At 25.4% G+C, this 63,111-nt stretch overlaps 4 protein-coding genes across 6 annotated transcripts; 1 reads left to right on the top strand and 3 right to left on the bottom strand.

The window, feature by feature from the left end:
• Nucleotides 1–3,298: 3,298 nt before the first annotated feature.
• LOC135931100 (methionine aminopeptidase 1-like) lies at nt 3,299–16,496 on the top strand. Of its 2 annotated transcripts, none has more exons than XM_065467973.1 (13): nt 3,299–3,431; nt 3,471–3,518; nt 3,568–3,638; nt 3,684–3,744; nt 5,822–5,913; nt 11,819–11,902; nt 13,169–13,236; nt 13,294–13,364; nt 14,381–14,512; nt 15,079–15,184; nt 15,310–15,347; nt 16,075–16,140; nt 16,216–16,496. In XM_065467973.1, the coding sequence occupies exons 1-13, from the start codon at nt 3,377–3,379 to the stop codon at nt 16,386–16,388; spliced, it is 1,065 nt and encodes a 354-aa protein (XP_065324045.1). In that variant the 5' UTR covers nt 3,299–3,376; the 3' UTR covers nt 16,389–16,496. The 2 variants fall into 2 exon arrangements, with proteins under 2 accessions (XP_065324045.1, XP_065324044.1); XM_065467972.1 differs by having other exon boundaries at nt 3,471–3,522; nt 16,216–16,495.
• A 4,706-nt stretch (nt 16,497–21,202) lies between these two features.
• On the bottom strand, nt 21,203–22,260 carry LOC135931707 (large ribosomal subunit protein uL13-like). The gene is made up of 7 exons (XM_065468978.1): nt 22,188–22,260; nt 22,075–22,147; nt 21,970–22,035; nt 21,830–21,931; nt 21,639–21,784; nt 21,393–21,515; nt 21,203–21,351 (listed from the first exon to the last, which is right to left on the bottom strand). Exons 1-7 carry the CDS (start codon nt 22,203–22,205, stop codon nt 21,268–21,270), a joined length of 612 nt encoding a protein of 203 aa, XP_065325050.1. The 5' UTR covers nt 22,206–22,260; the 3' UTR covers nt 21,203–21,267.
• Nucleotides 22,261–23,996: 1,736 nt separating this feature from the next.
• On the bottom strand, nt 23,997–25,258 carry LOC135932056 (riboflavin kinase-like). Its single transcript, XM_065469399.1, has 4 exons — nt 25,130–25,258; nt 24,933–25,087; nt 24,726–24,828; nt 23,997–24,684 (listed from the first exon to the last, which is right to left on the bottom strand). Exons 1-4 carry the CDS (start codon nt 25,212–25,214, stop codon nt 24,578–24,580), a joined length of 450 nt encoding a protein of 149 aa, XP_065325471.1. The 5' UTR covers nt 25,215–25,258; the 3' UTR covers nt 23,997–24,577.
• A 2,656-nt stretch (nt 25,259–27,914) lies between these two features.
• Nucleotides 27,915–49,003, bottom strand: LOC135931501 (regulator of nonsense transcripts 3B-like). 2 transcript variants are annotated; one of them, XM_065468665.1, is made up of 13 exons: nt 48,821–49,003; nt 48,675–48,778; nt 48,544–48,638; nt 48,399–48,494; nt 48,109–48,228; nt 47,830–47,906; nt 47,682–47,790; nt 39,445–39,704; nt 29,310–29,434; nt 28,822–28,870; nt 28,616–28,778; nt 28,351–28,409; nt 27,915–28,222 (listed from the first exon to the last, which is right to left on the bottom strand). In XM_065468665.1, the coding sequence occupies exons 1-13, from the start codon at nt 48,941–48,943 to the stop codon at nt 28,157–28,159; spliced, it is 1,446 nt and encodes a 481-aa protein (XP_065324737.1). In that variant the 5' UTR covers nt 48,944–49,003; the 3' UTR covers nt 27,915–28,156. The 2 variants fall into 2 exon arrangements, with proteins under 2 accessions (XP_065324737.1, XP_065324738.1); XM_065468666.1 differs by having other exon boundaries at nt 48,544–48,632.
• Nucleotides 49,004–63,111: the final 14,108 nt, after the last annotated feature.

Below are 63,111 nucleotides of genomic sequence, written 5' to 3'. Positions count from 1 at the left end.
CCAAAAAATGTTATGGATGCTCTGCATTATTTCAAACACATTTTAGATTAAATTCCCAATGTATTAAAAGGGTTTATAAACTCTTCCCATTAGTAAACTAATGAGAGAACATTCTCTTTTTTAAGAAGAATAACAGAGACCTGGAGAAGTACCATTTGCAGAGCACGGCCCGGATTTTTTTAAAGATTTTTTACGGCCCGGCCTAGGTTTTTTTTAAAAAAATTTCAGGCCCGGCCTGGCTTTTTTAAAAAAAATATTTAGGCCCGACTCGGCTTTTTTTAAAAAATTTTTAGGCCCGACCCGGATTTTTTTAAAATAAATTATATTTATTTTTGATTTTTATTAGCTAATAATAACGATTTCAAATATAGACTGTTTTAAAAAATACAGTCCGGATTGGGTGTTTTTTTTAAATAATTTAAGCCCGGCTTGGGTGTTTTTTTTAAAAAATTTTGGGCTCGGCCCGGGTATATTTAAAAATAAAATACTGTCCGGCCCGGGGGCCGGGCCTGCAGGTCTCTGAAAAACATACCAAGAAGTACAACATCTGAAAGTAGATTGAAAGGTTTGAATCTTTTGAATATTCATAGGTATTTGACGACAAGCAAGGATGAGATAATTGAAAAATTAGCTCAATCACAACGAAGATTGGATTTTACATTGTAAATGTATTACATACAAAATGCAATTATTCCTAAGAAACTCTTTGTGTAAAGGCTCAAAAAATTCAAATTTCTATTTTGGGTCATTTAAGTGATTCTTTACATATAATTTTTTTATAATTCACATTAATTTAAATTGTGTATTAGAAATAGTTATTAGTCCTAATAAATTTATGCTTGATATTTTAAAAAAACAATAATATTTCTTAAAAAATTTTATTATCCCCCCACCCCAGACCAAATTCCTGCGTACGCGCCTGAAATTTCTAAATCTAAATATAAAATATAACTTAATAATCGAAATATAGAATGATTTCAAAATCAAATTTTATTAATCTAAATATAAACATATAACTTAATAATCCAAACATACGATGATTTTTGAAATGTTTCAACTATGACATGGGTCACTCCATTGAGATTGATCTTTGAATGAGAGGAAAATATCTAATCTGGAAATCTATAATTTTGATGTTTGCTCATAATTCAATAAAGATTATGGTTGGAGTGAATCAACAGTATACCGTTCATTATTGGCATTTATTGGCACTCCTTAGGCGAAAAGGCTATAGCCAAAATGTATTGAGCGAAAATTCAATAAGCGAAATGGTTACTTATTGGCATTGGCGTTCTTTTGGAGAAAAAAAGCTATAGGCGTAAAGCATTGGACAAAATGGCTACTTATTGGCGATCCCTAGGCTAAAAGACCATAGCCATTGTAATAGATCTCCTTAAGCAAAAATATTTAGGGCAAAAAGCTATTGGAGAAGTCTTCAAAAATTCTATAGGCAAAATGCTTACTAATTGACCATTGGCGCTCCTTAGGCGAAAATATTATAGGAGAAAAGTCTTAGAGGGAATGTCTATAGGAGAAACGCACCCCAAATAAAATAAATAATAGTATTTTACTTTTTACATAATATCCTGTTTTTTTTAATCATTTTTTATGCCTGATATTTTAAATGATAAGTTTTATGCATGATTTCATTTATCAGTTTTATTAATATATGATTAATTGGAAATGTAATGTAAAATATTATTGTTCTAAAAAATATCTATATATGGTAGAATATGTAAATGCTGATAGAAAGAATTGATCATTTAAAATTTATTCTTCTAAAAAAATCGAGAAATTGAGATTAATATTATGTGTTAACCTATTTTTAGAAAATTACCATATAAGAGCAATATCGATAATTTAAGTGTCAAATTGTAAAATATTAATTTAATGGTAATAAAATAACTAAAATGGAATAAAATTAAAATTTGTTGGAATAAAATCAGAAATAAAGATAATAATAGCATCATTTATTGGATTTAAAAAGGTTATAATAAAGTTAAAAACTACCCCGCAATAGAATAATATCATAGAAGACAAATTCTTAGATTCTACTTTTGAAGAAATTCGGACGTTGGAATTTTTGAAAATTATTATTTGAATCAAAATAAATTCTGAGAATAGAGCTTATAGCCATACCTATTTCTAATTCTTCAAAGATTTTATTGTTTTATTTATGAAATTATATTTATTTTATTTGTTTCACCACCTTTATATAGAAGATAATACACCCGTGTTATTTTATTCACTTAACAAATACTGTATTAAAATTCATATAAACATAAATAAAATATATTAAATCATAACGATTTAATAATCGATATTTTCGAAAATATTTTATTCAAGAAGATATTCATGAATATTATCTCTATCCTTATATCTTTTATAGTTTATCATTAGCTCCCGCAATAGGACTTTAAACTTTTTCAATATAGATGGGAAAAGATAGCTTGTGATTGACACTGTTCATAATTTAGCTTTTCTAATCGCTTTAATCTGAGATAAATATAGTTAAGCCCCTAAAAAACATGACAGTTATTTGCCAACATATGATGTCTAATAGCCCTATTTGAGTCGATTTTTAAAAACGGCCCGTTTAAGATTTTAGCATATAAGCCTCGAGATTCGGCCAATAGATGTTTAAATCTTTCTGACAATTATAAGCAGAATATCTAGTCTGACGTAATATTATTGTGGCTAAATATTTAATCTGGCTGTTTTTTAAAATTGACCCAAATCTGGCCGTTTAATATCTTTGTCAACTATTAGCCTTGTAAAAAGTCGAATTCTTATGACTTTGAACTAGAGATGGAATTTTAACATAGGACTTTAATTTGAGCGGCTAGCAGTATAAGTTGGCTAGATCAGTTGGCTTTAGAGTCTGCTTGGCTTCAAAGTCGACTAAAATTCATTTTGAATTGGTTTGCTATTATTGTTATTTCATGAGGAAAACATTAAAAAATATTGAGCCAACTTTATAAACAACTCATCGACTAACTTACATCGCTTATTGAGCTGTTCCACTTGAATTAAATTTTGCCACTTAAAACTTGAATAGAATTCAGGTTAAGTCTCGGTTTAACCTAACAACACAACTAACTACTACAGGAACTGATCAAAAAGAGTGAAAACAAATTGCTGATAAGTTGGTCATTAGTGTTTTTATAAACTTATTTTTATTTTGATTATATTTAAATTTTAACATATTTAAAGCTTTTAAACAATAAAATTTATTCAAATAATATTTTATGTTATTGGTTGTCTCCCCTACTCCCGAAGCATGTGCTCATTCTATATGAATGTATGCATAATATGTTGCCATAATGCAAAATTTAATATGCTCAAAAGTGGATTGCAAAAAAGTTGCAAATTTTAGATGTCCTACTTGCTTAAAACTCGGAATTTCAGATGGAGTCCACTTTTGTTCACAGGTTTTAATAAATATAATGTATATACTTATTATCTTATAGGATTGCTTTCGCCAATCATGGGACTCACACAAGTTACAGCACAAACAGGCAAGTGAGTTTGTTTATTGTTTATATCCCTTTTATTCATAAATTATAGGATCAGTAGAAAATATTAAAGAAAACAATTCCCATTATACTTACTCAGGATTATTAAGACCTTTCCCTTATGTATTTTTAAAAATTATGTTATTTACTTATATTTTGCCTATATAGACCCCTAAAAGAATTGTTCCAGATACAATTGTTAAACCTGACTATGCAACTCACCCAGAAGGTTTACTTGCAATATTTAACCATTTAACTAAATTATCTTTAAACCCATGGTTTACTACAATTTAATATCATTTGTTATTGACAATAATTATCTGAAATTATTTTATTACATTGTTTACGATACTAACAATCTAAGTAAAGTATTTTTGCTAAAATTTAATTCATAACATATTAATAATATATTAAATAATTGGTTTAAATTTATTATTAATTTTAAGTGCTATTTTTTTAGATTAATCTTAATAAATTCATATCAATTTTAATTTCATAAACTATTACTAAATAAATATATACATAAAGTATAAGTCATATTTTAAAATTTATTTTATTTGGTTATAAGCTTTGTTAATATTTCTATTAAATTAATTGATTTGGAAGGTTAAAATAATTCATATAACAACATGACATATTTATGTTCTCATTTAAAATAACCTCAATTTTTTTGACCCAAGCCTGGTCCAAAGTCTGAACCCACATTTATTTTTAAAAGTAAATGCATTTTTATGAAGTGAAACTAATTGATTTGTATATAATTTTTTACTTTGATAAAACGAGAAATCAATATCCTGTTATTTTTTTAAAATTTTTGTATATTTTTTAGGCAGGCCTGGCCCAATTTAAAAAAATTGAGTTCAAGCCTTCTACCCATTTTTTAAATTTTAGGCCACCTAGATGAATTGCAGGGCTCTAGTCACAATCACACATCATATAGACTCAATCAGGGTCGGCAAGCTGGTTAATTGGCCAGTCAAATATAGTTGATTGACTAAAAGTATTGTCTATAAAACAACTTGATTTTTAGATTTTATTTATAAAATTTTATGTTTGTCTGAGAAACATATTGTCTGTATATAGTGTTCTATAACCACTTTGTGGTAAAATACATTTTATTTGATGATTCAATTCTTCCATGATAAGATGACTCAATCCATAACAACAATAATAAGGTGAATAATTTTTTTTATGTTTGTAAAAAAAATTGTTCTAGTTCATTTTGATACTTAAATACGTTTTAGCCTACTTAGACTAAACAGCTTTTGAACTTGATCTTATTTAGGTTTGTTTTAAGAATTTATTGGCATTGTTTTTTCGTTTGCTTTTTAGGCTGTTTAGTAGATACTTAATAACCGTATATTTAATAATAAATCAACTAGGACAAGGCTTTAAAGCTAAGGATTTATACAGAATTTCACAGATATTTTTCTTAAAATAAAAATTTTTGTTGAATCTCCCAGAAGAAATACTAAATCGCTCAGAAATTTTAGCTATTTAAGTATTTTATTTTCAAATTAAGGCTTATTAATTTCTGAGCTTTATTAATCGGTTCTAGTCATGGAAAGGGGTGGGTACAATTGTTTAACATAATATCTTGACATGTGTATGAAATGAATTTGATTACATTGATACTCAACAATCTATTATAAAAATAGATGATACTCAACAACACTCAATGCCACCAGGGCAACTTGGTAGGGTAGGGGGGGGGTTTAATTTTTTTAATTCTATGTCAACATGGGAAGTTAATAAAAGATCAATTATTATACATTTATATAAATGTGAAACAGATCATCAATGATTAATAATAACATATTTAGTCACACGTTTGGAATATTTTTCGAAAACCGCCATTTATTATATGGAACTGGTTTAAACATTTTATTTATATGATACATGCTTACATTTATCATTACGACATAACGAAAAATTTATTAATGATTTACAAAAAAAAAATTATCATAATTAAATTTGGATTTTTTTTAAAAATAATTTAAATAAATTTAATCTTAATAAATAAAAACCCCTGCATCAGACCAATTTTTTCTTCTTTCTGGTTCCACTTATATTTTATGATTTCCTCGGAAATAGGACACAACAATTAGTGATATTTTTTTTAACTTGATGAATAGTCCTTTAATTTATATATGGTTTTTCAAAACTTCAATAATGTAGAGTCCGTTTATAATTTCAAAACTCAAACCATTTACCGATATATATATAATTAATCATAACATTATAAAATTAAAATTATATATTTATAATAAAATATTTTTTTTGTATTTTTATAAATGATATAAAAGGTGTCTCCTTTAGTGAAAATCGTTCAAAATCTTCAGGGGTGATTGAAGTCTTGAACAAAGAAGAAATTACTAAATTGAAGAAAGCATGCAAAGTTAATTGAAATTTTCTTTATTTATTATATATTAACCCCAAAAAACGAATTAAAATCTTAATGCACCCTCTCTTTGCTGCTCTTAACATTAATACAATAGTGAAAGTCGCCAGAGGCCGATCCATCCACAATCCGAAAAAATTTTTCAAAAAAAATATTAGCTGCATTCAGATCGAGTTTAGAAATATTGGAGTATCTTATTTTGGAAAAATAAGATATTTAGATTCTATTTGGTTTCTAAAATTGATCTTTGCAGTCAAATACTTTTTTTTCGGTTATAGAATTGATCTACTTGCATCTGTGATTTTTATGCCCTTTGTCGAAAAGACAATGTTGGCATTGGACTTGAGATCTGCAAAGGCCAGCCCGTTAAATTTTTGCCAAAAGTTTACCCCGGCTTGTAAAAATTTTCCGGCCATCGCATTTTAAATATCTATATCTAATTTTTATGACTATCTATTTCTACACCTTTTTATAAATTAATTGTTATATCTATATTAGACGTCTGCAAAGCCCAATACTTGGCCCATAACGTCTAAAAAAGTTTATTTGGGCTGGGCAAAAGAATTAATCAATATTTCTTCCCTACGTATTTCGAGCCGTTATAGGCCTAGGCCTAAAAAAAATTTGCTACTAAACCGTTTGTAGGATTAAAAATTCTTTTGCAAATCTTTAGCCTGATGTCCTGTGCGAGTCGGACCTTGTACACAACTTGGGTTCGAACGATCATCTGATTTAGTTGTGACACCATTGGAGAGTTGCCATATTATTTTTAAAGTCTGCTTAGATGTCAGTTAGGCACATTGCATGAATAGCCATCAAATGAATTCGGATCAGACGCCATGTGGGTGCATCTATATTCTGGGACATTGCAGGACCTTATTTCCAATTTTCTGTTACAAAAATACTTACTGAAAAAGAAAGAATGGATTAACGCTCGATTTTAAGTGTAACAAAATGGTCTCAATTCTCAGTATTGACATGTCACAATGTCATTATGTATTTTTTCATAGGAATACCTACAGACGCTTAATAATGTTGCTGGAAACACCGTGATAACCTATTATTATTACATGTTCTTGTGGTGACGATGAACACAAGGAATCTCTAAATATAACAATCGCTAAAAATAATAAAAAATTAACTACCACTAAAAAATAATTATTATTGACAACAAATATTTAATAATTAATACAAATATATATTTAAGGGTGATAATATATATTAAAATGAAATAATATTAAGTATGCGTTTTACAAATTGATATTTTTGTTAAAATAGTATTTTAAAAAATTTATTAATTAAAAATATTTAAATGTTAACTTATTATATTTATTTATAATATAATATACTTATTTACTATTTTAGGTTACCATATTATAATACGATATTTATTTTTTCAATTTATAACTACCATATCTTTAAAATAATTAACTCTCAACTCATTATATTCTCAAAATTTTCCGTTTTAATTCATGCTCGGTTGGTCTTATTGACTCATTAAAAGTGAATCAACAAGTTTAATGTCCACAAAATACTTGAACTCGGACAAATATTAAACTTATTGATTCACTTGTAATGAGTCAAGAAGATGAACCAAGCACGAATATCCGGCATAATCTGGTCTTTAAAAAAACAGCTTTATAACCGATTTAATAAAATGAACATGAATTTATCATGGATAAATATTTAAAACTAAAAATAATTTAAAATTTGATAGATCATCAAGATAATAATAAGACTAATCAAATTAATCTAAGGGCCTTGGTGAAACTTTGAATAAGATTAAAATAAGCACGAAGTAAAAAGTAAAGATATTAAATGATTTGCGAGGTCTCCAGAATATAGTGTTGTTAAACGGCTCGATTTTAAAAACGGCTAAACCAAGCCAATATTTTAGCAAAAAAATATTTTACAAGAAAGTTTGGACAATGAGATCATGGCCTAAATTTTTAATTAAAAATTGGCTAAATCGAGATTTTTAACAACACTTCAGATGGCAGATGTCAAATTTAATAGATTGGAAAGTAATTAAATTATTTGTAGAAAAATATGAAACAACATGGCAGATTTCGAGGTATTAAGAATTATATGTAGTGAGAAATGGTAATTAAAAAAATAAAGAATTACTAGGGAGTATAAACAATCAGAGATAACAGAATAAAATTGATGTGGTTTACCAAAAAGAAGCTTAAAATGGAACTCTAAAAAAATGTCTAAAGAGTCGAATATCAATTAAGGATTTCGAAGCTCATTTGAGATAGACCAAGGAAAAGAGGCGTGACAAAAAAAATATATTGATTGTTGCTATAACATCCATATATGCACGCCGATAAATACCATTTGCAGAGAAATGCAATTTAATTATCAAGAGGTAACACCCGGCAGTAGAGAATACATGATCAGGATATTATTTCTTGTAAGATGCTGTATAAATCAAAAAGGAAGGAAAGAGCAAGGAGGTACAGACATCGTGAGAAATTCGTTGTTCAAGGCGTTAATAAAGAATAACTTAGGGTCGTTAAAAAAGAAAAAAAATAAAGGATGCAAATTTATTGGAACTAATAACACTTATAGGGATTTCTTATTGTTAAAGAGGAAGGATATGTCAAGTATCAACATTATTTTTATTGATATTCAAAAAACATAATTATTATTTGATATATATATTATATATATATCAGAGACCTGCAGGCCCGGCCCTAAACCCGGTTTTAAATTTTTTAAATATACCCGGGCCGGGCCTAAAAATTTTTTTTTAATATATCCGGGCCGGGCCTAAGATTGTTAAACCCGGGCCGGGCCTTAATATTTTTTATACAAATTTTTACATTATGAGTTAATGGTTATAAGATTATATTATATTATAGTTATGATTAATATAATATTGGGTGATGGTTACTGCAAATTTATTCAAAGTATTAATATATTTTTTTATAATTCATATCTAAATTTTTACCAAAACAATCAAATAAAGAAATATCTTAAATAAGCCACAATATTCAAGTATTATTAATATATTTTTTTATAATTCATATCTAAATTTTTTGAATATATTTTACCAAAACAATCAAATAAAGGAATATCACTTCTTGAAGTTTGTAATACCTTTCAAAGCGAAAAAGGAGAAATAAAATTGATTTTACTTAATATAAAGCATTTTTTAATTGAAAAATTTGGCTTACACAAGTATCATTTTATTTCTCTTTTTCTCTGTCCCAAATTCAAGCAATTACGTATATAGTCAGGGACAGATCGCAAGATGACGGAAAACTATATAAAAGATTATACTAAATTAGAGGCTCAGGAAGTAAATGAAATACCATCGACCAGTCAAATTACGACTGTTGTTAAACAAACTGAATCGTTTTATGACAAATGGGTCGATGGTAATTCTGGTAATATGTCAATACCCGATGATGAATATTATAATTACATAAATAAAAAAATAGATGAAACATTTAAGGTGGATAATTTGTTAGAGTGGTGGGCGGCTCATCAAAGCGAATTTCCAATTTTAGCAAAATTGGCAATTCCTGCTTCAAGTGCTAGCTGTGAGCGGAATTTTTCTACTACAAGAATTCTTGAAGAAAGAAGAAGTAATCTTCAACCTGAAATGGTAGATATGCTTCTCTTTCTTCATGATAATTTGTGAATTTTTAATATCTTTCTTGAGTATAGAGTTTTGTCAATCATGCTGGTTTTTTACTTTGCAAACTGTCAAATATTTATTATATTTACCTTGAGTCATGAAAGTTTTTAATCCAACATTTTTCATTATTTTTTTTTACAATATTATATAATACAATTATCTTCTTTTGTTAAAAATTTATATTATAAAATAAATTATATTAATATTGTGCAATTAGATTATATTTTCAAAATACTATTTATTATACATGCATTTTTTTAAATAGCGATCTATTTTTATTTTATATCAAAATATTTTCCATTAAATATTAGTTTTATTATTTTTAAATGCAATATAAAATTGAGTATATGCTCAAAATATTATTAACATTTTTATGAATATTTGTTTTATTTATATAAATGCAATATAAAATATAGTATATGCTCAAAATATCTATTTTTATAAATAACAGTTTTATAATTTTTATAAATTCAATATAATATTCTCAAAATATTACCTTTTTACATGTATTTTTTAAATAATAAGCGATAATACTCGCTGAAAAATATGGTAAAATACCTCATAGGTGAATTTTTGTATATACCAGGTCGAATATAATTTTAAAAAATTCCGGGCCGGGCCTTAAATTTTTAAATCCGGGCCGTTCCGTAAAAATTTTTTTTTAAAAATTCCGGGCCGGGCCTTAAATTTTTAAATCCGGGCCGGGCCGTAAAAAATTTTTTTTAAAAATATCCGGGCCGGGTCGTGCAAATGGTACCTCTGCAGATCTCTGATATATATAGACCAATTTATGCTTGAAAATTTTTTAAATTTTTTGAATATATTAAGTTGGATATTTTAGAGAAATATTGTTATAAATTTAGAAATAAATAATATATTGTAATTTTGTGTTTTGAAATAATAAATTTTTTAATATTTTAATATTTTAATAATTCCTATTTAGATTATAAATTTTTTAAATACTATTTTAACAAATTATTAAAAATGTAAAACGATTTGAAATTATATAATTAAAATATATTATCACCCTTAAAGTATTTATTTGTATTAATTATTTAATATAACTATTTGATATCTATAATATATTTTTTTTAGTGGTTGTTATTCTTTTTATTATTTTTAGCGATTTAGAACGGGAACCAAACGACATAATCCCACATCATAAATTGGTAGCCATCTTTGGTAATTTCATTAGGAATCAAATTGGTAACCTACTTATTTTTTTTAGCAATTTTTGATTTAGCTATTTAGAACTGATACCGGGCATCAGGTCCCGTGACCAGAACATGATCTTGGAAAGACGACCTAGACAATCTTGGAAGAATTTGAATATTTATTATGATAGGATCATAAATTATTAGTGGAAACCTAAAATAAACTTATTTTATGCATAAATAAATATCGATCAAAGATGTGCTCATACCAAAAAAAATTGTTATTAATATATTATATATTAAGGGGGGGAGGGTAAAGATATAAGTTATTTATCAATATTATAATTATTTTTATTCATCATTTAGATTAATTTGAATAATAAGAAGGTAACAGAAAGGAAATTAAATTAACAATAATCTTTAGGCTGGGTTCATACTTGGGATCATATCGACACTATAAAAGCTGATCGATTATTAAAATATGTTAATAAGATTAATTTTTAAAAATTATTATTAATCCTATTTATGATAATAATCTAAGAATTATTGTTTTTAATAAAGAAAAATTGATCTAATTAAAAGATTTTTAAAATCTCTTAGCTCTTAAATCTTGTCGGATCGGATCCCACTATGAATGCAATCTTATCTTCTTTCTCGTCTAAAAATTTATACACGTAATAATTTATATATATAAATTCATAGTTGACCAAAAAATAAATATTTTTATTTACGAGAAATAATTATCATTTTGGGGTTATCGGTTGAAATTTAAAAATTTGACAGATACCTGACGATATCATGGGGATAGGTCGTTGCTAAAAACGGCTCAATTTCCCTTATTTTAAAATTTAAGATTTTTGTTATAATAATATCAACCCGAGATTTCGTTAATATATGTCCAAACTTTTCTGCCCATTATGGGCAAAATTTTCAGGCTCGCGTAATATTTTTTGGCTAAAATATTGGGTTAGTCTTTTTCAAAAAATCTAACCTCTAATAACACTAGCTTGGCATCAGTGCATCATATCTTAAGTGTTATTAATAAATATTTCTTACAATTTAATTTATAATCAATTTTCATTATGTAATTTATAATTAGCTAGGTAGGGAGGTTTTAGATGTGGCAGCCAAAGCCATCAAAGTTGGAATCACTACTGACGAAATCGATCGACTAGTACACCAGGTAATTAATTATTTTCCTACATTTTTCGTCTAAATTAAATTTTTTTTGTTCTTGATTTGAACTCTTGTTTCTAAACTGGTAATAGGCAATTTATAGAATAAAGACTTCTTTTTTTAAAAAAACCCTCATTTAAAACAAGGATCACATAAAATTTTGAACAATTTAAAGTAGGGATGTACCGATATTTTATATCGGATCGGAGCGGGCCGATATTTCGCCCATTTTAAAATATCGGTTATTGGCAAATATTATAAAATTTTCCGATCCGATATAAAATGGCGCTTTTAACAAAATTAAAAAAAAGTTATATCTAAAAATCCATTTATTTTTATAAATAAAATCGGAATATATTTTTATGCTTAATTATATTAATAGTAATAATTAGTTAATAAACATTCTGCAATATAGTTATTTTTTTTCGCATTCTGTTTAAAAAAGTGTTCATTAATCTCTTCAGAATCTGTTTTTAGTGATACTAGTGATATTAACAGTCCCCATCACCGCAGACCGATCTCTGATAAATTGGAAATTTTGGTATTTCTAAAAAGAAATCGTCGATAAATTAATTTTATATATTAATTTCAAATTTCAATATATTTGTTTATTACTAATTATGTAAATAGATTAATGTTATTACTTATTATATAAATAATTGCAATTGAATTGAATATAAACTATAACTGATCATTATAATATATTTAAATGACATATGTTATGGTATGGTAAAATTATAGATGTTTTACTAATAAAAAGAATATTAAAAATTAAAACCGGTATCTTTGCAGAATACAAAATTAGATATGATATCGGATCGGTTATCGGCCGATATCAATTAAATATCTGGAATATCGGATCGGATCGGCCTCCAAAAAGTGGTATCGGTACACCCCTAATTTAAAGTATTTTAGTCATGTAATTACTCCCCTTTAATCCGTTTTTGCCGGCTAAAAAAATGGCGAAACCTTACTTTTTAACCTGAAACGACTTACACCTTATCCTCGAGGAAATAAATTCACTCATGTCTCAATGCCTAACCAATTATTTTTATATCTACACGCCTCTGCAAATAGAGCATAAAGCTTATTTTTTTAGCCATTATCCAACTAAGTACGCATAAATTAGTCGTGATTGAGACCAGTTTCTAGCTCGATTCTTGTTCCTTTTTTCTGAATTCAGCTTTTTGAGCTCTATTGCATAATCAAATGTCATTTTTTCTTGGATAAAAATATACATAATTTTAATATAATATAAAATATATTTATCAAGGCATGTATAGAAAGAGATTGTTATCCTTCCCCTTTGAACTATTACAAATATCCCAAATCTTGTTGCACGTAAATTAATTATTTTTAAATAGAGGGATTTTTAAAAGAATATATTTATAAATTTAGATCAGTAAATGAAATCATATGCCATGGTATACCTGATGAAAGACCTTTAGAAGATGGTGACATAGTAAATGGTATACGTTTATTTTTTGAAATAATCAAATAATTAATATAAATTTTAAAATTTGGCCAATCGAATATTTGGTTTTTATTTAGAGTTTTAAGATTAAAATTTTGATTTCATCTTTAAAGATTTTTTTGTACATAAAAAAAAATTTACATATCAAAGATTTTGGCATTTTTAAGGTAAAATTTGATCAAAAAATTTCTCTTCAAGATTTTTTTTCATTTTGTTTTATTATTCGTAAAAGACGAATTGGAATTTTTCTTATTTTTTGTTAGGAATTTTATTTATGGAATTAAACAAAGAGAAAATACTAATTTTTTCGTTTAAAACTTTTCTTTTTATGTAGTTAATAGTTAGTAATACTTAAAAAAAAATATCAACATATAATCTATTAAAACATTATTTAAATAAATGGTTTATTTGGAACGGATCAAAAAAAAAAATTTTTCATAGTTGTTACCTATGAGCCTATTTTTTTAAATGTCTAACTCAATATTTTAAGCCAGAAAAATATTGCCTATGCCTTGAGATTTCTTTAATAGATGTATCAACCTTTTTGCCATCTATGAGCAAAATCTCCAGGTATATGTAATATGTTTCTTAATATTATATTATAAGTTAGCCATTTTTTAAAAAGTTGGCTCAAATCGAGCCATTTTACAATACTAGTTACTAGGCCTACTCAAATACGAGTCGAATAGTGAATGACAGATATATCTTCCGAAAACTTATCTAGATACAAATTCGGGTTTAAAGATGTATCTGTATCGATACAATTTTATTCTATTTTTTGTAGTATGTTTTATTATTCGCAGGGATACGAATATTAAATAGTATATTTTATTATTCGTATGGATACTAATAGTAAACTATTCAATTCATTCAAAAGAATCTTACGGATAATTTATTATTCGATTATAGACTTAGTAGTTACTATTGGAATTCCTTTTTTTAGAAAAAAATATTTCTAATGTATACAACAACTCTTAATATTTTTTTTTATATATATACATATATAACAAGTTGACATAACGGTATATCACGATGGTTTTCATGGCGACTTGAACGAGACATTTTTTGTGGGAAATGTTGACGAAGCTAGCAAAAAACTGGTTAAAGTTACGTACGAATGTTTGAGCAAAGCTATAGAACTAGGTAAAATTTTTTAAAATTTTTCTTAAAATTAAACTATTTTATTACGCCTATGCTTTTAGATCAAGATGTGGGAGATGAAAACGATTTTATTTTTGTTTCAGCTATACATAATAATTATAATTACTTGACATTTTACAAACAGATATCTTTTAAAATATTTGATTTTCTTTATATTTGTAAATGTTTAAATTTTACTTTTTTAAATGTATTTTAATTAAAAAAGATATGGAGGATTCATCTTTAATATGAATAAAAATATCACATAAATAAGATTATGTAAAAATTTCATTATTTGGTCATATAAAATTGAAGATTTTTCAAAAAATGAAATCAATAAAATATGAATTATTTTAATACAGCATTCGATTTATACAATTCTTTTTACAGGCAAATTTTAATTAAAATTAAAGATTTGAAAGGATGGGTACCTTAAATATAAATATTTAATAACTTACAAAAATTATCCTATTTTATATCGATTCTATGTGATTTTAACTAGCTCTTACACAACAGTTGGCCTATCACTGTTTTTTTACAAAAAATTGTATCATATATATAAAATAAAGTCAAGCCCGGTGTTAAATATAGAGACATTGGGAACGTTATACAAAAAATAGCTAATCAAAATGGTGTTTCGGTCGTTAAAAGTTTCTGCGGACATGGAATACACAAGTTAATATTTTGAACTCCCATTTAGGAAATAATTAATTAATGCTTTCTCCTATTTGTTATGCTGTCTTGAAATATCATATAAATCGACATTTTACTTTTTATGTTTATTGTTTAATTTACTATAGAGTTTTTCATACATTACCCAACGTGCCTCATTACGCAAGTATACGAATAGATTTTACTTTCTTATTTTAATTATTTATTACTTAGGAAGGACCGGACCATTAACATTCCGGTTCTCAGGTTTTAATTTTAAGGTTGGTTTGTTCCATGCTGGTTTTTTAAAACAATCGGTTCTTTTCAATTCGCTCCGGTTTTTTTATAAGAATTGGATTTTTTTTAATCGACTCCCCCCCCCCCCCATAATGCTATAAAATTAAAACAATTTTTACTCAATTTGTTCTGGGGTTTTTATAAGAATTTTAAAAAAATTTAATTGACTCCCTAAAATAAAAATAAAGAAAGCAAAGTTGATATCTCTATTATATTATAAAACATAAAATTAATTCAACTTATTTTGGGGTTTTTATAAGAATTGGATTTATTTTTAAATTGGCTCCCTAAAACATTTAACAAAAATTAAAGTAAGCAATGAAATAAATAATAAAATTATTAAGTAAATTAAACACAACCAAATTTGTACTATTCATTTTTTTTAATTAGTACGAATTAATGAAATATATTCGAAAAATTTTAAATCAGCTTTAAAGGTCGAACTATAACTGGGTTTTACGACTTGTTATAATGGTTGGGTTCTTTCTTTTTATTATTTTCCTAAGGCTAATCTACAGTTTCCGTCATTTTTTTCGACACAGCATCAGGATTTAATTTAATTATGATAGTCACGTGATTTATTTAGTTATAATGTCAAATTAATTTTTTTTAATTAGAAAATAAAACGACGGGTGTTATGCAACCTGGCCATTCCTTCACCATAGAACCCATGATTAATCAAGGTATGTTAAATTCATAATTTATTGAAATTTACTTTCTTATTCTCATTCTTCCATATTTAATCTTATTATTAAAAGGCACTTGGAGGGACATTATTTGGCCAGATGAATGGACGGCCGCCACTCAAGATGGTAAAAGGAGTGCACAGTTTGAACATACGTTATTAGTAACTGAAACGGGTTGTGAAATTTTAACCATTCGTAATGACCCTGTTTTTAAATCTCAACCACATTTTATGGATAATTTATGAAATAGAAAACGTATCTCATTTATTAAATATTGAACACAGATTATAAAAAAAATTAATTTTTATAGTTTGTAACATTAATTGGATTCTAAAAAAAACTTATTTTTGTGATTTGATTGCATTTTATATTAAATAAAGCTTGTATTGTTTTCATACTAAAAAATTGGTTGAATTAAAAACGCGCTATATTTCATTGAACTATTCCAAATCCCATCGATATACATGTCAAAAATATTACCTAACTTGTTTATTTTGTGTGTAGCATATATTTCAAGCGTTTTACTAAAATTATATTAGTGATTTATATCTAGGCCTATGTGCTTGTGCTGATGAAACAATTGGCAGCCGGTGTTTAAACAGTGGCTCGCGAAGCGCCACCATCATCAAGGGTGGCACGAATCACAATAATATTTATTAAATTATTACTTTATAAGTGCTAATTAAATTTTTTAAATTAACACTAAAAATTTTAAATAAAAAAATTATATAACGTGCTCTAGTAATACTACATTTTATACTTGATTTAAACGAATTATAAATTTAATTTTAGTAAAGAATTTTAATTTAACTACCAATAGAGAAACCTTTATCACTATGTGTACAAGTTATTAGAACGTTAAGATTTTTTTGAAGTGTGGAAGGAATTGGATATTGGTTTCTTTCCTTTCCAAAAATTTAGAACATCGACCTGTAATGACATTTTCCGATAAGATGAGTCTTTTTTGAAGTTATAGTAGAATCAATTGTATTTTATATATCCCCCTGGCTTCCATTTTCTAGATACTAATCTAATACTATCCTTAAACCAACACTTAGTAAATTTATGAAATAAAAAGCGTAATTATATTACCGATTAATAACAAAATCTTTGAGCTTTTATTGAAATGAAATAACCTGAGATATCATTATTTTATTTACTAATGGATTTTTTCCCACTTCTGGAGGTAGGCACTTTTTATAATGAAAGAAAGTCATTGTTTTCTTAGACATTGAAAGCGATATTGATAGCTCATACACTAGATCTAATGTATTGTTTGAAAATTTATGTAAACCGTCATTAGAGGCAAAGCTATAATTATATCTACAAATTTATTAATAAGCATTTGTATAAATTCATGTAAATTATCTAGCATTAAATTAACAATATTTTGTCACAATCATACCACCTCCGATTATTAGCTTGTAGTAATTTTTACATTCAAGAATAATAGTTTATATTTTAAAAAATAATATAAATCAGAAACAGGCCCAGCCTGACCACGGTACTCGGGCCGTACTTTATTTTTTCTAATATGGGCTGCCCTATTAGAAAAAATAAAATAATCGCTATTAACTAGAATTATAAATACATTTTAAAAAAAGCTTGACCAGGCCTGGCCGAAAATTTTTTTTTAAAAAAAACGGAATGGGGGTACCTCTCCAAGTTTCTGATATAAATGCATAAGATATTTACGGAAATAATTTATATACAATTGAAAATCAAAGTATTTTTTAAATCAAAACTTCTATTTGTTATCAAGTTTACATTCTTTAAATAAAAAGTTTTTTCATTTGTGCAAGTGCTATGGATATGGAATCAAAATATAAAATGTTAGGTTACTGATGAAATAAACTTATTTGACTTAAAGGTTAGTATTGCTGATCAGATTATTTTAAGTTACAAATTTATATTTTATTTAGCCAATAAAATATTACCTCTAGTTGTTAAGATACATTTAAAATGGATATTAATACATCTCCTGAAAACGTATATAGATATAATTTTCATCTACTCATACAAGGTTCACTGTTCTCGAATAGAAACAGCATAATATAAGTAAACAATGATATATTTTGTAATTCGATCACCATATAAATAATAAAAAAAGTAATTATAAATAATTTTATTATTCTTCCAAACAAATTTCATTTAAAACGAGATTAAAGGATTAAACTTATAATTTATTCATTTAAAGAATATCTATAAAATTATTTTAAAAATTCTAAGTAAATTTATGTTTATATAATTTTTTGTATCATTGGTATTGTTATTAATAATTAATAAGGGTCATCACTAAGCAAAGATTCACCTTTAAATGATAAAAATATCCTTCACAAATGGGGAAAAAAAAATTATTTTTATTTAATCTGAATATTTTTTAAATATACTTTTATAAGAGTATCTAGATACAGAAACAACTCTGCTTACAAGATTTTAGCAAAGGTCAGCAGCAGGGTTATGAAATCTCATAAGCTCTAAAACAATAACCTCTCATAAGCTCTAAAACAATAACCTATCTGATTTTCATATATATCAATATCTATTTTGAAGATTATCTTTAAATAAGTTTTATGCCTAGAACAAACTTTATGGATATATATTAATTTTATTCATTTAGGATAAATCTGAATTCTATGGATATATTAAAATAAAAATTCTATTAGTTAAATAATTAATCTGACCCCTTAAAATTTTACATATGCCAAGCATGAGAAGATAAAATAGCTCTTGTTACTTTTAGCAATTATCACAAAAAGGTGCTTAAAGAATGAAAATTTTTTTGAGAGATTGCATTTAATACTAGTATAATATTTTGTGATACAAATATTAAAAATATTGGGTTCTATAATATATTTCTGCAAGATGGCTTTCGATGAGAAACATTTTTTAGGCCATTTGACAAGCACTTAGAATAGGCTTCTCTAATCATGTACATATAGTGAGATTGAATTCTTTTTGGTTTGTGAGTGGAGGGATATCTCCTATTCACTAAAACACTGGATATGTGACTGGTTTGATGTCATAAAATGACCCTTATGTTATCTCACTATGGTGTCTAACATTGGGAGATATAATATAAATGAATCCCAGAAAAAAAAACCCAAAATTTTTTTCAAATTTACTTAAGATCTAATAATACCGGTATATTTTTATTTGTATTTAATAAGGTAGACAAATTAGTATTTTAGAAAAAAGTATAATTTAATAAATTATATACATAATAATAATTTATCAATAAAATAAACAGATCTTATTGCAAATTTAGTCTACTTAATATAGTAATTAAGGATATTGTATTTATTACTATAGCAAAATTTTTTACAAAAATAAGTAATACATGGGTTATTTTTTTTCTCCAGTACCAATTTGAACATCAGCATTTTTTCTTGTTTAAGCACTGCGATTTTGTTTTCGATGTCAAACTACCTACACGCCATTGTTCAAGTTTGGTTTCATCGGCAGCCACCTAGCATTTCATTTTTTTAATCAATACCCTGATTGATGGGAGTTTATTCACAACAAGATTAGAAAATGGATGATTTGAATCTTCGCATTATATAATTTATGAGTTCATTGAATAGTGCTCTGATTCAAGTTTGTGGAGGAAATCTAGGCCCAATTCGACCTATCTGGGATTGAGAATTGCTTCTTGTGATCTCCCTTGAAACTCAATTGACTTTATTGAAATATTCAAGAATATCCTTACCATTGCTCAGAGTAACAGATCTAAGGAATGCCATTGCATTGCCCATATCACATAAAGGAACAAATGCTAAGCCATCCAACATGCCACAAAAGAAGCTTAGGGCTTCATCAGTTCTGTATTGGCTTTCCAGACATAGCTTTTTAATTTTTCTATGGGTACTTTGACACAAATGGTAAAAGCATCCTCTGATTATGATGTGATTCCCTAATTGAAAAAATAAATATAAATAATTTAACATATTAATAATCATACCAATGACAGTTTTAACCGCACTCATAGCACTTTTCGAAATCCATGTATATATATATAATGGATCAGGAAATAAATCCTGTTCTTGACATTTAGGCATTACTTTGAATATTTTTTCGTAAATATTTTGTGTTTATTTTTGGAGTCTACTAGCTGTTAATGATTGTGGCATTCACTTATAAAATTATTTATCAATATTAATTATTGCTAGGTTATACTAAAAAAATTAAGTGAAAATTGAGAAGAAGAAAATTGAGAAAAGGTCAGAAAAATAAAGATTAACAATGACTTAAAGCAAAAATGGGAAGAAAATAATAAATTGAGAAAAAAATTTAAGAAAAATTGACAAAAATTTTTTTTTTATAAATAACGATTTTCCTTTTTTTTAAATTTTTTTTTCCATGGGGTATTTTCTCCTATTACCAATATAAATACACCAATTATTAACAAGAGATTAGTCAATAAAATATTTAGATATTAACCAGATATTGTTAATAAATAAAATTGTATGTTTATTAGAATGTAATATATCAAGATAAGTTTCCCTTTTCATTGATGATATAACATAAAAACATTTTGCTGTAGACCAGAGATATGATTTTAATTCTATAAATATTAGTATTTTAATTATTGTAAGATTATAATTCTTAGTTATTAAATTTTCCAAGGGGTACATTATATAAGTAATAAAAAAAATAACATTTGATAACTTAATTTTATATTAGTTTTATTAATACTTAAGTTTACATATGATGTTTGATAAACTTAACTTCGAGGTTTGTTTTTTAAGAAAATTATTTAATAAAATAATTGCAGGTATAAAATTTAATCTAACTTTTTAAAAATGTAACTTTTCAAATAATACACTTTCAAGATATTTTTATACTACGTAATAAAAGATTAAAATTTCAATCATAAATTATGTTGCTAATTATAATACTAATGCAATTATAAAATTGAAGATTTAACATATGAAAAGTAAAGATGTAGGGTAATCTTATTTCACTAATTTTATGAAATAAACCATGAAAATATTTAGAGTTTTATAAATGTTCCTGATATCAAGTAGAGTTAATTTAAAAACTAGATATATAACAGGATAAATTTTACAAATAAAATTATTTATTATCTATAAATAATAATTTAAATATATATAATATATCAAGTTAATGACCACCATAAGATTCAATAATATCTTGATATGGTTTTATTTTTTCTGCAACATTTTTTTTAGCTTTGACCAATATTTGCTAAAAATTTTAATAAAATTACATTGTACAAATGAATTTACTCTCTCTTTTTTCTTTTTTTCATAATATCTTTTTCCTTGAGATATACGTTTAGTTTCTAATGTTTCAATAACTTTTTGATACTTCCAACCTACCTCATGAGATAATCTGCTTAATTCACAAAACTAAACATAAAGATGATTATATATTTATGTAATATATAAATGTGTCAGATACAACAAAAATCATGATTTTCATATAATGTAGGTAAGGAAATTTTTTCATCACTTTTAAAAGTATTATATTACCCTTCTTCCAGGAATTAATTTGATAACTCTCAATGCTGAGGGAATTACTCTTCTTTTACATTTATTATAGAGTGGGGGAATTCCTTCAAAAGCTTTTATTCTTTTTAAAGCATCACTACCACGATGGGTTTTATGGGGTAGCATACCTAAGACAAAAAAAGTAATACTAATGTAATATAAAAATTATCTACCTCTAATGGTTCTTAGAAGAATTTTGCTAGGTGCTCTAAGATGAAAAGGGCCCCTGGCAGGATTAACATTACATCTTTTACGCAAAAATGCAAGATATTTTACTAAAAAAAAATTAAATAAACCCTAATATAAAGTTTACATTTATTTCTAATAAATTTCCCAGATATATTAATCTTTTCACATCTAACGACAACTACCTTTTGCCCTAAATTAATTTTAAGAATAATGAATTATATATAGTAACCTTGAAGCGCATGTTTAGCTACAATAGTTGATAATCGGCCTAAAAGATGGCCTTTCCCATCTATAACTAGGGGCTAAAATATGTTTAGATTTATCATAAAATGATTAAAATACTTGTCCATAAAAACTCATTTCAGGATGTAAATGGATGTTCTCAATTTATAGACGGAGGAAAATAGAATTTTTTTATGCAACAATTTATAAAAATAAACTTATATATAATAAGTGTTATTTTAAAAAATTCAATGAGTTTTTATGGCTAGAAAATTTGGGGTGCATATCTGGAAAGTAAATAAAGTGATTACTGATTTTGAGTTTAAAGATGTGGCTGTTGCATATTGGAAATATATATGGGAAATATAGAACAGGTAAGAAGTCTATTATAAGACATAATTAAAGCAGTCGAATTCTAAAATTATAAAAAGTTAACTCTACATTCAAAGATGTTAATTAATTTTGAGATCCTATCCAACTTTTATATAAAATGTTGAAATATAGTTTTGTTGCTTGGGACTTTATGAAAAGTTATAATCATTCGTTAAAGATATTTCTAATTCATTTTTTGTTTATTTTATATTTTTGTTAAAATATTTGGTGCAATTTAATTGAGAGGGTGTGAGGGGGAGTGGAGAAATTAAAATTTACTGGAATAATTGACTTAAGAGAAGTAGGACTCTCATCAACATTGCATTATATAAATATCACAAATAAATATATTATTTTTGATCACACTCATATGAATTTAAATATATATCTTAACAAATTATGTTATTCGGTAGAATTTAAACGTGTCACGGTCACAGTGTCACAATTAAAATATATACTTAAAAGAGGGCCATCGATTACAGAGTTAAATATATGAACGATAATTATTGAATTTGAAAAAGAATGTATTCCTCATTTTATAATAAAAGTATCGCGTTGCTCGTCACTCATAGCTAAATGTAATATTTAAAAATATAAGAATGTTCAAAAAACCTTATTGAAAAATTATCAGAAGAATCTTCAAGGTCTTCATCGAATATTTTTTATCGGTTTGATTTGTTTGTATTTGTCAAAATCTTTTCCTAACTTAACTTCAATTTTTTTTATATGTGTAAAAAAATGTTTCATACTTGAACTAAGGAGCTAAATTATCTTTAACTGAAGAAATAAGTAATATTGAGTACTGACTTATATTGTTTATAAAATATAATATTAGATAGTATAAATAGCCTAAATTTTTTAATAAAATTATGTGTTGCTTGGCAAAAAAATTAATGGGTTTAGGCAGACAAATTGGTCTGAAACACGTCTAAGCAGGCCAGGCTTTGCTGACCTCTACATCACTTACTGCATATATCTACTTTAAAAAACTTATTCGATTCGTGATGGTTGCCCAAATTTATAAAATTTTCCAAAATATATATAAAAATCTCACATTCTAAAATATAAAAATACCATGCATGGCCAAAAAAGAAATTCAAAATTCCCTCTTTCTGTTTTTATAAGAATATGTAAATATCATATCTTTATTTGTTGAATAAATTATTGTCCTGCCACTTAATAAGAGCTTTTTCAAAAAATTTTGCTATATTTTATTAATATTTGAAAAATAAATCTATGAATTATTGGCGATATTGTTTTCCTTCTCGATTGGTTCAAAAACTTAAAAAGCATGGGTTTTAAATGAAATATAGTTGTGCTTATTTCAATGATGAAAATTGAATAAACAAATTTTATAAATGATTAAAGACTCTAATAAAGAATTAATAAGTAAAAATTGTCATATTCTAAAGTCATCAAATATAGCTTGAATATGTTTAAAAATAAGGATTTGGTTTAAAAAATGATATAACCTAAAATGAATTAAAATGTTGGAATTTATTTGACAATAATTTCAAATAATGAAGAAATCAATTATTTAAAAATATCGGTAAATTTATTATTTTATTCATAGCATTATTATTTATAATACAATTTTAAGTAGTTTAAAAAACACCTGATATTTATAAAATATTTATTAATCTTTTGGCATTAATGATAGAATAGTTGTAAGTAAATTAATAATGAGTATATAAAACCTTTTTCCAAAAGGCTCTGGAAATGGGGAAAACTTATTAATAAAAATTGAGATTGATATAATATTTTAGATCTTTGTAGTTCAAAATTGGGTGCAAATTCATTATTTTTAAAAAGTCCCCATTCCAATTATGGGCCCATGAGATGATAAGAAAAGGAATTCTTATTTAATAATCACAAAAAATGGGAGAGATTTCTTAAATATTTAATATAGTGAATAGACCTCTTAAAATAATTAAAACTGTGATACAGGTTTTATCTAACTTATATACTTTTTCCCAGCCATGGTAATTTTAGATACATAGAAAAGTGCATTGATATTATTGCATTCAATATAAGAAATTTTTTGGAGATAGGTTATATAATTTCATTATTAAAGTAGAACAATTAATTATTTTATTTTTACAATTTTATTATTGATATGGACAAAAATAAATCATGATTTAGGACTCTATATTAAATTTCTGATAAATTTGAGCAGATAATTGATATTTATCAAGCTTAACATTGGCAAGTTTTATATCATTTTCAATCTGTAATATTAAGCAATCTATTATATAATTATTATTTATAAAGTAAAAATAATTTAACCAATTGATGTAAAATTTCTCTCTTCACGTATGTAATCTATAATAGCAACTTTCAGTAAGCTCCCATAAAAATCTGTAGGAAAATCATGTAGAATGTGAGTTTCCTTAAAATATTTTGTGTTTGATTATATAAACACTTATAAGATATGATTATTTTATGTTTAGAGCTGATCATAATTAAATTTCTTATAAACAAAATTAAATTTACAAATGATCTTTGAGTATTTTGGAAAAAGGGACAATATCCTAAGTTGGCAACCATTCTATATATCTTATTCTCAGCATCTAGATTTGCAAAGCCAAAGTATACACCATTTCTTAAGGTTTTTGGAAGAGATTCGATTGCATTTTCAGAAAAATTAGCTAAATATATATTAAAATTTTCTATATATGAGTGATATAAACCGGTAGGATATCCTAATTGTTTACTTCCTCTGCCAAAACCTTTAACAACTAAACCTTCTAAAAAAATTGGTTCGATCAAATACATAAATGTATCGATTACAATTTATAGAAAACATCATCTGTTTTTGAATGACACAAATTTAAATAATCTTTTGATAATATAGTAACCTCCACTAGTTTCATTGAATTTTTTATATTATTCTGGCCTTGCCGAAAATGATGAAATTTGTGCTAAAAACATGTTAGAATTGCACTAAAAAATTGCTACCCTCGTTATTTGCGGGCGAAATCGCGGCGACATATCAGCTGATCGCTTGCAGCGATTTTCATTCTTAGTGCAAATTTAATATCTTGGCGATTTTAAAAATATTTAATTATTTTTTCCATCAAATTATTATTTTTGTGCAATATGATGATGAAGAAGAGAATATTAAACCTTTTAAATATTAATAAAAGGAAAGAGGGTGAATTTTACATCCTCTTTCTGAGATTCTTAAAAAATATGTATCAATTTCATAATTAGAGGAGAATGAAATACGTATTTATTTATTCTATTTTATCTTTAATTCTATTTTAAATAGGAAACTTCTTATTACATACTAAAACATATAAAATATGTTTACACACCAGCCTAATTTTATTAAATATCCTATGACTAGAAGAAAAATGCATGGTTTGTCTTTGGTAATAGTAAAGTACTTTATCAATTATATAAATTTTTATCTAGGTATTTAGCCACTGGCTATAAATAACCTAGCTTAACTTAATCCTTCAAGTGGGGATTTTAACAATCCAAAAAAATATTAGGACCATATGCCTAGCTAAGTGACAAACTTTAGTAAGTAATCATATTATGCCACCACCTACTTTCACTGACTTTGAGAGGATAACAAAAAATTTCAAAAGAAAGTGAACTTACCTAACTATGCCAGTAACCCTTTATTTATACATCATTTTTTATTATAAAAATAAATAAAATTTTATTTTATATATTTTTTTTTAATTGATTTTACATTTTATAGTGATATTTTATATTAAATATTTCATAATAATAGTTTGCTGACACCACAAACCTATATTATAAAAAAAAATTATGTTTTAAAAATATATTTTTATTATAATAAATTTTTCCTTATTTGAATTTTATATTTTTTAATTTGTTAAATAGTGATATTTTAACAAAAATATATTTACCTTTAATATAGTTCAGTAGGAATATGTCACTAAATACAATTGTATATAATATAGCTAATAAGTTATCTAAATTTAAGAACTTTATTAGAAATCATAAAAAAATAATTCTATTAATATAATATATACAAAATTATTTAATTTATATATTATTAATGAGTAAAATAGTAAATAACATTAAAAATTTGATTATTTTTTACCATAATAATTTTGTCTGTTTTATTTTTCTTTTTTATCTTCTAATTTTAGTAGATTTTTAAACATATCTCTTTTAAATTTTTTTGATAAAGAAAATAGTAAATTTAAATTACCAACTGTATTCCCCTTTCTATTAGGAGATTTATAAGAACTACAAAATTCAAAAGAGATATTCCATGTAAATAATATACAAGTTTAATTAATGCTGGACTATGAAGAATAATTACATCTCCAAATGTATTGTATCTAATCTAGTTTTACAGTATCATCGAGGTTAGTTAAATATTTTGTGTTTATTATATAAGCATATATAGTGTTACAGAATATATCATTGCTGTTTTATCTATTTTCTCTAAAAATATTATAATTTAATTCATCATCTTATCTTGATTCATAGGTTTGATATCTTCAGAAAAAGTATTCATTTCAAATAATGAGCAATTTAATATTTTATTTTAAAATTAGGCTAAATCAAAAATAATTTGGCTATTCTACCAAAGGCAGTATTTAACGAATCAATATTTCAAAATCATTCGATAAACACAAAATGATTTGTATTTTTAAAAAAATCGCTGTAAATAGCTTATTTTTTAAAGATGATAGCGAGGATATCTGTAAATTTACCATTTTGTTTCTAGAAAAGTTTTCGACGAAATGTCTACATTCAAAATATTTATATGGTTAATAGTTGAATGTAAATGTTACAGATGACCTGAACTTAAAGAATCAAAAGACTTGTCTAATTCTGAGATTTGTATGACTTATTATAATTCAAACTGGAAAAACTCATTTAAGAAAAAATTATCTTGTTTACTATCAAATTTTTCTGCTTCCCCAATTTTATATATTTGTAACCTGTTCCTACTACCTCATTTACTGCCAGGGTCATTCATGAGCAAAATAGGTTAATAAAAACAAGACTTATTAGTAGTGTTGTTAAATGGCTCGTTTTGAGCCGATTTTTAAAAACGGTTAACTTAATATTTTAGCCTAAAAAATATTGCCTAAGCCTAGAGATTTTGAAAATATATGTATAGACCTTTGTTACTTCTATGAGCAAAATCTTGAGGCTTGTGTAATATTTTTCTGGATAAAGTATTGTGTTAGCCGTTTTTAAAAATTGGCTCAAAACGAGCCGTTTAACAATACTACTTATTAGTACCATGAAGGATCCATATTTTAATAATCTAACGATTTTATAAATAGAGCAAAATTTATTTACACAATTAAATATCGAGAAATTAGAACTTCTTTCGCTTTATCTTCTCTTAATTTGTCTAAATTATTAATTTAAAAACAATTAGCTTTGGAATATTAAATAATGACATCACTATCTTATTTGTTTTAAAAAATTATCAAATACTATAATTTTCATTTTAAAATCAGTTTACATAAGAATAGAAATCATATGGTTTTCCGTTACAATGGAAGAACACAGCAAGCGTATTTTTCATAAAGAGCTTTAAAATGATATAAGTTATATTTATAGTTCTTATTCAGGTGCTACTATATATGAATTTAGGTTCAATCAAAATCCGTATTATTTTAATTGTATTTTCTTGTGATCACTATGTTTCTTCTCCTTTTTTTAATAAAAAGTAATTTCATTTTTAATTTTTTTCAAGATGTCCCCAAAGATTATTGCGGTTTTTCTCTTTTGATAAGCCCTTTTCCGGGACGGTATAATTGAATGGGAGGTCTTTCCTTTTTATAAAAGATATAATAACTATATAAAACTTTTGCGCGAATTTATTTAAATTTTATTTAAATCCACTAAATAAATTATTTCTAAAAATAATATATGTATTAATTTTAAGTATAACGTAATAAACCTTTTTTAATGGTCTGGAATTTGTTAACTCATCTTTCGTTTGTATAACCTGGTTGTAATCTTTTTAATCAAATATATTATTTAGTTTAAAGAAATTTATAATTATGGTGGATTTAAGAAGCTAACATTTATTATCTGTGTTAAATTGCTTAGGAAATAAATCAGATATAATAATCATTGTTAAATTTTAAGTCTGGCGCGTAACATTTAAAACAAATTATGTTATATTATTGATTTAAAATAACTAAGAAAAATCAATAATGCACTTTTGTTTTTGGTCCCTTCTTCTCCTATATTATCCTTGAGAGATGAGTTGCCAATTGGCTTATCGTTATCTTTTTTACTATTGCCATCCCATTTTGAGACCTTGGTAATAGTATTACCAGAGAAATTAAATTTCACGGGTTGATGAGATTTCTTGGCTAATAACTATATTTTATACATTACTTTTTTTTAAAAAAATTATTTATACCTCTTTATTGTAAACTGAATCCGTCGCATCCAATGAGCTTGATTTTTCCCTTTTTTAAAATAAAATAATGATTTTTACAATGTGAAAATAAAATTAAAGCTTAGTTAATTCGGGATCAAATTAATTTATATTTATATACTTTTAGTGACATAGTGTCCTTCTAATCACACAAAAATATGTGACAGAAAAAAGGGATAAAATAATTCTGTTAACCCCCCCTCATCATTTTATGATAATAGACTATTTTATAAAAAAAACATCAAATAAATCAACTAGAATAGGAAAGTTTAAAAAAAAAAAATTTTTAAATTGTTAAATATCCCCTAAATATTGACCCAAACCGGGATATACGAATATTATAAAACTTGAATTTAAGATATGGTTCATGAGACAATTCATAAAATACAAAGACAAAATCTTTAAATAGGAAAGATAAATCTTTCTAAATTTTTTGAAATTACTAAATAAAGATAGTAGACTTAAATAACCTTTCTTCCTTTTTTGAAATATTAAGAGGATATGGCTTTTCTTTACCAGGCGAACTCATATCATAATCGTTAGCATTACTTTTGTTTTCTTGGCTCGGAGCTGTTTTCTTGGGTTTCAGAAGCAACTATTATGGTGATTTTAAGTATAAATGATATTGTATAGTATTTAATTAGGATTTCTTTCTTTGCCATCATCTCTTAAGATTTAGCACCAATTAAATCAATTTACACCCCCCCCCCCAGAATGAGGAAAAAAAATCCCTCATTTCATTCGTTTAAAACATAAATATCAGATATAATTTTTAAAAATACTTTCATAGAAAAGGAAAGGGGGTTCTAAAATTTCTTGATTTTGGGAATACTTTTCCAGATCGCATTATAACTCTTAAAAAAATTCAATGTTTTCAAACCGAGTCCAGCCTTTATTTATTTTTAATAATGTTGTAATTGAACGCGATCGGGAACAAGTTCGTTTTTTTGAAAAAAATCGTTCCTTTTATTTTTGAAATGCTTTTTTTGAAGAACGCGTTCGTATTTTACGTTCGTTCAATTAAGAAATTCTTATTTTTATTCATTTGAAAATAAAAAATGTTAATCCAAATATTTTAACACATTTGAATTTTTTAACAAGCCACTATTTTTATCCTATAGTATACAGGGTTGCAGATGTTTTATTTGGTGATATATTAAAAATAACGACTATTAAGTGGTATAATAAATAAGTTTGAAGTGTTTAAAAAACAGAAATACCTCATTTATGTAATAGAAAAAAGATAGTTTAAGTGAATATTTTTTCAAAATTTTTATAAACTTTATTTTAATTTAAAAAAAATAATAATCAGAAGAAATTTTTGAAAAATAAAATTTTTTAAATAAATGTAAATGCCATTCTTTTTTTTATAGAAAAACGAAATATAAAAATTATTTTTTTGAATAGCAACAACCCAATAAGAAAATTTAGTTTACATCCCAAACCAATTAATAAAATATTTATTTTTTAAAATTTAGAAAATATAAATTTCAAATATTTTTTTAATCAAATATAGTTGAATATTTGATTTTGTATATATTATAATAATCTATAATTACAAACAATCGCAATATAATAATTTACATAATGATTTAATTTTGTGAGAAAATATTATATTTTAAAATTGTTTTTTCGTTTAGTTTTGAGTTTAAGTGTTCCGAAATTGACATCTTTATTTTTATAAATAGAAAAAAAAAATATATATTTAAAATATTGTAAAAATTTATATTACCTTTAATTGATTAGTTGTCCCCGATAACCAAGTTCCAAAATCATGCACATGATTATAAAAGTTTGTAATGTACGGTATGTACCGATTTAATATCGAAGCAACATTATTTACGATTTGATCTCTATTGTTTGGCCTTGGTATAGACCTATATTTGCTTTTCATGACCCCGAAAAAGTTTTAATAGGATTTAATTGAGGTGAATATGGCGGAAGATATTCACTTCGATTTTTATAGCTATCGATAAGATGACATTTGTGTATTGCGGCATTATCCAAAATGATAATTGCATCGTTTGGAAAAATTTTTACTAATTTTCTCAGATAATCAAGAAAATGCAACCCATTATAGGGTCCTTCAATAATTCGATAGGTTATAAGGGCCCCAATTCCTGATGTACATAAAATGCTAACGTTCTTGCCTTTGGTAGGTGGAACCATCACAATTGCCAATTCTACTATAATAAACCCTATAAACTCACCGGCAATTCAAAACCCAAAAAGAAAATATAATTGTTGGAATAAAGAGAAAATTGACATAGTAACCAATTTGTTATCCCAGCCGGAAATGGAAAGAATGAAAATAAAGGACATTGCCAAACATATTAATATGTCAATAGCCTCGGTTAACAAATTAAGGCAAGAAACCTTTCCAGATTTTATAGGGGGGCCATTGAAGCAATATCAAATTCAAAAAAAGGGATGCAAAAAAAAGACACATCCGAAATCGAAAGAAAGGTTATAAATATTTTAATGAATAACAACACGCCTACTATCAAAGATATCATAGAAAATTTGCCTCCAGGTTTCCCAAAAAATGAGGGGACCATCAGAAAATATATTAAAAAAATAGGATGGTCTAAAAATATGGCTGGAATAGAGCCCGATCGACGAAATACACCAGGAGCAATTCGCATTGGCCAGTTGCCTTAAAATGGTAAATATTCCTATGGAAAAAATGTTCTTCCTGGATGAAACAGGCATAAACCTACATGTCGTACCTGTGTATGCTTGGGCCCCCTACAACGTCACACCAACTGTGATAGTTCCACCTTCCAAAGGCAAGAACGTTAGCATTTTATGTACAATAGGAATTGGTGGCCTTATAACCTATCGAATTATTGAAGGGCCCTTTAATGGGTTGCTTTTCCTTGATTATCTGAGAGAATTAGTAACAATTCTTCCAAACGATGCAATTATCATTATGGATAATGCCGCAATATATAAGTGTCATCTTATTGATAGCTATAAAAATCGAATTGAATATCTTACGCCATATTCACCTCAATTAAATCCTATTGAAAACTTTTTCGGGGTCATGAAAAACAAAAAAGAAAGAAAGAAAGATAAGCCAAACAATAGAGATCAAATCATGAATAATGTTACTTCGAAATTAAATCGGTAGTACGATTTTACAAACATAATCATATGCATAATTTTTTGGAACTTTTCGGGGACAATCAATCAATTAAAGGTAATATAAATTTATATAATATTTTAAATATATTTTTATCTTTTCTCTATTTATATAAAAATAAAGATGCCAATTTCGGAACACTCAAACTCAAAACTAAACGAGAATGCAATTTTAAAATATAATATTTTCTTACAAAATTAAATTATTATTATTGTGTTTGTATTTGTAATTATAGATTATTATAATATATACAAAATAAAATATTCTTTGGTTGTTAATTTTTATATTTCGTTCTTCCGAGCGCCTTTCTATAGAAAAAAAAGAATATCATTTACATTTATCTGCAATATAAGTTAATTACTTTAAAGGTGGGTGGTGGCTGATTTTAAGTTTAAATTCTTTAGTGTAAGTCTTTATGATCAATATTGAGATTTAAGGTTCATAGAATCTGAAATAAAGAACACTAAATACATAGTATTATTTTTTGTTGATGATTTATACAATACAGTATTACCACTTACTTCCAAATCTTCCAAAAAATTAATTTTCCAATTACATAAGATATTCTAGAAACATTTCATAGGTAAATTCTTATGTTACTTTTTTTTTTAAATTATTGTAATAATGTGAAAAAAAATTCACTTAAACTATTTTTTTCCTAATACATAAATGAGGTATTTATGTTTTTTAAAAACTTCAAACTTATTTATTATACCACTTAATAGTTTTTGTTTTTAATATATCACTGTAAGTCTGTTAATAATTTATTTTCATTATTAAATTATTATGATTTGATTATTATCATAAGTAAAAATCATTAAATATTAAATACATAAATAGTTAATATCTATTAGAATTTATTTATTTTTAGTGTGATTATTTGAAAATTCGCCTTCTTAGTTTTTTTATCAGGTTTCATATTTTAATAGTTGAGCACTAAAGTATTATTGAATATATAAATTTAATAAATAATTAATTTCATATGATATATAAAAGTTTTTATATATTAAAAATTAATAAGAATTTTTTTAAATAAATAAAAATAATTATTGTAAATTTTTATTAACATAGTTTAAAATATTAAAATTAACATATCAAATATAAAATAAAATAAAACATTATTTTATTAAAACGGAGGTGGGACTAGAAGTGCCCAAAAAACATGAATAGTTATATTTTAAAATAGTTATTTGTAGGTTTTGTTTTAAAAAATAGTATTCTTTTGGTTCGGATGTAAGGGCTCTTTTCTTATCGCCTATATTTTTTAAGAATTTTAAAGTTCCGCTTGGCATATGCCCAAAAGAAGAGATAACGATCGGTGTAAAAATTAAATTTGTGAATTTGGAATATTTCATTGTTTTTTTTCTCGGATATATCAACCGGATTAGAATTTAAATTTTTTGGGAAAGAAGATACACATGTGAAGTCCCAAATTATGGATTTCCCTAAAGACCAAGGCACGGAAGTTAAGCCATCTGGTCTTAAGCCATCATCTAATGATAAATTTGTAGGCTCCAGGTTTGGTATTCGGGCCCTGGTAAGAGAACGGCTATACAATTTAGACTATGTCTCCCTTTGGAGTCAACTAATATTTTACATTTGATGCATGTATGTGGTTGAACAATGTTACATCCAAGTCGATGGCCTATGGCAACTCTTAATTGTTCATCTGATAAGAGGTTACCTAGGTTATGACTTGGTAATGCTTCCAACCATTCATAACCACTAGTACAGTCAGCATTCTGTAATAGTTGAATATACTCCAAAGGGGGGTTTGATGAGATTATTTTAAAAAAATTTTTAATTAAAGGTTCGAAAATAGATTGGTGTGTTAAGGTTGTGGGTAGAACAGCTTCAGGTGGAGCTAAAGATACCCATGTTGTCAAGGCTGAGTTTAAAAGGTTATCTTTAGGAGAGATAAAAGAAGATATCATGGCGTTATTCATCAAACGCGATGCCAAAAATGAGGAAAAAAATATAAGATTTAAAGGATATAAATCTAAACCACCCATTTTCGAGGGTAATTGTGAGAAACCCCAATTAAAATCTTCCAATTTAATATTTAAAATATTTTCTAATAAACTTCTAAAAAATTTATGAACACGATTAATAATTTCATTATTTAAAAAAAAGGAAGAAAATCTAAAAATATGTAAAATCTTAGGTAAAAATAAATATTTTTTTAAAAGAAAAAAGCTCTGGTGTGAAGGAATTTCTTTTAAAATATTTTTAAGTCCTAATAAGCCTTCGAAAAAATTTTCCACGAACACCTCACAGTTGGAAAAACTGCTTAAAGGTGAACCTAGAAGATTAATTTATTTATTCACTTAAAACTATTAATTTTAAACATGGCTAATATTGTGTTAAAAATTAGATAGTATTTATGTTATTAGATTAATTTTTAAAATTTTTTTTATAAAGTTTTGAACGAACGTGAACGCGTTCATTAACGTAGACTTTATAAGTGAACTATGGAGGTTGAACGCGTTCGATTTTTTAGAAAGTCTATTACTATTTTATGCCCCAAATTAAAAAAATCCCAAGCCCGATCCGGCCCGAAATTAAAACTATAAATTATATGTATTTTTTTATAAAAAAAATCACTAATTGCTTTAAGTCTGATTAAAATGTCAGACCAATTAAGATTAGATTGGATTAAGTCATTCAAAGTAATCTGCGGACTATTCGTTTTTCCTCCTTCAAATATCATTAACTATTCAGTTCCTAATTTTTAATAAGAATTTTTTGTGACAATGGTCAGTGATGTAAACAAGGTTCAACCACCCCCCCCCCCTCCCATAAAATCAGAAAAAAAAATTTTTTTGCGAATAATTTTATTTAAAAAACGGTTTAAATTTAGAAATAAAATAAACACGATGTCAAAATGAAATATATTTTAAAAAACAAATAAGAATATTCAATTTTATATAACATGGTTTAATATATTAAAAATTATATGAATTAAAATATTAAATAATAGGAGTGGGGTTACAAAGATATATTGTATATATTTTCTGGTAGTAGAGCCGAGGATGGAGATAAAATTAGATCTGCATATCTTGAAAGATATTTTTTGAAAAACAATTATAAATTTAATAATAATATTTATATTGTTATACTAATTGGATAGTTTAAACTACATGGATATATGAAAAAATTTTTCACATCGATATCATGGTATTATACAATTTATGTAATTTGAATTATAAATATATATTGATATTGCTAGTGAAAATCAGCCCAGTTGATTTGATTATAAAATCCTCAAATGATGATGATGGTATATTCTAATTTATTTATACTTTCTCTTACATTATGTGTTACAAAAGCAGTTGATTTGGCTGGAAAATCATCAAATGATGTGATATGGGTTTTATATAATTGATCTACATTTTTTTTTAATGTCTAAACCTATTTTAATTTTGAGTTATATATTTTTGAGAATATGCTTTATTTAGTTATAACCCTTTTTAATATAAATTAGTATTATTTCCCAAATGATATTTAGGTAATACATTAAAGGCACAAGTAGAGATAGGCAGTATCGTGCACACTTTGTACTCTACCTTTTAAATTTTTAATAAGAAACTTAGATCTGTATCTAAAATACATTTTTTATAAACAAGATTTTGTGTTGTGCTGCTCAGCTCTGAACACTACAATTCATATTATATATAATTTAAAATCTAAAAAAATATAGAAACACACTGTCCTCAAAAAAATGTTTCATTTTACTTAAATTTTAATTTTAAAAACGATAATGAAAAATTGTTGGTCTTGAAAATATTTGGCTACCTGATAAATACTAAAAATTTATATTGTCCTTGGATCAAAGAAATTTAACATTTCAAGCATCTTGGCTCAACAAATATAAGTGGCTTGCCTACTCAGCTAATGAAAAAAGAGCTTTTTGTAAAGTTTGCATATTTTCACCAAGATATGCAGGAAATGGGTTACAAAAACTCAGAACATTGGTAAGTCAATTATATACAAGTTGGAAAGATGTTCTTAAGAATTTTAATTATCATCACAATTCTTGTGAGATATCGGATGCTTTAAAAGCCATCTCTAAAAATCAAAAGATATTAATATCTAATATATTGAATAAAAATAAATTGATATTGTTACAACCAACAGAGCAAGAATAATTATAATAATTGATGCAGTCATTTAATTAGGGAGGCTGTGCTAAGCATTAATATCTCATAGAATAGCTGCTGTCCCCTTAGCACTTACATGCTGTTCTCAGGAATTGTTGAAATATTTATGCATTAATAATGATATCTATATAAAGCTTTTTGAAGCTCTACTAAAAATGTCACCTACCTTAGCCCAAGTATTCAAAATGAAATAATAATCATATGCAATAGGTTCATATTGAAAGAAATTTCTACAAAAGTGAATCACCATTGTTTAGTGTTATGGCGGATGTTCAGAGTTTTTCAAACCCTTTTCCAGCATATCTTGGTAAAGAAATAATGCAAACTTTACAAAAAGCACAAGTTTCATTAGCTGAGTAGGCAAGCCACTTATGTTTGTTGAGCCACGATGAATGTGATGTTAAATTTCTTTTATCCAAGGACAATGGATATTTATAGTATTTATCAACAATTTTTCATAATCATTCTTAAAATGAAACATCTTTTTGAGGATAGTGTGTTTCTATTCCATCAAACGGCATTCGAAGAGCTATAAAAAAAAATCAAACTTTAAAAAAGAAGAGCACGAAAAGTCAGCCATTCTGATCCTAAATCCATAATTATTTCTAAATTTATAGGGGAAATGATAGCCTTGACCACCAGCCGGGTGGAGGATTACAGCTTTAAAAGGCTTTTACATCATTTATTTCCAAATTATAAAATTCCCAATAGGAAGTATTTTTCGTAGGGAGTTATTCCTGATATATATATATATTGAAAAACTTTTCGAAAAAATTCGTAAAATTTGGTTGAAGACTCTTATTTTTCCTTTAACCTAGATATATGGGCTAGAAATTTAGGTGGCAATTCTCATATCTCAATAACATTCCATTATATAAAAAAACTTTAAACAAGATAATAGTTTAAAATGTTAAAACATTTAAAGAATCGCATATAGCAATGAACATTACTCAAATTTTAGATGGAATGATTAATTATTGGGAGATAAATAATAATAAAATAAACCTTATCATTAGAGATAATGCACCCAATATAGCTTTGGCCATGAAAAACGAGAAATTTTAATTGCTCACAGTTTGTAATTAGTGGTACAGGCAGCAATTTTATTGCAGAGATCTATCATTGACATGCTTGCTCGGGTAAGAAAAATAGTAGGCCACTTTAAACATTCTTCCATTTCACAAAATAGTCTAAAAGAAATCCATGCACATATTAATCCAGGACGTGCTTACCCGTTGGGATTCTACCTATTACATGCTCGAACGATTGATAGAACAAAAAAAGGGTGGGACAGCTGTTCATTATTAATTCCTAATTTGGGAAATCTCTCATTATATGATTGGGAACAGAGGTAATTGATGTTCTGGAACCAACCCAGAGGGTAACCAAAGAAATAAATGCGGAATCATGTTAAATTAGCAATGTTATACCCTTTGTTGAAATTCTGAAAAGTGAATTAACGAATATTGGACACAGACATAGGTGTGCAGACCATGAAGGATACCATTAATAAACAATTAAGAACACGGTTTTTTGATATTTATGATTATGACAATTATCTTATCGTAATATTACTTGATACTCGTTATAAGGATTTCTTTTACCAAAAGACATTTCATATATTGAAAAGCTAAAGACTGCATGTGACCCTTGTATTAAGGTGATAATAATGTACAACTTCCAACTCACAATAAAGAATCGCAAGGTTTTATATTTTTTAAAATAATTTTAGATTTTATTGATAACTTAGGTAATAACAATAAGAAAAATGTTTCATATAACATTAAAAAAATGCAAATTTAATTTAAATTATAAATTGCAAAACAAAGAGAAACTATTAATAAATAAAATAATTGAAATCAATAGTAAGATGACCTGCCATACTTGAAAGAAAACAAGAAATATTTAAAAGAATCTATAGATCTAGAAAGTATAATAACATATTTTTCATATTTAATCAAGTATTGCTTGGTTGGATCTGATTGACTTATTTGCTTGAATAATATCTGAATATTTAAAAATCAGCAAAAAGGTTGGGTTTGAATGAAACCCACTCTTTTAAAAATGCTAATTTTATATTTTTTTTCTTTATTTAGATAACTCTAATAACATTGATACTTATATATATTGTGGATCCACTTGACTATTGGAGAATTAATGCTGAAAAGTATCCAACTTTGTCAAAACTTGCATGATTTTTGGCGACTCTTGCAAATGGTGTCCCATCTAAGTCTGTCATCAGTATGGCAGGGAATATAGTCCATATCATAGAAGCTTATTGACAGAAAATTTAGTGAGAATCTAAGAATATGATGGTGATGAGGTTGAAACCTCCAATAAAATCTCTACCCCCCCCCCAATCCTGGCTACGTCACTGATTCTGGTTGACCATTTTTTTAAGAGGATAAATTTAAGAGATAAACATTAATTTCAATAAATTAATTTAACTTATCTCATTTTTAAAAATTTTTTAACCCTTTTATAATTTTATTTTTAAAAACGGTTATAAACATTTTATCCAGAAAAATTTTATGCAAGCCTGAAGATTTTGCTCATAGATGGCACAAAGATTTATATATTTATTCGCGAAATCTTGAGACTTAGGCAATTTTTTTCTGGCTAAAATATTGATTTCGTTTTAAAAATCAATCAGGTCGTTTAACAACACCATTGCTAAGCTATAAATCTAAGTATATAAAAGATTATATTTACAACATAATAAATGTGTTGTTAAACGGTACGATTTAGGTAGATTTTTTCTGATTAAGATTTTAGCCAAAATAATATTATGTAAGTCTCGAGATTTGACAGAGGTTCATCTATGAGCGAAATCTCAAGCTTACATAATATTGTTTGGGCTTAAATCATCAGGCCGTTTTTAAAACTCGACCTAAATTGTGCTGTTTAACAAAACTAATGAGGAGCAACATATTTGTATTAAAAAATAAAGATTTTGATTGACAAACTTCGTATATTTTTTAATAAAAAATTCTTTATGATTCAATAATAGCTTTTTATTACAAATATATGAGTTTTTTTAATGAACATTTGGGATTGATCATTTTAAATGTTGTAAGCCGCCGCTAGATTTGAGTCGCTTTTTAAAAACGGCTAACTCAATATAATATTTTATCCAGAAAAAATATATTACGCAAGTCTGAAGATTTTGCTCATATGGCACACCTAGCGAAATCTCGTGGCTTAGACAACCCGATTATATATTTTTTTAAAGAAAATAAAACATTTACACGCCTACCTGATAATTATATATTTTTTAAAAAAAAATTAATTTTTTGTTACCTTGATAGGGGACGAATATTTATCATCTTTTGATAAATCCTTTTTGGAGTCCGGTCTTTGGTGATCAGATTCGCTGCCGGAATAATTCCTGGTTTTAACATTGCTATTAGTAGTTGTCTCTTTTTTCGAGCCGGCATCTCTATCCTTATTACTATCGATGTTGGAAACATTTTTGTAATTGCCGGAAGGAGTGTAAGACGATGATTTTGTTGATTGGCTTCGTTTGGAGGTCTCGATTTTTTCGTATGCAATGGGCTTGCCTTGCAGAAATAAATGAGTGGCGGGGAGGGGAAGGAAGGGTAAACAATGAGGATTGAATAATTTATAAATTATATAAATAAAGTTTTCTTTTTTAATGATCCCAGATTATCTGGATTTGCCTGTGGTAACCATTAGGTTTTGAGGAAAAAAACATCTTTTCATATTGATAATGGCTGAAATGGAATGTCCAACTGAAGATTTTTTTCAATACGATTACATATATTTAAAATTAAACTATCTGCAATAATGGATAGGATTAACTGTTATAGAGATAGGGTAAAGAATCTAAAGGTTTGAGAGATATAGGTTAAAGTTTACGATATATTTTTTTAAAAAAATTAGTCTTTTTTATTAACCTGTCAAATCAAAAACAATTTTGTTCAATAAAATAAAAATATGGAAATTACAAAAGATTTATTTATAATAGATTTTGACATTTTTGGTAAAATTAAATTAAAAACTCTATTCTTCAAAAAAAAATTTTTGCCTTTATTTTTTGGTAATTTTTTAAAACTATTTTTTTTTTGACGAATCAAAATTGTACATGAAAGATGATACTTATAGTCATAATCCCTTATTACTATTTCGATTTTTAAAATTTGTTAAAAATATATTTTACAAATATTACTAATAATACTTTTTATAAATTTTTTTTTATTTGAAAGCCAACAATTGGAAAACTTTTTTAAATTTTAAAATTGTAAATAATCCTTTTTTGTTAATATAAAATAATTGGCGTATCTTTAATAAATACAGTAAAGTAAATCTAATAAGATTTTATATATTTGAAAAAAAAAATATAATATATGTGACTCTAAAAGTAATCAAAGGAATTTCCTTGTATAAAGCTAATGTGTACATTTAGTTTATTACCAATAGCAAAGAAAAAATTTATCCAAGGTAAGGTAGGAGGGATTTGGGGGGAGGGGGGTGTTTCATCCGCATTTATTTCGCATGGTTAATTTTATTTATTTTTCCCTGTTTAAGGTTGGCCAAACAATCAGGGCAAATTTAAAATCTATGCCAATGTTTTAATTTAGTGACTACAAGTGTTTTAACTAATATGCCCTTATCTTCGCCACTGTTTATTTCTAATATTAAAATAAATGTATTTAAAAGTATCTCCAAATTCAAGGTAACGTAACCAAGTTTTATGGTAAAAAAATGTGTCTCGAACATCAAAGTTAGGCCAAAATATATGATAATAGCTAGAGGTCTAGGTCCAGTTTATGGCTTAACTCTCTAGGATAAAGGAAAAAAAACGTTGGCTTAAAATTTAGTTAAGCCATCTAAGAATCAGCTTGAGTTAGGTTATTTACCATCAGTAGTTTATAAATTAGGAATATTGGTAACCAAATTCAGAGTGCCACACATCTCTAGTTATTTTAAAAAAAAGTACCATTGAAAAAAAAAATGTTGAGGGTGCTTAAGATTTTTTAATAATTTCATGTAAAAATAACTCTAAGAATCCATTAAATATATTATTGAATGTAAGGTATCGTGCCGCATGATATACTTTTTTTTGTGTTTTGATGTTTTGTCTCGTGACTTTTTTGCTAAATTTTGCTTAAGCTTAAAATTTGTATGCTCAATTTAAAAAGCTGATTGCTCAATATATACTTTATAAATATTCCCTTATGATTCCGTCACATTTTAGAAAATATGATAGTTATAGCCATTATAATTCGAAAAAACCTCTTAACATCAGGATCACTCCTATGTAGTCGGGTAAAGCGGTATTCCCTAATTCGTCTTACAATACACTGGGAGAAGTGAAGGTAACACCCTTTGACGACAATAGTTGGGAAAACCGTTTTAAGTGCTAAATATACACCAATTTCAAAATCAATAGTTGCAATTTTGGGGAAAAATATTAAACCTATAGAAAGGCAATAATTTTTTAACGATGAAAACATTTTAAAATATAAGCACACACAATTAAAGTATTACTTATAATTATATTTATTGTATAAAAATGCTTGAAAAGTTTTGGGGCAACATTGAAAGTACCATCCATATAATTATTATTGGCACTACAAAGTCAAGATAGCAATGAATGGGTAGAAAAAATAAATAATTTATTATCATCATCACTATATATAAAAAAAATTGGCCTGTTTCTGTGCATTAATGTTCAGCGAGTAATGCTGTGTCAGAATTTACATGAGGCAAGGATGGCCTTGTTGTTTGAATAACATGGGCCATAATTGACTTTACAGATGAATATGTGGTTAGGACTTTTGGATTTTGCTTGGCAAAAGAATCCAATTTCCTCTTACGCTTAACTTTTTTATATATTTTGTGCATACTTAAATATTTATTTAAAAGCATTTGGCTTTTTAATTCATTTATTGTAATTAAAAGTTCATAATACTCTTTATCAATATTATGATCATGAACCTTGATCATTACAAAAAAGGTTTTTAAAATACCTCTTCCATTACAATGTTTTTTTCTACATATATAATAGTTTTCTCTATTTTGAGAATATAAATAATTATTAGAAAATAGTAGATTTTTATTAAATTTAGATTTTATAAATTTATATTGAGCATTTTGCTTTAAAAAAATTAATTGATTTATTTAATAATCTTCAATGGCTATAAAAGATAATTAAAAACAATATCTTTCATATATCCAAACAATGCACTGGTATATTTTTTGTTAATCTTATATAAAATAATCATATTATAGCTCCTGCCTGCTTAGAAATAACAAGATTTGTAAGCTTACAAGTTGTATCAGTAGTCACTCAAAGTAAAATATAATTTTATAATTTATAAAAATCAATTTTATTGCTAATCCCATAAGTGTACATGGTGTAGCAGTAGCCACTCAAAGTAAAATATAATTCTAACATTATTTTACTTTAAAATTTAATCAGAAATATTTTCTCCAGCATCATTTATGACCATAACCAACCAAGGTAAATTATAGAATATATTACTAATATGCTATCTTGTTAACCTGAAAATTTTCTTCTTAGCATCAATTGATTTAATTTATTCAGCTCCAACCAACCAAAGTAAATTTAAAATATGCTACATGTTAATCTGGAAATTTTAATCTATCACTTGATATAATCCATTCAGGAACTGCAACCAATCAAGGTAAATTTATGCTACTAATTTTATCTATAAATTATCTTTTATAACTATTGAAGATTAACAAATAAATCAATTAAATTTTTTAAAGCAAAATGCTCAGTTTATATTTATAAAATCTAAATTTAATAAAAATCTATTATTTTCTAATAATTTTTTATATTCTCAAAATAGAGAAAACTATTATATATGTAGAAAAAAAGATTGTAATGGAAGAGGTATTTTAAATACTTTTTTTGTAATGACTAGGGTTCATGATCATAATATTGATAAAGAGTATTATGAACTTTTAATTACAATAAATGAATTAAAAAGCCAAATGCTTTTAAATAAATATTTAAGTATGCACAAAATTTATAAAAAAGTTATGCGTAAGAGGAAATTGGATTCTTTTGCCATGCAAAATCCAAAAGTCCTACCCACATATTTATCAGTAAAGTCAATTATGGCCCATGTTATTCAAACAACAAGGCCATCCTTGCCTCATATAAATTCTGATATAGCATTACTCGCTGAACATAAATGCACAGAAACAGGCCAAATTTTTTTAATATATAGTGATGATAAAAAATTATTTATTTTTTCTACCCATTCTTTGCTAACTCGACTTTGTAGTGCCAATAATATTTATATGGATGGCACTTTCAATGTTGTCCCGAAACTTTTTAAGCAATTTTATACAATTAATATAATTATAAATAATACTTTAATTGTGTGTGCTTATATTTTATTACCCAATAAATATAAGGACACATATATTAAAATGTTTTTTTCATTAAAAAATTATTGCCTTTCTATAGGTTTAATATTTTCCACCAAAATTGCAACTATAGATTTTGAAATTGGTGTATATTTAGCACTTAAAACGGTTTTCCCAACTATTGTCGTCAAAGGGTGTTACTTTCACTTCTGTCAGTGTATTGTAAGACGAATTGGGGAGTACCGTTTAACCCGACTACATAGGCGTGATCCTGATGTTAAGAGATTTTTTCGAATTATAATGGCTATTCCATTTTTATTAGAAAGGGATTTGCCATCTGTAAACGAACTTAATCATCAGGCACATACCTTTAACTTGGTTTCTATTTTTGATTTTTTAAATTATTTTGAAAATACTTGGATAAATAGTAATGCAAAATTCAAATATCAAATGTGGATTTGATGTTAATAGTGTGAGGACCAATAACCACGTTGAAGGGTTTAAGGAATACATTCCTTATCCTCACCCTAACGTTTATCTATTTGTTGATATCATAAAAAATATTGAACAAGACATGGATCTTTTATTAATTCAGTTAGATTATGGAAAAAAAGTTTCTGAAAGGAAAAAAAATACATAGAATAATTGATAGCAAGATAAGGGAGATAATATTTCTCTACTGTGGGTACTATTTTAATCCCATTCAATATTTAGAAAATATATCTAAATATATATTCTAAGAGTTGTTCTTGTTAATGATTAATCAATTGAATTAATATAGGATCCATATATTCCATATTTTGATGATGTCAAAGGATAATATTACTATTTATCCAAGTATATAAATTGTAGTTGGGTTTGTTAGAAGTGTTATGCATCAATTTTCTAATGTATGGTTCTATTATCATCATCACTTTGATTTTAAAAATTGGGTAAAGCTTATTTACAGCGAGTAGTGCACAAATATGTGGGGAGGTTTGATGCATGATAAACGATTCTATTTCAATTTACCATATATTTTATATTATGTTATGCATACATAGATATTTATTAATTATTTGGTTTTTAGCTAAAAATACACATTATTCTTTATCAATATTATGATCGTGCTGAAAATTTTCATTATTTAATGCTTTTTATACCAAATTTACACCATTTTATATAATATTGATATGCAGAAAGTAATTACTATAATTTTATAAATTACTATTGAAATACAAATTTCAATCATTATTTTTTATACCACCTATTGATATACAAATTGTAATCATCATTTTATATACAATTAATATAAAATTGCAATATATACAAATTTTTATACACCACCATCAATATACCATCTTAATAAATATAATTTTATATACTATTGATATGCAAATTGCATTCATTATTTTATATACCGCCATCAATATATAGTCGCAATAAATATAATTTGATATATAAATTGCAATCATTATTTTATATTTATAAATCACAATAATAATATTTATATATTGATATAATTGCAAAAGTAATAATAAAATTGTTAGGCTTATATTTCATTATTCTTACAATATGCATTACAATTTTTAAAAACAGCTAACTCAATATTTTATCCGAAAAAATATTAGGCAAGCCTGCAGACTTTGCTCAGGGGGGGGGGGCACAAAGGTTTGGCATCTATTAGCTAAATCTCGAGGCTTAGTCAATATTTTGCTAGCAAAAATATTGAGTTCTCTTTTTAAAAACTTGGCTCAAATCAAGCCGTTTAACAATATTTTTAAGTAATATCTAAGTAATCAGATAATTATATGAATAAATACGTATGATAAATAGATTTCCTAGTAAGATAAGTGACTAGAAACCTCTAACATCTGATATTTATAGGAATAATAAGTCTAAATCCCTACGATAAAAATTTATTGATGGAGTTCTTAGTAGGAAAAGAGATTAACATATTCCCATTAATCATTAGAAATCTAAAAAAAATTAAAATATGAGTAAATCTGATATTTATAGGAATAATAAGTATAAATCCCTAATATAAAAATTTTATTAAAGGAGTTCATAGTAGGAAAAGAGATTAACATACCATTAATCATTAGAAATCTAAAATATGAGTAAATCTGATATTTACAGGAATAATAAGTATATTGGATTATAGAAGTTGTTAGTAAGATAAATGACTAAAACCCTCTACCAATAAAAATTATCTTATGATAAGCATAAATACCTACGAATAATTTGATTTATCCTTTTACCCCAAATTATTTTTTATTTCCTACCCAGCTACAAGTCTCATGAAATAATATTCAGAAAACGATGTAAGTAAATGGCCCCTAATCCTATCATCCTCGGATATTTTTTTAGAGTAAATATTACAAAAAAAATTAACTTATATTTATATTATTAAATAAAGTTATATCATATATATAAAAAAAAATGTTTTAATATTGTATAATATTTTAAAATATATATATAATATTGAATTATAAATAAATTATATAAAATAGATAAATAATATTATAAATATATAAAATATGTAAATAATATTAAAATATATAAAATATGTAAATAATATTATATATATATAATATAAATTATACTATATAAATTATATATTAATTATGTAAATATTAATAATTATTATTTATAATTAAATCATATTAAATATTACAATTATATATTACTAAAATTTATATTAATACAATTTATACATTTTTCTTTATATCAAATTAATTTAAATTAAAAATATTAATTACTTTAAATATTATATTAAAATTATATTATGTTAAATATTACAATTATATATTTATTAAAATTTATATTAATACCATTTATATTAAATTTGATTTTAATAATAATTGTAATTATATTAAATATTTGATTAAGGTATTTACTAAAATTTATATTAATAAAATTAATAAATTTTTCTTTATATGATATTAATTTAATATTAAATACTTAAATATTAAATCTATGTAATCTGTAAAGTTAAATTTTTAATATTTTTTATCTCTCGCTTCAAACTTACGGGGGCCATTTTGACAGCCATTTTAGCTTATTTGCCTTTTCGATATTTTTAAGAGTATATAGAGCACACCTGAACCTTAATGTAATTATTTTTAAGTCCTGGAGGAAGGAGAGGGGATGAAGGATATAAAAATATAAAGTTATGCTACATTTCAAAATTCATCGTATTTTGTTTACATAAATACATTTTAGTGATCTTTATTGGGCCTAATTCCGCCTGGCCCAGAATTTTTTAGTTTTGCCGGCCCAGCCCAAACTTGAATTTATATAAATATTGAAATTAATTTTTATAATTACTCAAAATAAATGGTATATGTTATATGGTGTCTAAGTTTAAATAAATAAAATCAAAACATTAAAAATTCAACATAAAATTGATAAATTTGGATATATTTAAAAATAATTCCAAACTGACCCAATCTGGCCCAAATTTTTAAAAAAATAATAGGCTTGGCCCAGCTCAAACCAAATTTCTTTTTAAGAAATAGGCCCAAACCTAGCCCAAGGTCCATTCAAGCCAGGTTCAGTCCTGGCCCACTTTTGCAGATTGCTAATACATTTATTGTGTGGTATATATAATAAATCAATATTTAAAATAAAAAAATGTTTAAAAATAATATAATCAAAAATTATCCTGATATGTCAATTTTGGGCTTTTAATTTTTATAAAATCAGTATAATATTTTTTTTTCAAATAAGTGCAAATATAGAATCCCAGATTGAATTATAATCCATTTTAATAAATAATGACTGTTCTGAAGTGATGGCAACAATAAGGATGAACTGGTGAAATTTCAGTGATTGTTTTCATTATTAGAAAATTATTATTTAAATAATTAATTTCAAAATATTATGGCAATCATCACTATAAATTTTATGCAAAATTTCTAACCAAATAATGCATTTAAATATTATTAATTTGTGAAATAGATTTATATACCTTTATAATATTTCAAAAATTTAATTGAGGTTTTGGCCGAAAACAATTTCAGTCAATAGACAAAGTTCATAGATAATTAATTTATATAAAGTTAAAATAATTAGTTTGATTGATTAATTATAATATTTGATACCTTTTTCAATATTTATGACTAAGTAAAATTGATAAATAAAAAAATCAAATTTTAAGGTAATTTGATATTTAAAATATTATTTTTTACCTTTGTTGTCTTTACTAACATTATCTTTGTTATTGTTCATACTCCTACTAGAGTGAATTATAACTGTTTTTTTCTTTTCATTGGCCAGGGATCTTTCTTCGCGTATTTTCTACAAAATCAATAGATTTTATATTTATAAATGAGATACTTTGGCTTCATTCTTTCGGTCTTGTCTTTTCTTTGCTATAAAATCTAATAACGGTGTTGTTTTTTGGATATAACCCTCTGGTAATTATTTTATAATATAAGAATTAAATATAAATTATTTATATAAGTTGCTAAGTAGAATAGAGTATAAGCCCTACTTCTCAAAATTTTCCCTTGAAAAACTGTTATTTAGGAATAATATTATATATATTATAATTAATCATTTTCAGATGGTATTGATAATCTTGATGTATTATTTTTATAAGTAAATTTTTCAAACTTTTTGATTCAATTTCCTTCAATTCTATCTCCTCAATCCATTTGTCTAGTGGCACAGGTTGATGCTCACTTTTTTCTTTTTCCTTTTCTATAGTTTCCAAAAATTCTTTAAAATCATCATCTTCAAATAAATAAATTTTAAAAAAAAATAACAAAAGTAATTAGTTTATAGGAATGACCAATTTGCTATCTTCCAATGCTTTAGAAATTTAAATGATATAATCATGTTTTTATTAAAAATTAAGTCCATTTTATAATAATGAGGCCATTGTAATAAGATGGCAAAATTACCCTCTTCTATTGTCCCACATTTTGTGTCTTTTCTCCTATTTAACTTGGGAATTTTTTGGAAAGGTGCATATTCAACTATTGCTTCATATTCAGTGCCTTGTTTAAGTTTTTTTGTCTACATATTATAGATCTAATATATTTATACCATTGTCGTCTAAAAAAACATAGCAATCAAACTTTTGTTTAAATAGCCATATATCTTCATAATTAATAAAATTTATGTATGCTCTATTGCTAGAACTATATATTTATAACCATTAGTATAGCGATAATTACTTTTTCCCCATGACAAATCTTAAATAATCATGCTCTGGTATAGGATCAATTTGCTTCAAAAAAACTTCAAGAGTCATTGAAGGGGGTAAATTACGTATAATAATCTATTGTTAATATTTAATTAATTTATATTTTCAAAAAAAAACTTTTGTTGGAGGAGTATCAACTTTCTTATGTAATTTTGTTGTATCCAGAGCGAATTGTTCTTTAGTATCATATTTTTTTTCTTCCTCGGCCCTGCTTTCACTTTTAATTGTAGAAGAAACCATTCAGTGAAAATTAAATAAATATTGCAGCTACTATGAAAATAAAATAAGTGTCAACTTTGACATTAGATATTTTTTCTTGTTAGCTGTCAAATAGTGACATAAAAATGGCACGTCCAAATCATTATGTATTTTCACTTTGTGTCATTGTTTTGTAGTGGCGTCCCTAAGGGAGGGCAGGGGCTCGAGCCCCCTGAATAGCCCCTTGAATCAAAAAAAATTTTTTTAAATGGAATCTTAAACCCTTGTACTAAAAATAAATTTTTTTGATTGGCCCCTGAACGATTTCTTTTATAATTCTATTCAGTAATATATAGATTTAATTTTATTATTTAAAAATTAATAATGTTATATTTGAATATCGTATATATTCAAATTAAGTTATATATTTAAAAGGACGTTATTTGTATATTATATTGAAAAGAAAGAAGATAGAGCCTATATTAAATAAAAGCCTATAATAAATAATTTATTTTATTTAATATAACTAACTTTTACAGAATAATAACAACCTATATATATATTTTTATAAACTAAAATTAGAATACAATATAAAAAAGGTTAAGTTATAAAAATAAAATTGTAACAAAAATAAAAATATAATTTGAATAAACATAATGAATGTATGTTATATAAATTAAAACATATTACTATTCAATAATCAAAATATTTTAATTTATTAATTCCTATAATGTAACATTCTCCCTCTTCTAAAAAACCTTCCCAATATCATCTAAGAAGTCATGGAGAGTTTGTTGTCCAAATGGTTTATCGTTTAAATCATAAAAATGTTTCATAAGTCCGTAAGTCATTATATCGTTGGCTTGTTCAAATTGTTTATTATATTTGTACGTAGGTTTGGTTAAATCGTAAGCTTGATATCCATATAGTATGTTGTCCTTACAAATCGTGAATTTGTCATACTCAGTTGTTATTATTATCATTTTTCAAAATCGTTATTATCAGTAAGTTGCGAATAATAAAAAATAATAGTTCATCAAGATATAAAAATAAGTGAAGAATGATAAATCAATAAGATTGTTATATAATATTTTTAGCGTTTTAATTTTTCGCGTTTTAATTCCGAGGTTAAAATATGCAAATAAAATATTATTCACATTTCCATCTCTTTAAATTAAAAAATTTAAATTTCACACCCTAGTTTTAATTCAAAAAGTGTTTTTAATAAAAATTCTTCATAAGATAATTTTTAGAAAATGATCTCATCACATCATTTAAATATTTATCTAAAATGAAGATGTTACATAACCACTTGTCTTCAAAAGTGTTACAAATCCGAACTTAACTCAGGGTGTTAACGTTGTATTGGGAGAGCTAATTAGGAATCAAAGGTGTATTAAATCCATATGAATAAAATAAAGGATTAATTTTAATAATAACGATTGCTAACCACTTACTTTTGAGCACACTTAAAATAATATAATGTAAACTCTTTTAAATAATTCCAATTTATTAAATTATCGTATTACCTTTCTCTATTTAGAAATATTTAGAATCTCTCTGTTTATAATTAATTTCATATACTATAATTAATGAACAAATTTTTCTTTTTTATAAAATTCCACTCTAACTCACTTTATTGAAAATTGAATCATATATATATACATAATTATTTGCATATTAAATATAATAATTTTTCGAAGAATAAAAATATAAAATTAAAATATTATCATTTAAATATAAAAATGTAAAATCTAGTACAACTATTACTGATTTTTCGAAGAATAAACATATAAAATTAAACTATTATTATTCAAATATAAAATTGTTAAATTTCGTACAATATTAAATTTACATAATACCACAAAAAGCTTTATTTCAAAAACATTTTTATCATATTAAGTATTATTTATAAGGGTTATTTAAATCAATCATGTGATTAAAACCTTTTAATTCATATGTATTAATTACATTTTAATATATTTAAAATTAAAGTTTTATCTTCTTGTTTTGGATTTTTATTGGTTTAACTTTGTAATATTTTTAATTAGAATTCATCTTTAGGTAATCCAGTTAATTTACACAATTGGTCATAATTCAAGAAATCAAAAATATCAATAGGCATTTCACTAAGAAATTCATTAAGCAAATAATTTTTTAAGGCATTTTATCATCTTTGGTCATAATTCATGAAATCAAAAATATGAAAAATATCAATAGGCATTTCACTAAGAAATTCAAAATATCAATAGGCATTTCACTTAGAAATTTAACTGTTAATTCATTATTATGTAGAAAAATTTTAAGGCTTTATATGTATTCAAATATGTCCATTATTGATTTACATTTAAGTTATTTTAATAAGTAAACTTACAACATGCCTTTATCTCGGCATAAAATTTTAATTTATAATAACTTTAAGTTATTTTAATAAGTAATTTTACAACATGCCTTTATCTCGGCAAAGTTATTTTAATAAATAAATTTACAACATGCCTTTATCTCGGCATAAAATTTTAATTTATAATAACTTTTCTTCTTACGTGGATTAGAATAATAAGTAATCATCATTGGTCTCACAATATAGAATTCATAACCTAACGTCCAACCTCCATATTGGTTCTTTCTAGGTTGTCACATTAGATTAGGTGTTGGTCATCATCTTGTAGTCCACCACCCAGAGCCAGGACACCACGAAGAAAGAAGCTTTTTGCATGAAAGAACGTGCTAAGGTTTGATTCTTGGTCATCTCAATAGATTAGGTAGTCATCTCAATAGATTAGGCATTGGTCATCTCAATAGATTAGGTAGTCATCTCAATAGATTAGGCAGTCATACAAGGTAGTCATATCAATAGATAAGGTAGTCATCTCAATAGGTTAAGCAGTCATCTCAATAGATTAGGCATTGATCATGTCAATAGATTAAGTAGTCATCTCAATAGATTAGGCAGTTATATCAATAGATTAAGGTAGTCATCTCAATAGGTTAAGCAGTCATCTCAATAGATTAGGCATTGATCATGTCAATAGATTAGGTAGTCATCTCAATAGATTAGGTAGTCATCTCAATAGATTAGGTAGTCATCTCAATAGATAAGGTAGTCATCTCAATAGATTAGGCAATCATATCAATAGATTAGGTAGTCATCTCAATAGGTAGTCATCTCGATAGGTTAAGCAGTCATCTCAATAGGTTAGGTAGTCATCTCATTCTAGTCCACCACCCAGAGCCAGGGCACCATGAAAAGAAAGAAGGTTGAGCCTATAATAAATAATTTATTTTATTTAATATAACTAACTTTTACAGAATAATAACAACCTATATATATATTTTTATAAACTAAAATTAGAATACAATATAAAAAAGGTTAAGTTATAAAAATAAAATTGTAACAAAAATAAAAATATAATTTGAATAAACATAATCAATGTACGTTATATAAATTAAAACATATTACTATTCAATAACCAAAATATTTTAATTTATTTATTCCTATAATGTAACATATATATTATAACTTTCCGACATTTAATATTATATTATCGAGCTTAATCAAATTGCATATTATTAGAAGTTAAATTGGATAATTATATAAATGTATATATATAAAAGAATTACAAATAAAATTCATTATTGTTTTTAAAACATATTCTATTTAATATTTGGCGACGAGGTAAAAAAAAAGTCGCGCGGTTTTCGGTCTTCGGTCAAGTTAAATGTTATTTAGAATTATAAAAAAAATTTCTCTTTATAAAGAAAATAAATAAAATTGTCGTGATTGACGGAGTCAATCACGGGAAACGAGGAAAAATAGACGAAAGCAAATATGGAAAAAAAAAATATTATTTCGTCGATTCATTATGATAATAAACATTTTTTTTGGTGTGTTATTTTTATATTATACGATTTTATTTTTCGCGTGAAATTAGGATTATAAGCGTGATTATGGAGTTTTAAAATTATAAAATAATATATTTTTATATTATAATTTTGTTTTGAAGGTTAGAGGCTTCCCTATAAAAGGAAAGCCGAAATCTTAAAATTGATTATGTTTTTTTTTTGGTTGTAATAGTTTATATAAATTTTTAATTGAAATAAAATTATTCGGAGTTTTGCTTGGATTGAAATAAAATTATTATATTCTTTTACTCGGACTTATACGGCACAACGTAATAAAAATAATAATAGATTTGTTTAGAAATTATGGATAAAAGATGAATGAGATAAATGGGCTATTGACGACTATAGACACATAAAAAAAAAAATTTCTCAAATTGACGTCACTTTGAAATAATTATTTATAGCTTATGGAGGAATAAATATTAACTGAATAAAAAAGAATTACTCTTCCCAAGAAAATATGGGCAGATATATACAAAATTGCAAAACAACTTATAAAGATAAAACAACTGTTCTGGCATCTAGAATTGAATTCATTAGATTAAGTCGCGGGCCTACAGAATTCTTTTTGAGTTATTTAAAAACTATAAAGGAGCTAGCCCGAAGATGCAAATTTGAAGATAATGTAGAACTAAGAATTCGCGATCAATTAATCGACGGAGAATTATGTTTACGATACTCATATACTAAAGACGAAGACCAACCGTTAAACTTAAACAAAATTATAGAATTTATGATAATGATAAAGGGCACGACGCAGCCTATTTAGATTTCCATGGATTATAGAATTTATGATAATGATAAAGGGCACGATGCAGCCTATTTAGATTTACGTGGATTATAGAATTTATAATAATGATAAAGGGAACTATCAAAATGATTGATGCGGCCTATTTAGATTTCCATGGAATGTAGAATTTATGAACGATGCAGCCTATTTAGATTTCCATGGATTATATAATTTATGAAAATGATAAAGGGCACGAAGCAGTCTATTTAGATTTCCGTGGATTATAGAATTTATAATAATGATAAAGGGCACTATCAAAATGATTGATGCAGCCTATTTAGATTTCCATGGATTATAGAATTTATGATAATGATAAAGGGCACTATCAAAATGATTGATACAGCCTATTTGGATTTCAGTGGATTATAGAATTTGACTTATCGTGCTTTATATAGCCTATTTGGATTTCCGTGGATTATAGAATTTGACCAACAAATGTAAATATCAATATGATCAACAATATATATAAATATAATGATAATGGTAACGTGAATATAATAAAGAAAATATATCCATCAACAACAAGAGTAACCTGGAGTACTCCAATGGTAGTGGTACGTAAAACTTTAGATGAACTAAGATTATGTGGAGATTAATTCTACCAACGTTTGAAGAATTAAAATAAACATATAGAGAATATAAAACAAGTTACATCAAACCAAAGATTATTACGTTGGGCTTATAAATTATGGCGCTATTTACAGATGCTTTATCGCGAAAACCAATACAGATAAATGATGATAAAATAACAAGCGAAAATAAAACAGTGATGGTGGGAACAATGAGATAAAGATGTCGAAAAATTAGAATCGCCATCACAATCCTAAAAGGGAAGAAGAAAAATAAGAAAAAAAATAAATATACAAAACCATATTAAAACATCCCGACCAACAACAAATAAGGGAAGATTATAAAGTTAGGATATGAAAACGGAGAAAATTAATAGATGAACTTGAACTTGGTAAATAAAAAGATTGGTAGACGATCATAACTTGGTGGGAAAGAAGATATGTTATTTTTGAATATCTTATATATTCAAAATGTTAGCTATATATTTTAAAAGGACATTATTTGTATATTATATTATTTTAACTTTCCGACATTTAATATTATATTATTTTCTTCCAAATATTTCAGTTTATTACTAATTTTAAAGGCAACGGTACTCTTCTAGCTGGCAGTGCAATTGTTTTTCTATTTTCTTCCAATTGTAGTTTTACTGGTTCGACATTTTTTTTAGTAATCCTAATTTATTATCAAACACCTTAGCAACTTCATTATAAAGTTTGTCAATATTTACTTAATAAATAAGACTGTCTAAATTTTTATTGATTGAATATAATTTTAAATATTAGCAGGGGCTTAGTTAGCTATTACAATCTCAGGGGGCTCAACTAAAATAAATTTTATGGGGGGCTATTTGCGGGCCGGGTTTTATATTAATATATTATACTTTTTAAAAATTTGCTAAATACAAAATCTATTTATTAAAGCATAAAATATTTTCGATTGCTGATATAAAAAAAATTTGCGTCTAAAGAATTACAAGTGATAAAAAAAAGGTTAATTAATACATACATTTACATATGCCTCAATTGATAATGGTTTTTAAAAACTACATATTATAAAATTAGCAACTTACATTGACAAAAGTCAAGAAACTAATATAACACTCTGTTACCATATTTAGACAATGTTTTATAGAATATACTAATAAGGAAAATTTTATAGGCCTGAACCAAATTAACAATTATTGAAGAAGAGATAAACGATCAGTCCAAATCATAAAACTATATGTTGGTTAGAGCTTCCTCTTAGGATGACATTATGGAAGCTAGATAAGTAATCGAGAAAATTATTGTGAGATATTAAATTTCTAAAAGATTATTATAAACAACTACACAGTTGACCATTATTGCTTATAAAATATGCTCTCAGCAGCTGTAATAATATTCTTAAATTACATAGCCACACAAATAATAGATGTTTGTTAATTTCCAGTCATAGCCATGACACTCACTATATTAACTTATATCAGAATTTATTATGCTAGATAAATTGATAAAACAAAAACACTATAAATCTTTAGAAAAAATATGCAAATATATAGAAACCTTGAGTTATTTACACGGCAAGGATGTCATATTAGAGATGAGATATTTTGTAATTATAAAATAAGAACAAGAGTGATATCATGAAAGAAATTAAAATTTTATATATTATTGTCGCCACCTCTAGTTGGTATATTATATCTTAAAATAGTAGTAGTTTGTAATAATATCAAAATTAAAAATTTAACTCAAAACTGTTTTTCAAATAAGAAAAAAATAGCTTTCCTAAAAACACGTGAAAAGAGAAGAAAAGTTATCTAATTTATTACCTCCATTGTGGGATGAATAATAATATTTTAAATAAATAGATGACGTTAAATTTTTGAAAACAATTTATTACATATATTTATTATCAAAACCATTTATTAGTAAAATTTATTAAAATATTAACTGTAATATATTATATAACTGTCAAATACGTCTGTAAAAGTGGTATTTAACCTAATATTTTATAACCAATTATATCTAATAGAGGATTATAAACTATATGTTTACTTACTTTTATATATAAATCTCTTAAACTTATTTGTATTTGAATGAAGATAATTTTAAGAAAAGGAATGGTAATTAAATTTAAATATCAATAATATAATTGATTAGTGATTAGTGATTTTGAATAATTACAATATTAAATTGTTAATTTTCAATTAATATTTATTTAATTAGGGTTATATATTAATTTAAATAATAAAAGTCAATAAAGCTTGTTAATGCTAAATTAATATTTAGTGAGTGATATTAATATTCTATTTTTAACACAGAATTTGATAGCAAGCTGACATAGCGAAAATATAATTTACAAGATTAATCTAATCTAATAATTAAAATAGTATTCATTTAAGAATAATTTAGATAGACTTATTAATTTTTAAATTATAAAATTAAATCTATATAATACTTAATAGAATTATAAAGGAAATCATTCAGTGAGCAATCAAAAAAAAAATTTTTAGTTCAAAGGGATATTAAGGAGCCATTAAAAAAAATTTGCTTCAGGGGGCTATTCAAATTTTTCAGGGGGCTCGAGCCTTTGCGCCCTTCCATTAGCGACACCACCGAACATAGGCGTAGCCAGAGGGGGGGACAAGGGGAAATTTCCCCCCTTTCAGAAATTTATCACTTTTTGTAAATATCATTTATAGCTAATAAAAAATATCCCCCTTAGTCCTTTCCCCACTCCCTGACCCTCATATATGCATGCATATATCTTAAATAATAATTTAAAAGAAAGAATGTAAAGGTTGATATTTTTTTATAAAACTATTCATCATAATTTATAGATTTTTGAAAAAATAAATTTATAAATATATAAAATGAACCAAAAATGTTTTTTAATAAATAGAATATAGGCCAAGGATAAGTCTTAAGACAGAAGTGAAATGTATTATAATTATTAATAATAGATCTATAAAATTACTAAATAATATAATATATCAAATATAATTTTTTATAAAGTGAGTAATTTTAATTTATTTATCTCAATAAAAGTAAAATATAATTATAAAACTATTGATAAAATTAAATCATAAATTAAAAAAATATTAAAGCACAATATAAACAGTGGAATATTATATGTCGTCGATTTACAATATATCTAATTATCAAATGACAATCAAGTATTTTTACCAATATAGCGAATTATATATTTTACAGAAAACTATAAAATATTGATAAGGACATCAGAAAATATCTTTTAAAGACATTGTGGGATAAATAATATGAAGATTAAATTTATGTATACTTAAATAAAATAGATGGCGTTAAATAATTGTATGCATATTGTTGCTATATTTAATATTAAGAGCATTGATTAGTAAATTTTGTCAGATTATTAACTGTAATATATTCTCTAACTGTCAAATATGTCTGTAAAATTGGAATTTTACCTAGTATTTTATAACTAATTCTATATAATAGGGTAAAATCAACTATATGTCTACTTACTTATTATAAATAAATTTCTTATAATTGTTTGGAATAAATTATTACCATGCTTTTATATTAAGGTATATACAATACAAGTCATTTATTATATTTTTATTTTATATAAACTAATAAAAATATATTTCATATTTGTTCCAGGCTTATTTTTTTTATTAAAATTTGTAAAAATATTTTATGACTATATATAGACTAAGTAACCCGGCCGAAGGCCGGTGAAAAGCGGACCGAAGGCCCACCCAATAGGGGGTCTGGGGGCAAAGCTCCCAGTACTTTTTTGATTTCCCCCCCCTTATGAAAATCCTGGCTACGCCTATGCCACCGAATATTAGATTAGATTAATACACATAAATTATATTTTCACTATGTCAGCTTGCAATCAAATTCTGTGTTAAAAATAGAATATCAATATCCCTCACTAAATATTAACTTAGCATTAACAGTGAAGCTTAATTGACTATTATTATTTAAATTATTATATAACCCTAATTAAATAAATATAATCAAATTGAACTAACATATTTAATATTGTAATTAGCCGAGTTCAAAATGACTAATCACCTGTATATTTATTTTTAAATTAAATTATCTTACCTATTCCTAAATATATTATTTGAAATAGTATTAAAAAACGAATTCGAATCGAATAATTTACTATTTGAATTCGTACAAATAATAAAATTTACTATTTGTATTCGATTCGAATTAATTTTTTTAATAAAATAAATCGTACTCAAATATATTGACAAATATTTTAATTTACAAATTTGATTTTAAAATTATAATAATTATAATAATTATGTAATCAATAATCTGATAATAAATAATATATAATCAAGTTATAAACAAAATTAAAATATATATTATTAATTTAATTTATAATTTAAGCCAATTTTTAAGGCAAAGAGTTTTTGTTATATTTTCTTCCTTATATGACATGCGGTTTTTTGACAATAAATTAGTTCCAACTGAGAAAAGCCTTTCACAAGCAGTTGATGTTCCTTGTGTAGATAGATAATCCCTTGCCATTTTCGAGAGTATGGGGATCCGATATGCATTTGCCTTCCACCACATTAACGGGTCAGTATCATTATTTGCTCTTGGTTCACTCAGATAAAAATCTATTTCACACAGTTGAATATTATTTTGTTTAAAAACAATTTCTAGCCTGTTTTGTTGAATTTTATCCTTATTTGTTTGACAGTTATAATTATGAGCTTATAAAATAAAATCATATTTAAATGGGGGTAAATTAAATACCTGTATATCTATTGTAAATCTCTTTAAATTTGTCCATTAACTTGGATATATCAATATCATAATCAACAGATATTGATTTAAAATATTCCACTTTAAGCCTGGGATCTAATATTGTGGTTATTATTGCATCATCGGCAGTTAAATTATAATAGCCCAATAATTTATCACATGCTACTTTGAAACTATTGTTAAATGATTTATGGAAACCAGGTTTTTCATTTTTTAGATGTTCAAGAATTAAAATATAATAAGGTATAACCAAATTATAAGTAGGATAATTCTCCCCACATACCTATTTGTAGTTTCATATAAAGGCAATAGTATAGCTTTAATTTTTATAAGATCCTCCCATTCTTCCTATATGTTATCAAAGTATTATATTATTACCTAATTATAAATTTTAGTTTACCTCTGATATTCGTTTTTCTTGAAGAATTTTAATGTTAGTTATTACTTCATTAACTAGGCTTTAACAATAAGCCCCTTTCAATCATTTGATAGGTGCTATTCCACCTTATTTCACAATCCAATTTTGGTTTTAAAAAATTTAGGTGAGCATGTAGGGAACTACATATATTTTTTATTAAATTTAATTTTTGAGGGAAATTACGAATCATTCTAATAATGTTTCTTAGTTTTAGAATTGAAGGGTCTAAAATTTTTAAAATTTATTTGGATATTAAATTAATTACATGGGCAAAGCATCGGGTGTGCCCTATTTTTATTAAGGGATATTTTAAAGAAAATGTATCAATAAATGTTTTATTATTAGTAGCATTATCTAAAGTTATATAAAAAATTTTATTCTCTAAATTATAATTTTTAATTATTTTGACAAAGGTTTTAATATATTTTCACCTGAATGTGTTTCATTTATTGGACTGACATCCAAAATTATGTTATTTATTTTAAAATTATCATCAATAAAATGGGCTGTTAATCCTAAAAAAGGAACCTGTGTTGGGCTAGTCCAAATGTCAGATGAAAAATTAATATGACTTATATTTTTAGATATTATTTCCTTTACCAATTGTTCTTTTTCTGCAAATGTATTATACATGTGCAATTTAAGAGTATTGGAGCATATTGATTTTACAGAACAATCAAGATCACTTATAAAATTTTTAAAATCATTAGAATTAATAATTTTAAAAGGAATATTATGATTTATAAATAATTTTAATAAATTATCCTTAAAATTAATTTTTTTTGAAGAATTTGGTGTAAACTTTAAAAAAAATGTCAATTTTATTATTTTTTTTACTAAGGTGTGAATGAAACCTATTATAATGATTAATAAGAGGAGATGTTGTTTTGCCTTTACATTTTATAATACTCTTGCAATGATCGCAAGCAGCCTTTTCACTATCTTTAAGGATTTGATATTGATCCCATATGATTGCTCTCTTTTGTGAGGAAATTTTCTCATCTTCAACATCAAGCATAATTTCATCAGAAGCATTCTCCTCTAACATAATTAGGCTAGCTAACAATAATTATTGTAGAAATGTGATATATTTTTATGTACCTCTGGTTTGTGTAATTTTTAATATAATTTATTATGAGATTCAAAAAATAAACTTTTCGTGAGATTCAAAAAATGTGGCAAATAAAAATTTAAATTTTCACTTCAGAAATTTTTAAATTTGTGCTAGAATTTTTATAAACACAAACACATCACCTGTACGATTGGCAGGTCAACAAATAGAAATGACAAATGTTAGATTTATTAAACAATTTATTAAATATTACGAATAATTCGTTTTATTCGAATAATTCGTTTTATTCGAATAATTCGTTTTATTCGAATCGAATAAATGATTATTCGTATTCAGATAAAACAAATAATTTATTATTCGTAATTATTCGATTAGATTCGAATTATTCGAATCGAATCGAATATTCGAATTATTTTTGAATAGGCCTAATTTGAAATAAGTATAAGAGATTTATTTATAAAAAGTAAGTAAACATATTGTTTATAATCCTCTATTAGATATAATTGGTTATAAAATATAAGGTTAAATACCACTTTTACAGACGTATTTGACAGTTATATAATATATTACAGTTAATATTTTAATAAATTTTACTAATAAATGCTTTTGATAATAAATATATGTAATAATTCTTTTCAAAATTTAACACCATCTATATAGTTAAAATAATTTTAAGTTAAACATTTTATTATTCATTCTACAATGGATGTAATAAAATAGATATCTTTTCTTCTCTTTTTTTACATGTTTTTAGCTATTTTTTTCTTTTTCGAAAAACAGTTTTGAGTTAAATTTTTAATACAAGTATATTTTTGATATTATTACAAACCACAATTATTTAAAGATACAATATACCAAATAGAGGTGGTGCGACAATATTATATAGAATCTTAATTTATTCATCATATCACTCTGTTCCTTATTTTATGGGTATAAAATGTTTCATTTCTAATATGGCATCCTTGTCGTGTAAATAACTCAAGGCTTCATTATATTTGCATAATTATTTCTTCCAAATATTTTTAGTGTTTTTATTTTATCAATTTATTTAACTTAATAAATTCTGATATTAGTTTACATCGTGAGTGTCATGTCTATGACTGCAAATTAACCAGCATCTATTATTTGTATTTATGTAATTTAAGATTATTACTACAGCTGCTGAGAGTATATGATTTCATATTTTAGATAAACACTAATAATCAACTGTGTAGTCATTTATATACCATTAAAAATGGAAAATAATCTTTTAGAAATTTAATATCTCACAATAATTTTCTCGATTACTTATCTAGCTTCCATGATGTCATTCTAAGAGGAAGCTCTAACCAACATATAGTTTTATGATTTGGATTGATCGTTTATCTCTTCTTCAATATTGTTAATTTGGTTTAGGCCTATAAATTTTTCCTTATTAGTCCATTCTATAAAACATTGTCTAAAATGGTAACAGAAGTTATATTATTTTCATAATCTTTTGTCAATGCAAGTTGCTAAGATTTATATTATTGCATTATGTGGATTTTAAAAACTATTATCAATGGAGGCATAGGCATATGTATTATGAATAAAATAACCTTTTTTATCACTTGTAATTCTATAGACGCAAATTTTTTTATATCAGCAAAAATATTTTTTACTGTTATAAATAGATTTTGTATTAAAAAATATTATTTTTAAAAATGTCTTGTATTGTTTTAATTATTTATATGCTTGTTTATTTTGTATGTATAATATAATAAATGACAAAATATTGAATTTAGAATAATTGTTCAGAGTTAACAAATTTTAAAAATGTATAATATATTAATATAGAACCAGGCCGAAGGCCCGCAAATTGGGAGGCAGGGGGGGGGGCGAAACCCCCATAAGATTTTTTTTTAGTTGAGTTCCCTGAAATTGTAAAGGCTATCGACGCCCCTGTTGTTTTGTACGCTTTTTTTCTCATTTCCAATTCCAAAAAACTGGAATTTTATTTGGGTGAAGGGTAGGGGGGGGGCTATCTGGGTTTTGACTAAAATATACAACGTGTATCACAATTACAATATTTAACTAGCTTCCCAAAACTCGAGCCTTTCGGCTGGACTTTTACTTTGTTTCTAAACTCAGACTCGGTTGAGCTGTAAGAGATGCCGAGGCAAGCTCGACCCAACCTCAATAAACTTTCTATCAGCAAAAGGTCAATCAAAATCACATGTTATTTTTAAACATACGCATAACATTTAATTCATTCAAATATGTAGAATTTATTTCTTAAAATTAATAATATACTATATATGCGAGGTAAATTAGTTTGTTAAAAAGACGTATTCGGATTTTTAAAAACGATCACTACCAAAATAATATTATGAGAATGGTTTAGACATCTGCCAAATATCGAAGGTCTACTTATTATTATTTTGGCTAAAATTTTAATCGGATTGCTTAATAAATCAACCCAAATCAGAATTTTTAACACTAGTTTAAAAATACTTTTAAGATGGCAGTGAACAAATGCAATAAAAAATTTATTTTTTTAAAGATATTATAATATTCAAACTAAATTTCAGAATAATTTAAATTTGGGGATCGGGTTGTTCTGGGACAAAAAATATTTTGCTAGGGTTTGGCGACCATGAAAAATCACGTTATAGGGCTCTAATCATAATCCATGGATGGCATTCTGCTATATAGTAAATAATTTTTTTGAATTTTTCAAATATATAT

This window comes from Gordionus sp. m RMFG-2023, chromosome 1 (genome assembly GCF_954871325.1).
Source record: "Gordionus sp. m RMFG-2023 chromosome 1, tfGorSpeb1-WG-v2, whole genome shotgun sequence".
Classification (NCBI taxonomy): Eukaryota; Metazoa; Nematomorpha; class Gordioida; order Chordodea; family Parachordodidae; genus Gordionus; species Gordionus sp. m RMFG-2023.
Note: the sequence above shows the minus strand (reverse complement) of the source record. Positions and strands in the feature narration are given on the sequence as shown.

Excerpts from the sequence above, each read along its gene's own strand:
- LOC135932056 (XM_065469399.1), bottom strand. The coding sequence starts at position 25,214 with ATGTATTTGATCGAACCAATTTTTTTAGAAGGTTTAGTTGTTAAAGGT. Across the intron at positions 24,829-24,932 it reads AAAATACTCAAAGATCATTT|GAAACTCACATTCTACATGA; the intron begins GTAAATTTAATT and ends AAATATTTTAAG. Across the intron at positions 24,685-24,725 it reads GAGAAATTTTACATCAATTG|ATTGCTTAATATTACAGATT; the intron begins GTTAAATTATTT and ends ATTATATAATAG.
- LOC135931501 (XM_065468665.1), bottom strand. The coding sequence starts at position 48,943 with ATGGTTTCTTCTACAATTAAAAGTGAAAGCAGGGCCGAGGAAGAAAAA. Across the intron at positions 47,791-47,829 it reads ACCGAAAGAATGAAGCCAAA|AAAATACGCGAAGAAAGATC; the intron begins GTATCTCATTTA and ends TTGATTTTGTAG. Across the intron at positions 28,223-28,350 it reads ATTCCAGACCATTAAAAAAG|GAAAGACCTCCCATTCAATT; the intron begins GTTTATTACGTT and ends TTTTATAAAAAG.
- LOC135931100 (XM_065467972.1), top strand. The coding sequence starts at position 3,324 with ATGCAAAATTTAATATGCTCAAAAGTGGATTGCAAAAAAGTTGCAAAT. Across the intron at positions 3,432-3,470 it reads GAGTCCACTTTTGTTCACAG|GATTGCTTTCGCCAATCATG; the intron begins GTTTTAATAAAT and ends ATTATCTTATAG. Across the intron at positions 13,365-14,380 it reads AGATGGTGACATAGTAAATG|TTGACATAACGGTATATCAC; the intron begins GTATACGTTTAT and ends ATATATAACAAG.
- LOC135931707 (XM_065468978.1), bottom strand. Across the intron at positions 21,932-21,969 it reads GAAATTTATTAGAAATAAAT|TAAAATATCTTGCATTTTTG; the intron begins GTAAACTTTATA and ends ATTTTTTTTTAG. Across the intron at positions 21,785-21,829 it reads TCTTCTAAGAACCATTAGAG|GTATGCTACCCCATAAAACC; the intron begins GTAGATAATTTT and ends TTTTTGTCTTAG.